The sequence below is a fragment of the Lytechinus pictus genome, chromosome 6 (genome assembly GCF_037042905.1).
Source record: "Lytechinus pictus isolate F3 Inbred chromosome 6, Lp3.0, whole genome shotgun sequence".
NCBI classification, from domain to species: domain Eukaryota; kingdom Metazoa; phylum Echinodermata; class Echinoidea; order Temnopleuroida; family Toxopneustidae; genus Lytechinus; species Lytechinus pictus.
This window is the reverse complement of record NC_087250.1, coordinates 20,936,729-21,008,817: the sequence shown is the minus strand read 5'-3', so window position 1 is coordinate 21,008,817 and position 72,089 is coordinate 20,936,729. Positions and strand designations below refer to the sequence as shown.

Sequence of the window (72,089 nt, the reverse complement as noted above, 5' to 3'; positions counted from 1 at the left end):
ATGCGTTAGAAATTTGCTGCGACACTATGCGTTGCGACATGTGACGTTATGCGTTAGAAAAACTACGACATTATGCGTTGACTGCGAACTTATGCGTCGGACGTTCTTGGCATAACTAGCGCGTTTTCGCCCAGCGTCGTACGACGCTATCTACGACGTAGAACGATCTCTTGGTTCGTGCGTCCGTCGCGCTCAACTCTCGCTTGTAAGCAGTTTCGCAAATCGCTGAACGGATCCGGATCGACCGGAAGTACGTAGACTGCATGACGTCACCACTACTAGGGAAAATCCCGCGCCCGCGCTCTATGAACTGGCTGTCGGCGCGGCTCAGCTCAGCTTGCTCGCTCTACAAGCGATCTGATTGGCTGTTGACGGCTGTTGACAAATCCTACGTTCTAATGCGGACGCCCGCTAATTTGCGGAAGAACCGTCCGTGATTTGAGCTCAAGAACGCTCGGGCCTCTGTTTCCATGGAAGTTGGCGATTTTTGCACACGACCCTTACGTTCTACGTCGTACGACGCTGGGCGAAAACGCGCTAATGTCGCAATCTGCGACATTATGCGTTGGTGCGACACTATCGGTTGTAACAACTGCTACCTTTAGGCCTATGTAAAATTTGTCAATGGTCATGATGATTACTGAAGCAGTGGTCATATTTACTTTCCACTGCAAGGACAAATTCAGTTTAAATGAACACAATCTCACATGTATAAATGAATAAGTGGGTGAAATTACAAATAACATGATCAGCTCGCCTCATTTTCAATTGTTTGTATTTCTATACTTCACATCCTGCTTCCCTATAAACACCTCCATAGACGGAAGTAATTCTTCCACTCTACGAGCAAAGCAATATAGCCCCCCCCCCCTTAACGATTGATGCCATTAATACATTATTTTTCATCGATGTTAAGGTCTATGATTTATGTTAAAGCATGGACCAATTAACACCGTAGTAAAATGTCATCACAAAGTAAGAATCAATGTTGCAAATCCGAGCCCCGACTTAATGGGAATAATACATTGAGCCTAGGGCCCTTACATTGTATAAATGCACACATAGATCACTATAGCATGTCATAGATAAGGCTCAAACCCACGTTTTCTGTGCGTTCAGTATGCTCATGGTGTTGTTAGTGGCTGATTTGTTTGTGAATTGTTCGCGCTAACACCTTTCCTAACAGCGTTTCTGTGCGGCCGCTACAGGTGATGTACCAAACCACTATGATCAAACAATAAACAAATCAGAGCTAAAAATAAAAAAATGAAAAAATGAAAAGCTGGGTATTGTAGGTCCGTTTTACTTTTTTTTTTTCTTTCAATAATTTTACTCATCAAAATATCAACATATATACAATATTTACATACACTCAGTACATGTAATATACATACCATGCATTCAGTAAAATACTACAATCCAAAACACTTATACATAACAGAAAACTTTAACGAAGAACATCAACAAAAGTAAACAGTCAAGTGTAAAACCACCTCGGTAACTAGTTAGCACTTTTGTACAAAGCCTAATTCAACGACCCCCCACCCCACCGTTACTCTAAGCCATGCGATCTACTCACTCCCTTTAAAATACCCGCTTATGAATCAAGGCTTGCACACTTGCCATTCTCTAAAATTTATTACTTTCCCTTTAAAACCGAAGCCCCGGCCAGGACTGCCAAGGATAATGGGCCATTCAGCCAATTATCCCAGGTAACAAGCCAACGTTGGCTCCACGTTGGAAACTTGAAAGTCGTTGGACGTTGGAAAAACTTGATGGATTAACGTTGAATCGATGTTGGAAACTAGTTTGATGGAAAGATGATGGACAATCAACAATGACACGACGTTGGCAACGTTGGAAACTTGTTAGTTGGAGAGTTGTTGGACGGTCGACAATGTGACAACGTTGGAAACACGTTTGATTGGATAGTTGTTGAACAGCCAGCAAAGGCACAACGTTGGCAACGTTGGAAACTAGTTCGCTGGAAAGTTGTTGAACAACCGACAATGGCACAACGCTGACAAAGTTGGAAACTAGTTTGTTGGAGATTTGTTGGACGGTCGACAATGGCACAACGTTGGAAACTAGTAAGTTGGAGAGTTGTTGGACAGTCGACAATGTCACAACGTTGGAGACCCGTTTGATTGGATAGTTGTTGAACAGCCAGCAAAGGCACAACGTTGGCAACGTTGGAAACTAGTTCGCTGGAAAGTTGTTGAACAATCAACAATGACACGACGTTGGCAATGTTGGAAACTTGTTAGTTGGAGAGTTGTTGGACAGTCGACAATGGCACAACGATGGAAACATGTTTAATTGGATAGTTGCTGAACAGCCAACAATTACACAACGTTGGCAACGTTGGAAACCAGTTCGATGGAAAGTTGTTGATCAACCGACAATGAGACAACGTTGACAAAGTTGGAAACTAGTTTGTTGGAGATGTGTTGGACGGTCGACAATGGCAAAACGTTGGAAACTAGTAGGTTGGAGATTAGTTGGATAGTCGACGATGACACAAGGTTGGCAACGTTGGAAACTAGTTCGATGGAAAGTTGTTGAACAACCAACTATGGCACAACGTTGCCAAAGCTAGAAACTAGTTCGATGGAGATTTGTTGGAAAGTCGACGATGGCACAACGTTGGAAACTGGTAGATTGGAGATTAGTTAGATAGTAGACCATGACACAACGTTGATAAAGCTGGAAACTAGTTAGATGGAAAGTTGTTGAACAACTGACACTGGCACAACGTTGTAAACTGGTAGGTTGGAGATCAGTAGGATAGTCGACGATGACACAACGTTGGCAACGTTGGAAAGTTGTTGAACAACAGACAATGGCACAACATTGGAAACTAGTGTGTTGGAGATTTGTTGGACAGCCAACAACGTCACAACGTTGGAAACGTGTTTGATTGGATAGTTGTTGAACATCAGCCAACAAAGGCACAGCGTTGACTACGTCGGAAACTAGTGCGATGGAGAGTTGCTGAACAACCGACAACGGAACAACGTTGGAAACTATTTTCTTAGAGATTTGTTAGACAGTCGACAATGGCACAACGTTGACAAAGTTGGAAACTAGTTTGATGGAGAGTTGTTGAACAACGGACAATGGCACAACGTGGACAGCGTAATTGGAATAGTTTATTGGAGAATTGTTAACAGTTAACATTGACACAATGTTGGAAACTATAGTTTGTTGGATATTTATTTGACAGTCAACATGATATCCTGGCATATTATACACAGTGTTGAGAACATGAGAAACTGGTTCATTGGAGAATTGATATACAGACGACTACTCGCATAATTTCCAATGGGGCCAAGGGGGGGGGGTCGATCAAGTAAGTTTGCTTGTCTATCCTTGTCACCCTTGGTATCCCCTAGCAATAAGGGGAAAATAAATCGAGAGAGAAGGAAAATAATGGGAAGGGAAAGAGGAACTAAAACTAAGGGGAAAACAAAAATAAAGATGGGGTAGAATAGAGAGGCTGCATGCACCGGGGGATGCAAATGTGTCGATTAAAGGACAAGTCCACCCCAACAAAAATTGATTTGAATAAAAAGAGAATAATCCAACAGGCATAACATTGAAAATTTCATCAAAATCGGATGTAAAATAATGAAGTTATGACATTTTAAAGTTTCGCTTAATTTCACAAAACAGTTATATGCACATCCTGGTCGGTATGCAAATGAGGAGACTGATGATGTCATCCACTCACTATTTCTTTTGTATTATATGAGATATGAAATATTCTAATTTTCTCCTCATTGTCAAGTGAAACAGTGATTAATTCCTCCCTGAACATGTGGAATTAGCATTGTTTAATACTTTATGGTTCAGTCAAGTCGGTCCCTATATGCAAGTCTGTAAAAAATTAAATATTTTATAATTCAAACAATAAAAAACAAAAGAAATAGTGAGTGTTGATAGACATCATCGACTGACTCATTTACATGTCACTGAGTTGTGCATATCACTGTTTTGTGAAAAATAAGCGAAACTTTAAAATGCCATAACTTTCTTATTTCACATCCGATTTTGGTGACATTTCCAGTGTTATGCTAGTTTGATTTTTCTCTGCTTATTCAAATCAATTTTTTGTTGGGGTGGACTTGTCCTTTAATATAGAAAATAAAGGAGAAAAACAAGAAAATAAATGTAGTTCAAGACCAGAATTTCCAGAAACGCCCTCGTCCTTTGCAGCTGGCTAGGCCTCTTACAGTAAGTACGAGATATATATAGGCCTACTGTCACGAAACTAGAAGAAATTGAAGAAGGAAATACAAGCATCAAAATGTGCCTATTTAAAAATACCATACTATTCTGATGCGCAGCGCAGAATTAGTCGCGACGTCGGACTCCTTCTATGTAGTCTGCTTCCTTCAATTTTGAACTTGAAGAATCTGGCAGAATCTGGTTGGATATAGACAATTAAATTCCTGAATATCTAGTGATCTGGAACAGTACTTATAAGCTGCATATTTAGGACCTACAATCTACAGTGGAATTTTCTTTGCACTTGCAGATAATCGGTAACTGCAACCGTTGATCCCCTCCGAAAGATCCCGGAGTCAGCTTCTGTGCGCGTACTGTCCGACGCTAGGATTTTCGTGTAAGTACTTAACAGTCACTGCTCAGTATATATATTATAACATATTACCTCGTACTTGTGTGAGTGACGAATACTAACCTCGCAATACGTGTGACTGGAAACGAGTATGCGATACCAAGGGCAAGACAACAGTCATTGGGTGATTTCAATAATTTCAAGTACAGTGTTGAAATCTGGTGTTGGTGTTGTGACAACACCGTACTTGAATCAGGCTGGTGTTGAGATTGACCTCGGAAAATATTGTGTATTTCCGGCAGTTTGTGTTGAAGGCTGGTGTTGATTGTCATCTGCTGAACCCAACACTGCACTGCGGCTGCATGGTGTTGATGATCTACGTGCAATTTCCCCATTCAGCGACACCGACCCCCAGGGATCGATTGGGAGAATCGTGATTTAAAGTTCAGTGTTGGTGTTGATAAACTGTAGCTCACGAACAGGGGGCGAACACGACAAACCATCTCCATAAAATTATCTTTTACATTTAAGATGAGAGCAAATCATTAGAGTTTTAATACATTTCAATGAAAAATAATATTACGCTTGGTGTTGGAGCTCAGTTCAGCAGCCCTTCGCGCTCTCAACACCGTACACCGTACTTGAAATAACCCAATGACTTGCTACCTGGCATTCCTGCCTTAGTTATTGTACGCTGCCTTGAATTGACCTGGTCGGTCCTGCCTGGACCGAGTGTTTTCCAACTGCAGTCAAACCTGTAGTTGCTACGTGAGGCATGCTTACACTTGACGCTGAAATATCATTTAAGAGTTATGGCATGAGCGAGACTAGGCCATGGCCATGCATATTGAGATATCACTTGACTTCTATCTTAATCAAAAAGAGGCGCTCTTTAGTTACAGTAGGCAGTAGCTACGTTACTCTGAGTGAGGCCAAGTTACGCGACCTCCTGAGAGACTGCAATTACACATGTGAGTTTTTGTGATGATTACTGACGTTGCAATTGGCATTGCATACCAGGTCATTAAACAGTTGTAGACAGAAGCATAGATTGCAACTCGCAAGAAAATGTAATACATCTTAATTCTTATTACATAGGCATATGTTTTTTTGGTATTAGTCTTGTTTGAGAAAAAGAGGATGTCAAAAAAGTGTGAATGCTACAAAGGCCTCAATAAATATCACACGTAATTCTCTTGATTCCTCTTAATTATGTGAAGAGACTTGTAAAAGAAAGAATGAAAAGAAATGAATAGCTGTAATAATAGTTGTAATGTTTTTTGACAGAATCATGAACAGGTTACAGATGATGATGGCACAGTGTTGAAAACTGTTTGATGGAGATGGCGCATCGTTGGATTTGTTTAAAATTAGACCAACAAAGAATCAACGTTACAATAACATTTAACCGATATTAGACAAACATTGAATCAACGTTTACGCCAACATTGGACCAACATTAGACCAACGTTGGATCAACGTCACCCAACGTTGGACCAACATTGGACCAACGCTGCCATACCTGCCTCATCTGGACATAATGATTATGCACTCATGAATATTCATTACATCAGTAAATGACAAAAATTTTAGGTAATATTGCTATAATAATTAAAGTATTTATGTTTATTCAATATTTCCACCATGAAAAGTTTTAGAAAAGTATGTGGCTCCATTACCATATCATTTATAATCAAAACATATTATTCTAAGTGAAATTTTCAAGGTTAAGTGTGGAAAATGATATTAACTGTATTCTGCCAAGTATAGCAAAGTTGCTCTATATATAGGAGTCAATGACAGGATTCAGTGGATAGGTGTAGGATGATAGGAATAGGATTAGGATTAGGATGTAGGATTTTAGGATAGGATAAGACATGATGTTAAAGATTAGAGTGTAGAGTTGTAATGGTGGACTTCACCTTGAAACCAATTAATGTTTTGTTAATTACTGCCATACGTTGGAATAACGTTGGAGCAATGTTGGAGCAACGTTGTGACAATGTTGGAGCAATGTTGCCAGACAACGTTGGAGCATTGTTGCTGGACAGCGTTGAACCAACGTTGTAAACATAGTTGGACTGACGATGTATGCACGTGCACGTCCATCGCTGATTCAACGTTGCCCATCAACGTTGCAGCAACGCTGTTATTGATGACTCAGCCGACATTATACCAACGTTGGAGCATTGATGGTGGACAACGTTGAACTGACGTTGGAAATGTTGTTGGTCTGACGATGTATGGACGTGCACTTCTATCGATGATGCAACGTTGCTTACCAACGTTGTAGCAATGTTGTATTTGACTATTTAGCCAACATTGGATCAACGTTGCCAGACAACGTTGGAACATTGTTGCTGGACAACGTTGAACCGACGTTGGAAATTTTGTTGGTCTGACGATGTATGCGCGTGCACTTCTATCGATGATGCAACGTTTGCCTGCCAACGTTGAGGCAACGTTGGGAAAAAATTCCCAACGTTGATCCAACGTTGGTCCAACGCTGTATTGTTACCTGGGATGTGACATTCTTGCAATTTCTGAGATGCCGTAAAAAAAAAAACATTGTGAGGTCATGATAACTCACACAAAGTATATTCTAACTTTATCCCCTTCTATTGAACATAATCTTGACCCTTTTACCCACAGCTTTTCAAACTGTCTCCTAGTTACTCTGTTAAAATCTATCTCTATTCTTACTCTTATCTCATTTTTAATTCTCAAAATTAACCCGTCATCTGTTATTCTTTCCTTCGAAAACAAAAACCCGCACCGCTTAGCCCAAATAGCATTTTTTACAACGGTAAAAACAAACCAGGCTCGAGGCCAAGTGACCACATTCAAATTTGAATTAGGGAATCCATAAACAAACAACGATTTAACTAATGCGTGATCAAAACCTAAATGACGATTTGCAAAATCGTCGACCCAGTCAAGAATTTTACTCAAAGACTTACATTCCCAGAACACATGAGATATATTTTCTAGTTTCCTACAAAATGGGCATTTCCCATTTGTCACTCCCCATTTGAGAAGTTTCTCACCAACTCCCAACGCCCCATGTGATACCTTCCAACAAAATGATCTTAATTTATTGCATAGCTGACGATTATTACACATTTTCCAAACACTGTCCCATTCCCAACTTGGATCCTTAACCCTACATTTTGGAACAAAATCTATTGTTAACAAAGAAATAACATCCTTTAGTGTGTTACAAGTGGTAACAAAATCATGCTTACGACTGTATAAATACGATATCAGTTCATACCCCTTGCTATAAGACCGTGAGATCTTGTCGCAAGAAGGAACTAAATTGGAATAAAACTGTGGAAACATGATTCGTAACTTACACGACAAAAAGTAGCGCAGAAACTTATAGTTACATGACTCCGTATCTTCACCTGATAAGTGAGGGATCAAAAAGAGAACAAACGAAGCCTTTGTCTTCAGAATAAAATCATCCAAACCAAGACCCCCTTTAGTTTTTGGTAACATTAATGTTTTTCTCGATACTAGTTCTGTCTTCCCATCCCATAGAAATGAGAAAACGACTTTTTGCAGATCCGTACATAAAGTTTCACTTAAGAAATAAACCCGTGACAGGTAATAAAACAGTGAATATATACATGAATTGACAATGGAAACCTTTCCAACTAAAGTCAGATGGCGCGATGACCACCATCGGATTTTCCTTTTTGCTTTTTCATACAAATCTTTTAAATAATCATTAATACTATTCTGCGAACCGAAGGGGATTCCATTAATGATAAGTTTATCTTCCCTCCAGTCGATATTTCCCTTTAACTTCCGGCCTAAAAAACCACCTAGCTTCAGACCTTGTGTCTTGTTTAAATTTAACGAAGCACCAGTAGCTCTTTCAAAAAGGGAAAAAGATCTAAAGAAATGCTCGACATCGGTCTGTGACGTAGCAATACACGTGGCATCGTCCGCATACTGTACAAACTTGACTGATCTACCACTCCCTCCAGGAACATGATATCCAATTATACTTTTATTTAATCTAATGAATCGTCCAAGTGGTTCAATAAATAAAACATAGAGTAGAGGAGATAAAGGGCAACCTTGCCTTACTCCCCTATAAATTAACACATCTTTACTAAACACATTATTGATAAAAAGACGACTTTTGATATCCGTGTATAGGATTCGTATCCACTGAATAAGATAAGGGCCGAAATTTAACTTTTCCAAGACCCTAAGCATAAAATCCCAATTTACCTTATCAAAGGCTTTGTGCTGATCCATAGAAATTAAAGCACAGCAGTTGTTACGAAGTTTAGAACAATCTATAATATCTCTTAACAAACATAAATTAGAGTGAATAGAACGCCCAGGAACAGAACAAGTTTGATGTTCATCAATAATATCAGGCATTACACGAAACACTCTTAACTGTAATATCTTTGTAATGATTTTATAGTCAACAGTCAACAGGCTTATTGGTCGCCGGTTGGCGGGGTCCAGTGGATCGCCCTTTTTAGGCAACAAAGTAATTATAGCGGTCTTTTGAGACTCTGACATACTCCCGCTTCTATAAATTTCGTGATAGACAGCTAACAAATCTTCAGCAATAATATCAAAAAATTGTTGATAGAATTCAACTGGTATACCATCTATGCCTGGTGACTTATTTTTTGCCATGCGGGCTACGGCTTGTTTAAGCTCATTAATATCAAAAGGTTTATTTAAAGCTTCCGATTTTTCCACATCTATGGCAGTATATAAACAATCGAGAAAAGTATCTTGAACTGTATGATCAATTCTAACATCATTTGCATACAATGTAGAATAAAACTCATGGAAAATTGAAATAACTTTATCACCAGAAACAATTCTATCTTGATGATCCCGTATTTCTTTAATTCGTCTATCATCCATTTTCTCCTTCTCCATTCTATGGAAGTATCCCCCTGGGCGTTCGCCGTCATCCAAAATTTTGCCCCTAGCCCTGATAAATGCCCCACGATTCTCTTCTCTTAATATCCCTAACACCACTTCTTTATTTTCAGTGTTACATGCCCGTTGCAATTGCTGCAGTCGACTTCGTCTTTCCTTGGCCCTTCTTACCCCGTGGCAAATTGAAAGCTCTTTTATTCTTACTTTTATATTCTCCCACCACAAGGTGATCGATTCAAAACCGGGTTGGAGTGTCCTCCACAAATTATATTGCACCCTGAAATCATGACAAAATAAATCATCAGAACATAACTGGACATTAAATTTCCAATAAGATTTTGTTTTATATGACATGGACGGTATATTCATAATTATTTTAACCGCATCGTGATCTGAAAAATGGAAGGGCAATATCCTTGATTCTAGAACATCAAAACTTTTGTGAACATAAATCCGGTCCAGCCTCGAACTTTGTTTGTTACCCGAATGTTTCCACGTATGGCTGTCTACGAAATCATTAAGGCGTAACCAAGAATCACTCAAAGAAGCGGATGATAAAAAAAGCTTTTAGCTCTTTACGTCCGACAAAAATTGAAGTATTTGTCGAACCCTGGGACCTATCAGCTTCATACAAAATACAATTAAAATCACCACCAATAATAATAGGAATATTGCCCCTGGTTAAGTTATACAAATTCTGGAAAAGAGAAACTCTATCTTTTGGATCGTTTGGGGCGTAAATATTACAAACTCGAAATGAAAAGTTATTGGTAGAACAAAGGACTGATACAAACCGCCCTTCGTGATCAGTACGGACTTGAGAAATGTTAACCTTAGATGCAAAAATCGATGAAAAAGCTATTGTCACTCCCGTCGAATGGGAGGACAGAGACGGAGAAAAGAAAATCGGTCCTTTCCATAAAGACTTGAACAGTAAATAGTCAGGACTTGACAAATATGTTTCCTGCAGAAGTATAATATCAAGCTTAAAAATGTGTAACCAAGAAATCAAGTTTCTAAGTTTAGCATTGTCACGTAGACCACGGACATTTAGGGTTATCATAGATGTAGGTAATTCAGTAATTGTCATTGATTTAAGATGGAAGGGCACCGAAAAGAATAAAGGGGACACTTAAACCGTAGTTATTTTCTATTTTCTCTTTGGAGAAAGCGACGTCGACTGTCTTTTAATTCCTCTACGTCCAGGGCGTCTTTTCTTGGTTTCCCGGGCGTCAAAAAGCGGACTAGGAGATATATAAACGGGGCTCCGCTTACCTTCACCGCTAGCCGTCTCTTCTGCCCATGACATCTCCGTATTCATTTCGTCACTAGATTCACCTGAGCTGTCATCATCAAAAATGGACTTCTCACAGGTTTGATCTTCTGGCTCTATTTCTCCATTGACACTAGCAGACGATTCTCTCTTACTGGAATTGGGGTCCCGGGTCCCTTCTCCAGAGGTCGATGGTTGATTGGGGTCCTCCTTTTCCTCTTCCTTCTCCTTTACTTCCTTATGAGCAACTGCTTTGTCTCCATCCTTCTTCTCTACTCGATCACCAACTTTTTCTTCCTTCTTTTCGACTTTCTCACTATCTCTTTCCTTCACACTTGCCCATGCTGATGAAATTTTGAGCCTTGCTGCAAATGACACTGGGCAGGCTCGAAAACCGTGCCCCTCCTCGCCACATATGGAACACTTCATTTCCTCCTTGCAGTTCTGGGCAATGTGCCCCTCCGTTTTACTGACTATTCAGTTTGGTCCTGTGAGAAAAAAAAACTACTAAAAGGTACAATATTACATATTGGTAAATAGTTAAAGAATACTCGTTGAGTGTTGCAGTTACCATCAATAAATACAACCGATTGTATCTCCTTCCTATGCTGTTAATTTGTTTTTCTTTCATTTCCTCAATAGGTTGTGAGTGTACGATTCGTGCAGTCTATCATGGCAACCGCTGTGACAGATGGACTATGGGCCTGCCTTAAATCATTCCCGATGCTAAATTATCTCACCATCTCAGACTCATCTATCGATTTCCCTCCATCTCCTCCTGAGCTACCATCCATCACAGAGCTATCAACTTATGGAGTGACGTCACAATGCTATGAAGGTCTGATCTCATCACTCCCTGCTTTGGTATATATTAAAATCACTATCGATGATGCAGAGGGAGACATAGCCTTTATCACGGCTGGTCTTCGTCGGACTGGAGGACAAAATCTCACACGCATTAACCTTCACACTCTGTACTCACTCCCATCAGAGAAGAGTCATGTATCAAGCAAGACAATGAGAGGACTGGGTCTGCTCATCAAGGAACATACCAAGAACCTGAAGTATCTCACTCTGTACAGGGTGAAGTGTACAGACGAGGGTGACTTGGTTTATCTCATTGAATGCTGCCGACATGTGAAGACGATGGAGCGTGTAAAGTAGGTTCTTGCTTTAAACAGTATTTGTTATCATTAAGGTACATCAATCAAAAGCGTTAACATTACAAGAAATCCCCCTGTAACTAATTTGCACCAGGGCTAACATTTCAGCTACTTAAACTATTAAACCAATTACAGAATTTGTGTAAACATTTAATACCACAATTGAAAAAACAGATTAATACTATTTGTTATTTCCAAATTCAAACTCATAAGAAATATTGAATACTCGATACGTTGGTGTATTTCCCCCAATTTCTCTCAATATTGTATTTGCATCATTTTCATAAAATATTAATGTTTACTTGTGTTAATCAAAATGATTCAAACTTATTAAGCTTAAATTGAAAACTCTTCTAAAACAATATCAAACACGTGACAATTATAGTATTTCGAAAAAGGTCGAATTTTTCCTTTAAGATTTACTTAAAAGAGTTGGACGAAGAGGGAGTAATATGTTTGTCTTATCACAACATTGAAATGTACATCTCAGAACAAATAGTTCCATTTTGGTAAAGTTATTATATTGAATATGGACTGTTATTATTATATCATTAATTTGTTAATCTTATGAAAGTGATCTGACAATCAGAATGTCACCTTCGGGGATATCGAGCTCCCTCTCTCAGTAATTCTGTTTTAACTTCTTTGAAAATGGCCCTAAGTGCCACCCCCATCATTTAGCAAATTAAACGACAAAGCCATAATTTATCAGCACATCATGCTTTAAAATGGCATTTTGTTAAACAGATGAAGAGTATCGCGTTTTTATTTATTATATTTGTCACCAAGTCGACCAATACAATTCTCAAAATGTATTCATTTAAACTCGTTTGAGTAAATTCACTTCGTCACAATCATCTCACGTTAACTGCAGGCCAAACAATTACATTTGTTAGGGTGAGGTGGTCGCCGAAACGCATGTTCAACATACATGACACTTGCACACAAATCGCGTTTCAATTTGAAATGATATTTGGAGAACCATGATCTTGATATCCGTTATTGCAAACTCTCATGGAATCTTGCAATGCGCTAACTCCAAAGGGAATAATGTTTCAAAACACTTTTGCATTATAAAGTATTAATGTTGATTTCCGAAGGGAAGAGTAAAAAAAAATTATTCAATCCAAACGACACATTCCAATATTACAAGCATATCCACCTCAAAAATAAAATATATTTACAAGACACGCAAATACTTTTTGATAAGCATTCCCCATATTATTGTGATTTCTTGCACCCATGACTTTCTTTCATGAATATAGGCTCTGGCACTGTGGGACGATGTCGAATGGTAGGGTGGATTCTCACCTCCAGCGCCTTTACACTAAATCACTCAACGATCTCCATTTGTATGTTTCCCATGTAAGTCACTGCTCTGCTTCTGTACACTCTGTCATTTCAATACCACATAATTGACACACTAGTATCATTATTGATGGTAAAGCATGTACGTGTCAGGATAAATCGAAAGATAATCCAACAGTGAAAGATTAAATTAATGCAATTTGAAATCTAATGTGTAGTAGTAGCTCTTCTCTGATTCATAATTCACTCAACTCTTTTCAACGAAAATATATAGAATTTCTGATAAATTCGTGAATTGTTTCTCAAAAATTCACGAATTTATGAGAAAAAAAAAGTTTTTTATTTTGTGTTAGTCTTTGCCTAGGTTGGTTCTGTTTTAAACACGTTTTTTCTGTTTGCAACCGTTAGGGATTTGCCTTCGATATGCCGTTGGCCTTTGTTAGTTTCCACACATTTGTATTCTCGGTATTTTGTTTGATCTTATGTATTATATGCCTTTTATCACTGTAGTTGTATGTATTGCCGTCTTACGCAAATGTGATATAAATTAAATTGAAAGCAGTCAAAACGCGTTATTTAATTTTACCCTTAATTCTAAGCATACTCCAATGACAATGAAGAAGTGAACCATGTTATTTTTTTTTCATCAAATAAGACAACAAAAAGCACCCAGTAAATGCCGGGAATGTGGAAAAAACATGTGATCACGATTTAACATATACTTTGCTGTATATTTCATGTAAGAAAAGGTCAAACGGGGAAAATGAGATGAAGGAAGGGAAAGGGGGGGAAGTCAGAATACGTAAATTTTGCTATTTCTTATCGTAGTCGGTCCAATGCACCATATATAATTATTCCCTTTATGCGAGTTAACCTTTAACCGATCCTATACCATTAAAACGTCGTAGGTACCAATAACATGAGGGAGGAAAATGGAAGTCATAACTCGATCACAATCATGACTTGCAAATTGCATAATTATGTTGTAACGAACAGCGAACTTAAGGATGCTTGATTGGTGATGCTTACTTTGTTATAACGATCGTTGTCTCACGGTGGCTTTTATTTCGCCATCTACGATGTCAAGCATGTAAATTCATATGATGACTTTAAACAATATAAACGCACACACATACACACAAATTATAGCCTGTGGCGGCCTACGATGCCCCATAAAAAAACGTAAATTGATACATTGTGTGATGATCGTAGAAAATCTACATTATAGGCAATAACTACAACAGGCCATCGGTAAATAAACATTCGTTTAAATATAACTATAAAAATACAATATTATATGAAACAAATATAATATTACCACTCGTTATCTTTTTTTCTATCGATTGTCATTTCCAGTGAGAAACAACAATTTTGGTACCTGCGGGACATGTGATGTTGTTTTCGTCTTAAAATTCAGACACTGACACAGACACAAAGATATTTAATCATGACAAGGAATGTGCCATTTATTTTGTTATATTATATAAGACATTGATAATTCCTTATTCGTTAAATTTTTTTCGGGCATGGAGTGCACGAGTTCCTACCTGCCTTATTTCTATTAGCTTACCAATTACCAAAACTTCTCACCACAGAAAAAAATGCAGTCCATACTTGTTTCACGTTGTAAATGCAAAAAATAAGCAACATTGCAAAACGAAAGACATTCTTTTATCTCTTTGTGAAGAAAATAAGAAAAAGAAGGCAGAGTTGAAATAATACACACAAAAAAAGTAAGTCCCTCCTTAGACAAACATCAATAATTTCCGAACCACTCAGAGAGCTCGATATATTTTTACATGAGCGTGTAGGTAATTTTATAAGCTACCCTCAGAGTGAATGTTACGGACGTACTTTATGCCATGCTTTAGTGAGCACCGTAAGGAGGCAAAATTGTCACTTTTTAAAAGTCGCGAGCCAAATATCATGACTTTGATTCCACTTTATTGGAACGAATTTTACATTTTCATCACGAAAAATCGTCAGATGGCCTTGAAAAAATATACTTTCTAAAAGACCGTACAACTTTCTTTTTGCTAAATTTCACGGTTGAATAAACACAATTCAAAATTTGCTATAATTTGATTTTTTTTTTACACATTTCTATCGATAAAAATGATCGAATATGATGACAAGATGACAATTATTTTTGGGAAGAGTATCTTCAACAAATATCATAGGCAAGTACTGTTTTATAATGGGATCTGAAATTATCTTATCAACTTTTTTTCGTTACGTTCATGACAAATTAACATGTTTCAGTGATTCAAAGGCGTTTAAATTAAACATTCCCGCTTGAATGAACATGAGGAATGTGAATAGCTCTTTTTTTTTTACTCTATTGTGAAAAATGCAATTGCTAACTATGGATATCTGTCACAAACCTTCTTGCATAGTTCATTTGATATGATTTTTATGAAATCCCGGTGCCTTATGCTTCAGTGAGCACAATATATTCGAAAATTATGCAAAAACGAAGAAAGTTCAAGGCCTTGTTCCCACTCTGTGCTGTACCGAATGATTATTTTAGTGTGCGCACTTTTTGGATAGTGTCACACTGATGCCATGGGCAAAGTTTCATGGAAAAAAGTTGGCAAAAGTAACAAAAACCGTCTATGAAACAAACCCTCATTTCCATTTTATTAAAATTTTGGTTTCCTCTGTCATATACATTTTGTACACTATGGGTGAATATGTTTAAAGGTGCCATGAAATACAGCAAAGATGCTGACTTATTCGTTAGCTTAGTAGTTACTAATTACGATTCCATCAAAATTTTACCCGAAAAATATCCCACATCAGGTTCAAAGGCAGTTTTATATTGAAAATTTAGCCAAATTCGCCCCTCCCACAAAAATTCAGCCAGATTTGGTTTCGTATATATCACGTGACAATTATGACGTCATGGAAGGAAGCTGCTGAGTGTTGCTCACGTTTGGAGCGTGAAGTGTTTATTGTGGTTGCACATGTGGATCCAAAGTAGATAAATTGAATTGCTGGAATAATATTCAGAACCTGAATCTTCAAGGTCTGAAGAATCAGACACAACTGATGACGATGCTGCAGCCATGATCAAAACATCATAAAAATCTAAAATAAATCCGTTAAGGATGAGCTCGTTCGAAACAGCAAGTACACAAGGAACGTGTACAATAACTAGGGGTCCGGCTGCACAGCTGGGAAAGCCTTCCTTCGATGACGTCACAATGATTGACAGGTCGATCGGTCGGACTCTTTCGAAAATTTTAGTGGGCGTTCCCGTTGAAGTTAATTTCCATGGAATAACTCAACACCAGTTCGTCGTACGCAGGAACCGATGGCAAATTCGTATTTTTCAAGTAAAACTACCTAATAATAGATATGTATCTAAATCAGATGAAATTGGTGTCATAGGACCTTTAAGAATAAGTAACCCCTCATTTAATATGGTGGAACTTTCTTTCAAAGCTGTCTTAATCAATGTCATTTGACAGTAATGTTTATCAACCTGTGGGCGGAATTCTGTGCAAAAATGAAATCGATTTGTTTATTTATGGATGATGAGCACGCATCAAAGAGGGGAAAATGCATTTTCAATGTCACAGTTATTTTGCGGGGTTATAAAGGGGCAAATTCCGTTTCAAATGTGATTTGATTGCTGTTGGTTTTATCTTCAGTCATTTGTATCACCGCACACTTTCTGAAGTTTTTACATTTGAAAACTTAGGAATGAATACTCTTGTGTAGCATAAATGCATCCATTTCCTAACAATTTCTCAGGATCAGTTAAATTTATGGACAAATCAGTGGTGGATTCAGAATTTGAAAATGGGGAGGGGGCCGAGAAATTGGGGGAGGGGAGCCACTAACACTTTTCAATTCTTACGTGCATTTTTTTTAAGTTATAGAGGATACTACCATAAAACCCTATGATGATGCGTCACAAAAATGTGCTCACTTAACCATGAACAGACGCTATCAACATTGTATGTAGAGTGGCTAAATGATGGATAGTGAAACATCATAAGCACCATAAAACTCACCACAAAAGAAAAGCATTCGCCCGACTTTGTATTGGCATAATCTGATGAACTATTCTTGTGACTGTAAAAAAATGTAAATTTTAATTCAATCTTTGATTACCCATGCATGCATGACTCAACCGATCAATTTCATTTTCTCCGAGAGTTGCTTTATGACTCTAGAAAACCACCTACGAAATTTCAAAATTATTCGGTTGAAAACATACAGCATTTTGATTAAGAAGGGACTTTGTTTCCAATTTCAATTCCAATATCTAGAAACAAAATCGAAGTAAGAATAAACTCCAGAAATGACGTTCAATGTAGAGCCTGTAAGCACAGACCCCAATCTCTCCTGCCTGTGTGAAATGAGAGTAGGGCCAGCCACACAACATATTAAATCTAGTCTAACTGCTTCAGACTCTGTATTATGCACCAAGCAAAAAAAACAAGTGTCTGTGCCTTTGGACCATTTAAGTTTCATTTAACCAAAATAAAGTACGAATTGAAGAATCAATAGCTAAAACGAAAAACAAAAGTTTCGTTTTGTTTATATTTTCCCCTGTTATCGTTCCCTGAAAATAAAAAGTGAAAATCGAAACAAAAATAACAAAAGGAAGCAAATATCTAACCGATTCTTCCCAATATTCTAAATTTCACTTTTCCATTTTATCAAAAGAAAATTATTTATCTGATCGTATAATCACATCGTAGATTAAAATGATACTATAAAGAGAATTGTTAGTGAAATAACCGGCAGACAAAAACGGATACAGACACAATGTAGAAATATTAAACAAATTATCGAGATAGGGGCGGTAGGACAATGAGATAAAGAGGGGAATGGACAGGGGCATGGGAACTATTTTTAAGATGAAAAAAGTAATTTACAAGAAGATCAATCGACATTTTTTGCACACCAAACTGATTTTCTGGGGGAATTGCCTTTGGTCATGTTGTATACCATACAAATCACCCGGCAGTTTATAATCACTCGCGTCGCGTTCTGGTTCGTAATCACTCGCGTTTTGAATTTTTGGCGATTTTTTTTATTTCGGTGCGATTTTTTTTTAACGGTGTCTTCAATGGGACAGACATGCAGGGAAATTTGAGTTTCGTTTTAAGCCGGCAATTAAGTGCCTTAAAATAAAATGTACTCGACTACTGTTCTAAGTACCAAGAATAGATAACAAGCTTGATCCGCCCCAGACAGCTGGCAGCAGTCTGTTTCGAGGAGTTTTTTTCAAACATTTTTATTTATTTTTTTAATTTCTCTGTATTTGGTGAGTGGAGCCAACGGAGTTCAGCGGAACAACCAACATAATAATTAATAGACACAAAGACCGAAGCTTTTGGTCAATATCAACGAACGTAGAGGGCAGCAACACACAAGCGTGTTGCTCTAAGGAAGGTCAACTCCGCTCGAATTTTGTGACCACTCTAAAAAATAAAAAAAAACTTATATCACACACACACAATAAAGGAACAATTTTGTTGGTCCCTCGGACTTCTTTGTAACCAGAGTGCACTTTACTCCCCCTCCTACTTCTCTTTCTTCTCAGTCTTCTTTTTATTCCCATTATTATGTCATCTTATTCTTCTCCCTGTTCTTCTACTTCTCAATTTCTTCCCTTTCTCCTTATTGTTCATCTCCCTTTTCACTTCTTCCTTTTCTCTTCTCAGTCTTCCCCTTATTTTATTTTCTCTTTCTCTTCTTCTACATCCTCCCCTCAATTTTCTCTTTTTAGTTTCATTTTTACCCCATTATGTCCTCCATCTTCTTTTTTCTTCTTCTACTTCTCCTCCTCCTTCCTTCTTGCTTTTCTTCTTCAGCACTTTTTTCCTCCCCGATTTTTACGTTAGTGTAGAATAATTCACAAAGAAAGGGAGAAGCAAATAAATAGTGATATTATGAAATTGTAGCACCTCACTATGCTTTATAAAGAATACCACAGACTTCAGGAAAATCCTCCAAAGGCAAAGCTAAATCGAGAGTAGCCTTTCCTCCTTTTTCTTCTTTATTCCTTTTCTCCTTTCTTTCTCCTTTTTTCCTTGCTTCTTTCTTTCTTTCTGTCTGTCTTTTTTTTTCTTTCTCTTTTCTCCCTCTTTCCCTTCCTTTCTACCCCCCTCTCTCTTTTTTTAGGGGGAGCCCCCCCCCGCCGCCTATGGCTCTAAGATTTAAGATGTGGAATGTGATTATGTTAAAACAGTAGTCAAAATTTGCTTGTTATCTTAAAACAGTGGTCGAGAACGTTTTATTTAAGGCACTTACCAGCTTAAAATAAAACGAAACTCGAATTTCAATATTATTTTATTTTTCCAGTACGTTTGTCCCTTTGAAGACACCGTTAGAAAAAAAATCGCACCGAAAAAAAAAAAATCGCCAAAAATAAAAAACGCGTGTGATTACCAACCCGACGCGAGTGATTACGAACGCGAGTGAATATAATAAGCCAATCACCCCCCCCCCCCGAAAAAAAAAAATAATGAATGAATAAATAAATAAATATATAAATAAATAAATAAAAAAATAAATAAAATAAATATATATTGGGGGTGCTTCAGCACCCAGCACCTGCGCTTCCCAGGGCTATGGGCATGGACTCCGAATTGGAAGAGTGTTACAACCAAATGAAGGAGGCGAGAAAAACAAGGGGTTTATATCAAAACGAATGTATATCAACCAAAAAATAGTCTCCATTCCCGTTACGTCAAAATCATATACAAAATGCGGCACTTTTTTCTCAATTAAAAATGTTGATTATTTCGGTGGCATTTATATTGTTTTGTGTCTCGTTCTAGGATGACTCTTTAGGTGAACACAACTATTCGATTACCCACATTGATTGAGCGATGAGCATGATGAGAGTGAAGCTATATTCTACTTGTGCTTTTAACGCCTAATGCAAGCGGGTTCATAGTACCACGCAATGGAATGGATATAGACGCTGAGAACACAAGAACTCGTTCGGTGAAGTCAACACTGCTTTGTTCCACACCTTTATGTTAAATGAGTTTATATCCAAGCTTGAAGAGATATCTTCTATACAGGGGCCGCGGAAGCGGGGGGCTTGGGGGCTTTAGCCCCCCCCCCCCCCCCCCCCCCACACACACACACACTTTGTTTTCCAAAACGTGTACAAAAACGTAAAAATGACCATATGATTGTGATTTTTTGCATTGTCAGCCCCCCCCCCCCCCCCACTGTGAAAACCGTTCCGCGGCCCCTGCTATATATATATATATAAATGAAGGTCCTGCGTCGGTTGTGGTAGCATAAAGCAAAATACAAGGTGAATAAAACAACCGTAGAGAGAAAAGTTAGATCAAATTTTCGCCCATAGGGCTTCATCAGGAAATTATGAATGTATTAGTCAACAGCACCAAGAAACGCAGTGCGCAGTATTATTTTGTACTGATCTTTCATATCACCATTTGATTTTTTTCATGTATATTTATGTATAGGTATATATATATATATATATATATATATATATAAATTTATATATAGATATATATATTTCCAATTCATTAATATTATTTCTGAAAGCAGCTTATTATGAAATAATAAGTTATATGACTAGGTGAGACCCGATATGCTCGTACCGAATGTCTTTTATGTTCTTACAATTAATTTGTTACTAACCTTAAAATGAACTGTTTTGTTTATTATATTTTCGTTGGTCATAATTTAACCAAAGGTGAACATTTACTGTAATCATAAATTATTTTGTAAATATTTCTTTTCTATTATTACTTGTTGACAAGTAGCATCCAGTATTATTTTGTACTGATCTTTCATATCACCATTGGATGTTTTTCATGTATATTTATGTATATGTATGTTACGTTATGCAGGGCATCATAGTATAACAGCATTGTAACTACTGATGGGACTACCCTGTTAAATAAAGACGAAATAAACAAATATCGGCATACGATATGCATGTAACGTAACATGCATTATACATTTTATGTATAGTTTTGAAATTAGTGTAAATATAAATGTTCTCATTTTCAAACTTTATTGGAGTTCATAATACAAGTTGGACCGACTACGTAACATCTGAACCGAAAGTACAATAATTGCAGGAAAGCGGAGATGATTAATCAATATTTTCAATTCAATTCAATTCAAATAAACATTCATTTGTTGTCCATTTTCATAAAATACAATTTTGCAATATAAATTATACAATATTAATCGTCATAGAAGCAGAGTATGACATTTATAACATATCTGAAGAAAACAATATTTTCTCGAAAATGCATACTCCTTGTCAAATGTTTGAAGTCATAACGGCGTTCAGTTTTGAATTACAGGACATGGTGAATTTTTCTAGCAAAGTTATCATAGCAATTAACACATTGCTAGTAAATAATGAGTCGTAAACAAATTTGTGGTGGTGTGAGTTGAAATTTTCAGTGACGGTTGTTGGAATTATGTTTGCTTGTACTAACAGAATTACATTTTTGTTACTGCTTTATAAGACTGCAGTACACTTTAAACTGGATCGTTAATTATTATATTCTAATGATAGCTACAGGGGTATGCAAAACAACGAATACAGTGCAGAGATTTGTTTGTGTTAACTTAAGGCCTTTCACACGTAAATCTTGAATCATCATTATAATGATGATTACTATTGTAATCGTGACTGTGATTATCGTTCGTGATTCTAAACGGGTTCTAGGTTGGTTTAACACGTGCTAAATATTCGCCATTGCCCCTGTTTTTCACTGGAATCATTCAAATTACTTTTTTACCGTGTGAAAGGGCGGCTTATGGTTCTCTGAACGGCATACATTTTTAGAGCAGGTGCAAGTATTTAACACGTAGATTGGCATGTACTTGGGCAGCCAAGTATGTGAGGCGTTTCAATCAGTAATCTTTGTTACTCAACCAGAACAATATCATAATTTGAATGATGATTCCAGTGAAAAATATGACTAATGGCGAATGTTTAGCACGTGTGAAACCAAACTATAACAACGAACGCAAATCACGAATTCAAATTCTACCCCGGATGTGAATTCCAGTTAAGTTTCACTACATTGACGGTACGAATTTTACGCGTGAAAGGCTTGACCTCCAAAACATCTTTTGGGGGCGGAGCTTACGTGTTCTTTCAAGCACTTCCATAGATAATACAATCGTCATGCACTCATCGTATCGATGCAGTGCTTTGATTGACAAGTCACCAAGGACACATACCGCCTTCGCTTGGCCGGAATTCGAATTCAAATCACAATTTTCGATTAAACGTGTGAAAGGTCGGATGATTCTAAAGACGAACAGGCTCTATGTCAAAAGTACTTCTGTAGTTTGGACATTCTCAGCCGTCTAAAATAGTATAAAATCATAGAAGCAATTTGTTTTATTGTATACATGGTATAAGAACATGTGTGATTACGATAAAAATCATTAGAGGATAAGACTGAATACTCTCAAGTATGGAAGATTTTAGAAATCTTGAATATTATATATTACTTGTTTAATGATAAGTGTGTTTCTTTAAAGAGCATGTGAAAATGATAAATCTGCAAAGTCAGCTTAATTTAATGTACCGTATGGGCGCAATTTTCGCTGAAGTATGGTTAGTGTATTATCAGGATTGCAAAAAGTTAAGATTAATACTTTATTTGGAAGATCTGAATTGTATTGATTGTGTGGTTTTAGAATTTGTTTAATAGTGGAAATGTGACATTTAGAGATGGCCGACCCACTGTATTTATGCCACGCCTACTTTGACTCTACATTTTGTGTAAACATGATATGACGTGTATCAATGTTAATAGTGCTTTAAATCAGATGTGATAAAAATGATCTTTTGAATTCAATTTTTATGTCTGTAAATACTAAATAATCAGGCCCGTATTCTGAATTCAGGTTTAAATTAAACCCTGGTTTAAAGTTGTGGTTTAACTATGGAGAGCCAATTGGGGCACGAATCCCTAAAAGTGCACATCCAATTGTTATTAACTCCTATACACCCAAATTGTCTGGGAATGATAACTGAAGTATTTTAAAGTATTTTTTCTTCATTGTGATAGCAAAAAAAAGCTAAATAGTAAACATAAGGGATATACAATATAAACAGAATTTTTGAACTTTTGGCTCCCCATAATTTAAGCACAGTTAGACCGTGGTCTAAGTTAAACTTGACTTCAAAATACGGGCCCCAGTGTTTGAATGTTGGAGTACAGGTTAGTGATTTGAGTTTTGATTTAATATTTGAGCTGCCTGCTGGCTGTTCGTTTGATGCCGGTATGATGGTCGCATTGTGACAGGGCCTTAAAGTTGAATTAAGAAGGGGTGAGTTTCCATAAATATAGGTTCTACATACAATATATAGTATATATAAGTTGTTCAAACAGATAGCATGTCACAAAAATCCTCTGCCTTCTCGATATTTTGCTTTGAAAGTCTATGAAATTAGCCACCTGTCAGAGCCCGAGAGACGAGTGTACAGAAAAGTCACTCGGAGTGTGACGTCACCGGGGGGAATTTAGTATAAGAGGTGCCTGAATGTCATACAGAAATGCTATGCAGAGAGAGAAAGATATTTTACAATTTTTTTTCAAAGCAACTCAAATCAAACAAATATGACTGATATGTACAAATCTTTACTTTCCCTGTATAAAAAACAGTATGAATAACCACCATGAACTCTTCAATCATGATGTAAGATAGCAAACAGTGAGTTATTGAATGATATTTTCATTATTTCTCATTTATTTTATCACGATGTTCAATCAAGTGAGTAGCTGGAAAGTAATTCCGGCGGCGAGCTCAGCGCGCTGAACGCATAATACTAGTACACACAACACCCAGCTAGGCATTGCGTGTACTGTTATGATCTGGTATGTCGACTTAGTTCATGGCCGTGCAGCGATCCCCTGGCGTTTTTTCTTCTTTTCTTTTGTCTTTGACTCCACTTTTATATCCTCTGGATCATTTCCACTCATAGCTCATTCCACAGAACAATCTTGAACCAAACGTATAGTATTCTTTCTCGGCCTTCTGAGTTGTTTTCTATATTTAATTACGCTAGGGGTCACCGTCACACATACAAACGCAATTCGCAAGTGAGTTGAAGACAGAAAGATATATATAGTAATTAGTATACATCTCTATGGTTGAAGACAACAAGAACGGTACGGTCGCTCGACAGCTAGCTGCGCCGGAGCGGGCGGCCGGTCGGCACAAAGCAATTCCGCAACCAACTGTGTTTTTTTGCAAGAGCCGCGTCACACGCGGATAAATATGTCATAATAACACGTCTGCTACGTTATCGACTGGTGAGAAGATCTCGATCAAATTTCATATTATTCACCTTGAAATTATTCCTTTAGGGTCTATGGTATCATTCTGAGGGAATTCACATATTTGGAATAATAGTACGGCCACAAATATTTTAATCATTTCCTCTTTGCAAGTTCTATGGCTCGCAGATACAACTTCAACTGCAGTTATTCCATATGAAGGAGTACGTGCATAGTACACAAAACGGCACTGCTTTACCCCCCGGTGACGTCACACTCAAAGAACACCCGTCTCGGTAGGCAATGCAGGAGCGAACTCAGGGAAAATGGGTAGGGATAAATCGTTCAAATTCACTATTTTGAAAAAAGAAAATGGGGGGTCGAATCACCTATTAGTGTTTGGGGGGTTGTAAGGTTGCTATTAATGTAAATATCTCAATATTTGGAATCGTCTTCTTAATTCAACTTTAAGAGTTGGAGTTGTTGAATCAAGTGAGTTTATTTATGAGGTTTTGTAAATATTACAGTTTTGCTATGGACCAGAAGATGACATGATATATTTATGTCTTGTTTTTAATTTGAGATTGATAAAAGACTTTTTGCTTCAGATCATTGAATATTCTATAAAATATAAGGTATCTTTATTGTAATAGATTATTTAAAATGGATTAATAGTAATAAGTAATATCCAATAATGTAATTAAATGATTCTAAATACTCTCACACTTATATATATATATATATATATATACATGTGTAGGCCTACCTCCAGTATGCATTTCATTTAACTTTATTTTTAGGAGTTATTTCAGGTTTAAAGAGTTAAGCGTAAGGGTTGGGGTTAGATTTATATTTCCAAATATATTTTGATGTTATCTTGCTTAATGACGAGTGTTATCAGAGGATAACGAGGAAGTAACTATTGAGAAGCAAGTCAGAGGGTTTGTATGTCACATTCGAGGTGATGATGTTCTCGAGATATTTATTCATTACCCGATTTGATGATACGATGAGGGCGTTAATGAATAACTTGTATTGTTATAGTTGGGGATGTTGATATCATTTATATATTGAATTTAAAGAAATAATTGATTTCATATTCATTGAAATACTTAATCTTACTACAATAGCATATATAAAAATTATATAATTATCGATACAATACTATGCATATTACATATATGACTGCCTTGTAGCAGTGTACTTAATTATTGCATTTATCCTGTCTTTGCAGGGTTTTTGTTTGTTTTGGTTTCATTTTCATGACATTTTGATCTGGCTGGCAAATAAAAGATTGACTACAACTCAATCTTTTGGCGTCTTGACTGCTCTTTCTTGTCCTACCCACGACATATGGAAAATGACCAAACATGAATAACGAGTTTAGCTTTATTCATTAATATAACAGTACTATTTGCACGCTTAACTCTTTAAATCGCAATACGAAAAGTACATTAAAAAATATTTCCCTTTTTTTCGTATGGTTATAAGATTGTTTGTAAAATACAAAGACAATGTGACAATGTCAAACAACTAATGTAAACAATTCCGTACGTATGACGGTCATTTCATACAATCAGTGTTCAGATGTTTGGAACAAGTTAGAGCTGTTCATGGTTGAAGTAGGATGTATCACATTCATAATCTTATTCAATTCATTCGTGTTTAATTATTGTGTAAAAATGATTGTACGTATTAGTAATTAATCTTGAGCGCGAGAGGGCGCGGTGTAATAATCAATAACACGAATAAAAACATACATCCCAAAGTGAAATTATTGCATCGTGTTGGATTGTGTGAGTGGGTGTTTGTGGGGTAAAAGAAAGTGGGAGAAAGAGGAAGAGAATTCTCCTGGAAATGCCATATTGATAATATTTGTAAAACAATATCCCGAAATATAGGCATCATAAATAGGTTGAAAACGTTTATTCCTGTTACTTCTCTACTTACATTATATTCTTCTCTTATATTACCATATATCAACTATGGGATCCTTGTTTGGGGCAATACCCACCAAAATATCATTATTACAAAAAAAAAGCCCTTCGTATTATTTCATTCTCACACCCCCGTTCTCACACTGATCCGCTTTTCCTTGATTATAAAATTTTAAAGATTCAAGACTTATACCAATTTCAGCTTGGACAGTTTATGTACATGTATAAAAACAGTATGGTTCCTTTTGCATTTCATGATGTGTTTTCTAAAAATAACAATTTTCATAGGTATCCTACCAGACAAGCCGATAACTTTTATCTACCTATCCTAAGAACTCGTTTTGCTCAAAATACTTTTATTTTCACCGCCCCCAAATTTTGGAATCCCCTCCGTAGAGATGTTCAACAGGCCCCCTCCATCAACTCATTTAAGAGAAAGCTAAAAATATTTCTGCTACTGTCTTACCAAGGTAATTAATTAGTTTGTAGATTTTTAGTATTGTCTAAGCACGCTATTAAGTCACACTCTCTTTGATCCACGTTTGCACTCTCGTTCTTGCCCCCCCCCCTCTTTCTTTCTACCCTTTCTATCTACATATATATATCCGTGTGTGTCTCCCTCTCTTTCTGTCTCTCCCCATTTATCTTTGCCCTCTCCCTCTCTCGCTCCCCTTTCAGTACTTTATTCCTTCTCTCTCCCTTTATTCTTCGTCATGTCTTTGTTTTCTTTTGAGTTTTTAATATCGTCCCGTATCTCTGTCATTTTTTTATTATTTCTCGCTATTACTCACCATCTTATTATTATTCACATAAAATATTGTATTTTAACCTATCGTATTTACACTTGCGAATGAGTCCCATTTTTCAAATGTTTAATATATTATCATAGGGGATCCACGCTCTACAAGCAATGCTTTTTAGTGGATCCCCTCATTTCCATATCAGATTTTGTTAAAACTATTTTACAAATGTTTTGGAACTCGTAATTGATTTGTAATCATTGTTATCCTATTTCATTTGTATTTGTTTATATCTATGTATGTTTGATTTGTATTTGCTTATAATGTTGTTAATGGAAATGGAAAATAAACTTGAACTTGAACTTAAATCATTTGTTAATCGATTGTAGTTCGTCTAATTTAACAAAATGTATATTTTAAGTGTTTAGGTGTTTGTGGGATAACCCTACTAAACTAGCCATTCTTAAAACATGAACATAGTCAATGAGACACTACACAAAGTTTTAGTCAGTGTTGGTCGCTACCCCTTTGAATCACAAGAATGAAAGAACAAATCTAAAGGGCTGATAGTCCAATCTTAGGAACAGATTGAGCGTTTGACGACAATCTTGATTGGTTATCGGCATGTTTCGGTTGAAAGCAAACCATGGTATCGATCATGGGGCTCTTGATCGAAACAGATTTCTCAATGCATTCGACTGTTCGAAGTAACAATTCCAACAGAGAAACAAATTTGAGCTTTTATTTTTTTTTTGCAAGTGCACACCTTGTTACCAAAAATGCGTATAGCATTCTCATTTATTTGAATGCTTGATAAAAGACCATTATCGAACCACGGACTTTCCATGTATTGTCAGGCCCTTTAGACCGCTCGATTACGACTTCTTTTATTTTTGTATTAAGTTACTTGTTTTATTTATTATTTTAGTTTTATTACTTTTTTTTTACAAGTGCACACCTAGTTACCAAGAGTGTGTAAAGCATGATCATTTATTTCCATGCAGGATAAAAGCCCATTATTGATTAACCACAGCGCCGGATGCGCGTTTCCGTTTTACACCCTGGCGAAGGCATTTTCCGCAAAAATAGCCACAAAGCGACTAGTGAAGAGTCTACGTCTACGTTCGTTTACATAATCAGCTGGGCGCGCGATCCAAAAGTCCGCACCGAAGATATCCGCAGAACATACGTGCAAATGCAGCTGAGCTTATAGACCAAAAGCTTCAGTCTCTGTATTTTGGTTGTTCCGATGAACTATATACGTTGGCTTCATTATTTTTTTTACTTTATCGCACATGATCGTTTATATGAATGAAAATGAATAATAGCTAAAATAATGAAAAATAAAACACATAATTACTTGTTTTCATATTATATCTATCCTTATATCTATCATATCTGTCTATCCACTATCTATGTTATAAATCAATCTATGGTACTACATGATATATCTATCTGTTAATTTGTCTATCTACTCTGTCTCTCTCATTCTCTATCTACCTATCTATCTGTCTATCCATCTAACATCTATCTCTCAAATTCTCTATCTATCCATCTGTCTCTCTTTTATTTCTCTCTATCCATCTGTTAATCTACTCATGTGCAATATCAACACTGCTTCGACTTCCTTCGGGAGTCTATTTCCTCAGCTCTACTTTTCCCTTTTTTGTGCTCGATTCGATTCAATTACTACTTTATTTACTTGTTACCATTGTTAAATGTCTTGTATTGCATAATGAGTTTTTTTTCTTCTGAAGGTTGCCTCCTATATTCTCTTTCAAATTCCACCTCTTGCTTTCCCTTCTCTTTGTTATCCCAATTTCTTTCCCTTCTCTCACCTATTTCTTCTTAATCTTTCATTCCGCTTTTTTCTTCTTTGGTGACACTTTACTTTCAAATTTCAAATTGTTTCAAATTGTTTTATTCTCTCAGTAAAACCTTTACATAAAAAACAAATATAATACAAAGTTAAAATACATGTATTACAAATCAGTGTAAAGTCTAAAAATTGCATTATGATTCAGAATCATACTGAGGGGTGGCAGCCAAAAAGGAAAAAAATCCTTATAATTAGGCCGACCCATTATAATTAGGCCGACCCATTAATAATTAGGCCGACCCATTAATAATTAGGCCGACCCATTAATAATTAAGCCGACCCATTTTGGCCTTTTGTATTTATTTACGATACATTTCTTTTTTTATCTGTATGAATTTGTATTGTATTTGATATTTATTTATAATGTTTACTTTATATTTTGTTATGATTCTATTTGTATGTAAACATTCACTTATTTCAGTCTTTGACTGCTTGTGATTGTATTTTGATAGTTTTTATTGCAATAAAATCCAATATATATATATATCTCAAATTCTCTCTATCTATCCATCTGTCTGTCTTTTTCTCTCTCTCTGTTTCTCTCTATCCGTCTATCTATCTCTCGAATTCTCTCTATCCATCTGTCTGTCTGTCTCTCAAATTCTTTCTTTCTATCTATCTATCCATCTGTCTGTCTTTTTCTCTCTATCCGTCTATGTATCTATCTCTCAAATTATGTATATATCTATCTATCTATCTATCTATCTATCTATCTATCTATCTATGTAACTACAGTATCTATCTATTAATCTTCTCTGTCTCTCTCTCTCTATCTATCCATCTGTCTTTCTCTAGTTCTCTCTCTCTCTCTATCAATCTATCTATCTTCTATCTATCTATCTATCTATATATCTATCTATCTATATGTAACTGCAGTATCTATCGATCTGTTAATTTGTCGCTCTTCTCTGTCTCTCTCATTCTTTATCTATCTAACATATATCTATCTCTCGAATTCTCTATCTCTCTCTCCCCCTCTCTCTATCTATCTATCCATCTTTCTGTCTTTCTCTCTCTATCTATCTTCTATCTATTTATTTATCTATCTTCGTACCACCCAACCTCATGGCCTGAACATCCAAGAGGGGAACGACTGATTATTCTTTCCTATCCACTTTCAATTTATATATACATGTACATATAATTTTTCCCCTCAGCTCATTTGAATAGTTACATTATAGTTTCTTCCTCTACTTTCTCCCATATCTCATACAAGCTCAGCTCCAATTTTCCTTCCTTATTCAGGCGATATAATAATTATTTAATTTTTTTTTTCTCCACTCACCTCTTTTAGATTTACCACATTTGCTTATTTACATGTATACTATGGTTCTTCATAATACACCCCTCTCTTCTATATTTGCTTTTACCCTTTTAGGCAATTTGCTTCCTCTTTTTCACATATACAGGTTGTTTGTTTGTTTGTTTGTTTGTTTGTTTTTTTTCCTACTATATAGTCTTTTGTTTTTATTCCCGTCACACCTAGCGGATTACAATACCAGTTACACCACATATATGTGTATTTATATTTTTTCATATACATTTATTTTTTGGATATATTTATGTACATATCACTTATAGATACATATTTACACTTACCTTCTTCTCTTAGTTTGTTTTATGCTTTATCATATATACTTATATGTCTATATTATCAGTTGTTCCCCATTCTTTTCCTTTTTTCCCCACTCTTATGCACCAGTTTATTATGCCTTTCTTTGTAACCTGTTTGACCCACCTCTCACTAATTCTCTTGTTATTCATCTCTTCCTCATACCCTCTATCACTGTTTTGTTCCACATCCTGTTTGATGTTGCCTGCCTCCTTATCTTAATCCCTCTTGGCTGGAGGTCTTTTACTGGCCTTACTTACACTAACCTCCCTTTGTGTCTGCCTACTCCTTTTCTTTCATCCCCTTCACTAACCTGATTAGTCTTCTCTACTCACTAATGCCCCTTTTGTCTCCTTGTTTCTAGAGTTGCTGTAGCTTGTCTCACAGTGAGCCAGACTGGTTTGGGTGATTCGCCGTTTTTTCGCCGTTTTTTCTCCCTTTTTTCTCCCTTTTTCCCCAAGAGGAAACGGCTAGAAAAGGGCTAGAAAACGGCTAAAAAACGGCGACAAAAAAAGTGTACCGACTATGGAAAGCTAACGTATGCAACAATGATTTTCATCAGAATAAAATAATGAATACCTCCCTTCGAGAAAACGGCTACAAAACGGCTAATAAAGGGCGAATACCTCCATTGTGGGAAACGGCTACAAAACGGCTAATAAATGGCGAATACCTTCCTTGTGGAAAACGGCTACAAAACGGCTAATAAAGGGCGAATACCTCCCTTGTGGAAAACGGCTACAAAACGGCTAATATAAGGGTGAATACCCCCATCGGTAAAAAGCCTACAAAACTGCTAATAAATGACAAAAGGCACAAAAAGTAATAAAACTAGTAATAAATAGGACTAAACAAGTACAAAGCAAATAATGTTGTACCACACAAGCGGGTGAGTGCATGTTCTTGAGACAACTTAGAATAACATTCATACACCGTAATGTAAGGTAGTGTATAATACCGACAAATCTTCATTTCTTTCAATCATATCAAACTTTTTCTTAAAATTCATCAAAATTCCACCATAAAGTAATCACAAATACCTACTAAAAATAAGAATTTTAAAATGGCTGAAATCAATCGGCCTCTATCTGAAAATAAAATTCTCAGCTTCCGATTTCGCCCCTCTTCGCGTGTGAAATCTTTTGTCACTTGTGGTTCGTATATTAAACACGTGTTTTTTGCTGTCATAAGAGAATTAACAAAAATCTATAATTAATTCATTTTCACCGTATTTTGTTATGTTTAAAAAATTGATACTTCATAAATATGATTTTTTTTCATCATTTTTCTTTTAGAAAGATGCTGCAATGTGCTAAATGTATTCAATTATACTGTACTGTATTATTTTCTTTATCTTGGGCTTGTTACGATCGTTTGCGTTTGCAAAGTGGGAATGGCCGCACCCTTTCGAGAAAACCAGGATAGCTTTTCTCGAAAGGGTGGGATGAGGGAAGGGAGTCAAATAAACACACCTTCTCGGGACAACCAGGGGAGCTTTTCACGAAAGGCTGTGTTTAATAGTTTTCTGAGCCAGTTGTTTCTATGAAAATTATTCATCAAATAATAACAACAACATAATATTAATATAGGCTATTGGTAGAAATGCACATATGGGGGGGGGGGGGGGCTGTTACACCCACAAATGTGATAATCGCTCACAAATGTAATAACACTTTACCCACAAATGTAATAACGCCCAAAAATGTAATAACACTACCCAGAAATGTAATAATTTTTGATCGCCCAAAAATGTAATAACACTTTACCCACAAATGTAATAATTAAACCCAGAAATGTAATAATGCACTTTACCCACAAATGTAATAAATTTGAAGGGATTTTAGGCGAATCCGTTCTAAACTAAAATCTATAGTAATACGTTGATAAAGCACAAAAGTGCAAAGTCTTTTTCCAGACCCGGTTGTTTCAAAAAGTACAATATAAGTCCAAAGTCTTTTTTCCAGAACCGGGTCTGGAAAAAGGAATTTTTTCCTTTTTATATCATAATTCTTAAAAAGAAAATTTCATCTTTTTTATAAATTTACACACATAATACGTTTATCAAGAAAAAAATAATTATGTTATCGTCATCATCATCACCGCCATCAAAATCATTACCACCACCATCATTCTCGTCGTCTTCTTCCTCTTTATCCCCCTTCATTATCACCACTATCATTATTTAATTACATCAAAAATACACTATCATCCTCGATTATCATTCCGTTTTCACAAACGCTGACTATTGTAGTAGGTCCGTGATTGGACAATGTGGTTTGGGGGTTCATCCGGGTTGAAGAAACACAACGAGAGATCACAAGTGATCATTGCGTAACTTAAATTGAAACAGATTCTTCCTATTGTTAGGTGTTCACTGCAATCTTCACACCTTCATTCACACCTTCCATTGTTCACAAAACGTGCGAGACAGTGTAATTAATTGACCCCATTGAAGTCGCAACAGCTAGGGCATTCTCTCCAAAGCTTCTGTAAAGCCCCTTTCACAATTGACGTACGACAATTTGCGACCTTTTGGTCGTGCGACAGGTTGCAACAGCCATCAATCGCTAGTCATCTCATAAGATCGCACAGAGGCTTTCACAGTTGCAACAGCTGTCGTACTACAAAAACAACCAGTAAACCCCGTTGCACGAGTAAGTCGCATATGCTCTTATTGTGCTCGTGCGATCACATGCGAGTGTTGCACGAGGGATTGCGAGTGGAACGGTCGCATACATGCGAATGAAACGGTAGTGCAATGTTGTAAGCCGTTGCGATCGGTCTTGCAACAGTCTTATGGCCCATATTATTATCGCAACCAGTCGCAAGACAGGTCTCTGTACATGTAGGTCGCTTGCATATGTGCAAGTGTTGCACGACCTCCAGTCAAGTAAATGCGACTACTTAGTTGTGCCACCTCTCGCACCAAGTCGTACAACGTTGAACAACACTCGCACGATGATCGCCCGACCGATGGTACGACCCCGGGTACGGCCTGATGCGAGTGAATCGATCGTATTTGATCGCGTTCGGATTTTGAACATGTTCAAAGTTCAGATGTGACCAGTCACGACCACCTCGAGTTCGTGCGACCATCTACAACGACTGCGAGTGCTCGCAAGACACCAAGACATCGATCGTGCAACAACAAGAAAAAACTGTTGCAGGCGGTCGTAAACTGGTCGGACGTCAATTGTGAAAGGGGCCGAACGGTCGCATACATGCGAATGCAACGGTAGTGCAATGTAGTAAGCCGTAATTTCGATCGTTCTTGCAACAGTCTCATATTATCGCACCCAGTCGCAAGACTGGTCTCTGTAGGTCTCCAGCACATGTGCAAGTGTTGTACGACCTCCAGTCGACTAAATGCGACTATGCCACCTCTCGCACCATGTCGTACAACGTTGAACAACACTCACACGATGATCGCCCGACCGATGGTACGACCTGTTGCGAGTGAATCAATCGTATTTGATCGCGTTTGGATTTTGAACATGTTCAAGGTTCAGATGCGACCAGTCACGATCACCTCCGACCACCTCGAGTTTGTGCGATCGTCTACAACGACTGCGAGTGCTCGCAAGACACCAAGGGATCGATCGTGCAACAACAAGAAAAAACTGTTGCAGGTGGTCGTAAACAGGTCGTACGTCAATTGTGAAAGGGGCTTTATACATTTTAAAAGTTAGCTTTCCTATGAAACGAAGTAGCTCAAGTGCATTGGGGTCTTTAACACTATAAAACACAGTTTTGACCAATATATCAATGAGATCGAACCAGCTCATGACATCATGGAGGCTGATGTATGCCTCCCCAAAAATTAAAGTATTTCGAAGTGGTTTGTTGGATACTACTTACATGACCAATGGCCCAGTCACATTTCCCTTACTGCGGGTCAACAACATCCGTTAAGACTTTTTTGTACCATCTACACATTAATAAAACGGCTGTTTTCGACTCGCCATAGCCGCGGTAGTGGAAATGTGACTGCAGCATCAGGAACATGAAAAGTGCCTTTCGCATTATCATGCGAGAGTGAAAGCAAGAAAAGAATGAAAGAAAGGAAGAAATATGGAATGACAGAAAGAATGAAAAGAGAAGAGGAGAGGAAGGGAACCCAAAAAAAATAAGGAAAGAAAGAAGAAAGGAAATAAAAGGAAAGTAAGGAAGGAAGGTAAGAAAAAATGAACAGAGAGAAAGGATCAGGAAAGAAAGCTAGGAAAGATTTGAAATAAGATAGAACAAAAAAAAGCAAGCAGGAAGGATAGAAGAAAGTATGAAGAAAAAAGATAGAAAAGAAATAAAATGAACGAAAGAAAGCAATGAAGAAAGAATTAAAGAGGAAACAAAAATTTAAGCTTCAAGCAAACAAAACAAATGTAATCATCTAACAAAATAATCTTACTGATATTTGTCTTTTTTATAATATATTTAAAAATTGTTAGAAAACTAAATTTTTTTAGAAACAAATAAAATTTGAAGGTGAAACATTGTCAAACTTTAATCAAATGAACATCGCGGCATCACACCATCTCTATTCCCATTGTCTTGTCTTCTTGTTATCGGTGCGAACACGAGAAGACTCATTTTCACTCAAAACAAAACATTACGTCTTACCCCCGTTTGAAAACGGACCGCAGATCAGATGGCAAACTGCGGTATTTCACCCCATTTTGCATTTGAAAATCTAAAACATCATTTCCAAGCCCTGGGGGTCGTTTCATAAGTGAATAAAAAATGGCGACATGTTTTCTCGGACCGCACTCGGGCTGTTGTGTTATCTTCGGACCGAGGTCAAGAAACAGGTGTTTTGATAATTACATTGCATGCCTGTGGCAGTATGGTTTTCGTATTCGGAGAAGAGAATTCATTGAGAAAAAATGGGGTATAGTGTCATCAAATGGAGGTATTTCGTCATGAGCTGAAACAACTAGATCGATCTAGTAAATGAAAACTCGATAACTTGCTCCTACGACTCCATCACCAAATCATTAATCTGAGGATCCATATATAGGCCTATGTCATTATAAAAATGTCCTGCCGATTTTGTGATTATTTTGTTGGAAAAACTGTTAATCATGTGAGATTGTTCACTTTGATTCAGAGTTTGCAGATCTCCTCCGATCAAGCAAGCCTGCCACACACCACACAGGCAGGCAGGCCAAGCCACGTGCGGCAGCTGGTACATGTACACTGTATGCTAACGTTGCGTGTGTGTGTGTGTCTGTGTGTAGATCCCAGAAAATCACAGAAAATGGCTTGCAGTTTGAATTGATCTGAGTTATTTTTTAACTTTTTTTTTTTCTCTCTCTCCTGTATTTTTGCTTGTGAAATATGGGAGAACTTTGTAAACTTTAATCTTACACTGAAGCTAGGGCATGACCAGTTTTGAAAAAGGGCACGTCGGCCAGGTAGAAAAAACTTATCACTTTTTGTAAAGGCATCACGGCCAGTTATAGGGGCATCGACGGCCTGCATATTACACGATCGAAATTTTAAGAAAACGTATTTTACAAAGAAAAAAAGTAACGCTGTATTTTGGGTGAAAAGACATAACAAATACGGCAAAAACGTAACGGTTGGCAGCTCTGTAAGAAGAGTCCCAAACAAATTTAATCGAAAAAATAATGAAAAACAAAAAGTAAAAAACAAAAGAAATACATACGGAATTGCAAAAAACAATAAGACAAAAGAAATTGATCTTATATCACAATTTTGTTCATGTAGACAAAGAGTTCTTATACCAAAAAAAAATAGAACATTCTAAACTTTATAAAGGGAGTTAGAGGAAAAAGTATGATTTTGCATACTAATTACGCATGAATTAGCATAATTACTTAATAGCGATTTGCATGAAACAAATTACGATGCAATTTTGTAGATTACTTCCCTGACAACCTGCGTGCCAATATTCGGCGTGAGAAATTTTGCATTTTTTTAGTAAACAGGGCAAATTTAAGCTCTTTAACTACATTCGACTTTGAATGATTTATTGTTCTCCATCATAAAAGACCACAAATAGTAGAGGGGGAAGATATTATGCCCCCCTTTCCAAAAAGTGAGGGACGCGTTCCCCTCGGGTTCCCGCCCATGAAGAAGGGAAAATAAGAGTAAAGAATAAAGTATTCAAAGAAGTTTCAATCCAATTCAATTAAATTTTATTTTCATCTGATTGACATTTTATCAAATTCCACATGAAATATAAAAAATGTTGAAATAAAACAATTAATGTAGTAGGCCTATACAATATGTAAATAAGATTTATGAATGAAGGCATAACCCCCCCCCCCCCGAAAGTAAAATAAAAAATTGTTTACATGAATGAAATGAGAATTATTATTGAATATTACCCATGAAAACTAGAGCTTATTTCCAAAAGGAGTTCTTCAGAAAATCTTAAGTTGGCAGAAAAATTGCAAATATATATTCTACGTTTTATAGTCACTTTTTCTCAATGCATATCACACATTTTCACATTTCTTTTTGCCATTTTATGCAAAGCACTTCATACTACCCATTCGCCCTTTTCTTTTTTTTCTGTTTCATGCTCTCACCTCTTACTACTCATCTGCCCTTTTCTCTCCGTTGTCCCGCCACTTTCTCTCACTTTCATGCAATGCACTCCTTGGGACCCATTCACAATTTTCTCTCCGTTTATGCACTGCACGCCTTATACCCATTCGCCCTTTTGTCTCCCTTTTATGCAACACACACCTTACTACCCATTCGCCCTTTTGTCTCCGTTTATCAGCCGTTTTCTCTCAGTATCTTCACTCCTCTAACAGGATCCTTGTCCTTAACATTCGCCGTTTTCTCGCCGTTTTTATTGGGAAATAAATAGCTCCGCTTATATTGAACAATGATGGCACTCCATATTAATTCAATGTTTACATAGGAAACCTAATGTAGCCGTTTTTTGGCCGTTTTTTCTCCAAAAATTCTCCCTTTCTTCGCCCTTTTCTAGCCGTTTTCAAAACGGCGAAAAAACTGCAACTTTGAATTACCCATAGGTTATAACACACAAAACGGCGAAAAAAGGGCGAAAAAACTGCAGTGGCTCACTGTGTCTGTTGTCTATATTATGGTTGTTCCACTTTATATGTTTGTCATTTTGCCTCCGACGAAGATTCTGCTAGGATCGAAAGCTTAGGCCCCTATTGACTTTCTTATTTATCTATCTCTCAAATTCTATCTCTATCTATCTATGTAACTACAGTATCTATCTATCTGTTAATCTTCTCTGTCTCTCTCATTCTTTATCTATCTATCTATCTCTCTCTATCTCTCTCCCTCTATCTATCTATCTATCTATCCATCTGTCTTGTTTTCTCTCTTTCTCTTTTCCGTCCATATATGTATATCTATCTATCTATAACAACTCTCCATCTATCAAGTTCTCTCCCCCATCTATCTATCTATCTATCTATCTATCTATCTATCTATCTTTTATCTATTCATCTATCTATGTAACTACAGTATCTATCTATCTGTTAATTTATCTATCTTCTCTGTCTCTCTCATTCTTTATCTATCTATCTATCTATCTATCTATCTAACATGTACCTATCTCTCAAATTCTCTATCTCTCTCTCCCCCTCTATCTATCTATCCGTCTGTCTGTCTTTCTCTAATTCTCTCTATCTATCTTCTATCTATCTATTTATCTAGCTATCTATGTAACTACAGTTTCTATTTATATGTTAATTTATCTATCTTCTCTGTCTCTCTCATTCTTTATCTATCTATCTAACATCTATATATCTGTCAGATTCTCTCTCTCTCTCTCTCTCTTTCTCTCTCTCTCTATCCATCTGTCTGTCTGTCTTTTTTTTCTCTCTCTCTATTTCTCTTTATCCGTCCATATATCTATCTATCTATCTATCTATCTATCTATAACATCTCTCCATCTCTCAAGTTCTCTCCCCCATCTATCTATCTATTTATCCATCTCTCTGTCTTTCTCCCTCTCTCTCTACTTCTATCTATATATTTATCTATCTATCTATCTATCTATCTATCTATCTATCTATCTATCTATCTATCTATCTATCTATCTATCTATGTCTCTATCTATTTATCAGTCTTCTATATCTATCTTTCGGCATCTAAGTGTATCAATCCATCAAACTTCAATTTTCTTTCTATTATATGTATCTGTTTATTTTTATTTTGTCTGTCATTCTATTCATTTAGTTGATAATTTATATTTAGAAAAAAAAACTTTTTCATAACTTTTCATAAAAAAAACGTAACTGCAAAAGCATGTTCGGATTTTACTCATATGACTGCTCTCTGTACATGAAGTGCCGAGGAACTCTATGCTCTGATCAGTAACTGTGCAGATTGCATCCGGTGGCTGCAACCAGCGACGTGTGTAGACTCTTCACTAGTCGCCTTGTGGCTATTTTTGCGGAAAATGCCTTCGCCAGGATGTAAAACGGAAACGCGCGACCCGCGCAGGGGATGGGGGTGTTTCAGGGAGGGTCGGGGGAGGGGGGGGGGGGGGTAGGGTCCAGGGCTGAGTTTGTTGTTGAGATTGATTTTATTTGAGTGAAGAGGCCGAGGCGATGGGTTTAAAAAAAAAATATGCTGATGGCTTCAATTCGTTAGGTTTTATTAATGATTTATTTTTGTGTATTTGACACTGAAAAAAATTCAATATGTTGAATTTATTGTAGAATTTTATTCTTAATGCATATTATTATTATCAATGTTATTTATAATTATGTTTTAGAAGATGTCTGACATGATTGTGTTTTATTGTAACATTCAAGAAAAAAATGATGTTAAATGTATAAGTTGTCAAGGTATTTATCAATTTGTAAAGACATCAAACTTCTATTTGTTATATATATTTTATTTTGTATATGAATTGAAGTTGTCAATAAAAACTACTTAATACAAAAAAAAATAACAAAAAAAAAATTAATTGGCGCCGCGGCCGAGGGTCAAACCCCGGACTTTCCATGTATTGCCAGGCGCCTTAAAACAATGACAATAATATTATTCTATTTCATTTTTGAATTAAGTAATTATAATTTCTTTTATCAATGTTGTAGTCAATTAAAAAAGATTTCAAACTAAAAAAAAAAAAAATGACAGAATCTGCTAATATAACAAAGTACCTTTGCTTCTTCCTTTACCTTTTTTATGAAAGCTGCATTGTAAAGAATCACCCAAGATTAATGAATTACTTTATAATCATTGACAGTGCATTTAAAAGTGATGTCAGGCGCCTTAGACCACTCGGCCACTGCTCCGTTTACTTTTGTATTAAGTAATTATATTATTTTTTTTAATTGTATATTATCATTATTGTAATCGATTAAAATAGATTTCAGACTTTCAAAGAATAAAATGACAGAAATCAGCAAATATAACAAACTTCTTTTGTTTTTACCATTAATTCGTTTGTGAAAACTGCGTTTTTAAGGATCGGCCAAGATAGCTTATTAATTAGTGATTAAGGACTTCTCATAGGACACATTCACATTATAAATATTCCATTTTCGCTTTTTTTCTTTTGCTTTAAAAGTTATAATCGATTGTAAGTCTAATTTTTTTGAGGCACTGAAGCGTTTGGTTAACGTGTCTGAGAATGAATATCACTCTGTTTTGGTCATATTTGAAATGGGCAAGACCAGATCAAATTCACCCGCTCCTTCCGATCTCGACTATTGGGGCCCGTATTACACAAAGGTTATCAACTAATCGCTAATATGAAAGAACAATTCTGATTGGTTCCTCGATAGTCTACTGAATAAAATACGCATGCAACGATGATCTTGATAGGCCATTTCAATCAGCAATTAATCTTAACCTTTGTGTTCCAGTCGCAAAAATTCGCACAAAGTGCCTAAGGCCGGCTGTAAACTACAAGGCTGAAGAGTAGTTTTGAATTAATTTGAAGTAATTAATTATGCAAATGACTGTGAAATTCAGGAGAACACTACAAAACCATTTCTATTCTACTGAATAAAATTCATCAATGTTTCTAAACAAGTGCACACATAAATATATAAATAATGCTATATCATTTTCTTGTGTTTGAATGAAGAATCAAATTGTTGATTAAATTCCTTGCTCACGGTCATAAGTGCCGTGACCAAGGACCCAACACATGACTTTTGTGATCAAGCGCCTTTAATAGACTACCCGGCCAAAGAATTACAAGCCATTTATTAAAATTTGGTTCACCCTGAAAAAGCGTTCATTGTAAAAATAGCATTTTGATTATTTGACTTGTGACGTAATGCAAGCAGTTGTCCCTCATATCGTATGGTAAAATAATCGGAGAAAGGCCACTTTCTCAGAAAATCTAAATGTAGATTTTACTGTATCACGAGTACATCAATAGTCCAATTACTTCACATCCGCTCCTAAAAAGAATACAAAAATAAGTCATCTCAAACAAAGTAAAACATTTTAATTTAGGCATTTTATATTAATCAAAATATGAAACAGCTGCTCGGTTATGAAATCACATATCCAAAACTTGAAATTATATTCACTTTCTTAATCTTTAATTGATTTTCGGCAAACCTACAATTTGTGTATTATCATTTCTGTTAAAGCGACCTTATATTGTCAAATCTTGGGGAAATCGAATCAATACGTAATTTGCAAAAGGCCAATTGACTTGCATAATATAATCCGTCCGTCATGAGAGCCCTTCGGACTAATGCGATAAAAGTTCGGACAACACGAATTCGACCGAACTCGTGATCGTTATTTAATTCGGGCTATCGCAGTTCTAGTTTCCAACAATCCCAATTCCTAAACTCTTAGCAGGTCTCTTGATTGCTTAACCAAAATAAATAACCTTTGTGAAGTTACATGTTTCAAAGTGAAAACACAGTTTTCTTCTGCTTGGTTAGTCTACTAACTATTGCTCTCCTGTATTAGACCTCCCAGACACGCCGGCGTCTATTACATAACACCCCTAGGCATATACACCCGAGTGAAAGACTTTAAACCCTTCTCCGTTCTGAGATTGGTCTTGATTTCCCCATGATTTGTCAATGAAAGGTCGCTTTAAGGGTGAATTCCCTCTTTAATAAACAATTTTGTTTTATAAACGATACTTGATGTAATCGATCAATATAATCGATTACAATTATTGATTAAAATGTCCCCGACCGTCACCTCTTTGATACGATTTCACGAGAAATGTGAAATAGGGCTCTTCATTACGTTGGTTTTTTTCAATTGCGTATTTGATTGGAGTGTTTCTTGTTTAAAAGATCGTTTTATATATTGAATCATAACTTTTTTTGAAAGATGATTTTATTAACCATATTTTTTAATGAGGAGTAATGGTATATATAAAATTCCTCTACTCTATTTAGGACAACTCGAAATTTTCTTTCAAAAAAACTCAAAATTATCTTTTGGAGAGCCTCGGAGACAATCGTCGGTTTCCTTAGGCTAGCTAGCTATACGCAACAAAAAAAGAAAGTTCCCCCTTTAACAAACATCAAATAATTTCCGAACCAATTCGAGTTCTTAATATGCCTTACATGAGCGTGTACGGTGTAGGTAATTTAATAAGCTACCATCTGAGTAAATGTTATGGACCTATTTTACGTCATGCTTCAGTGAGCACCGTCAGAAGGCAAAAATGTCACTTTTCAAAAGTCACAAGCCAAATATCATGACTTTGATTCCATTTTATTGGAACTCATTCCACATTCTCATCATGAAAAATAGTCAGAAGGCTTGTAAAATGTACTTTCTAAAAGACGATATAACCTTTTTGGCTAAATTTCACGATTCAGAGACATATTTTTATCAGCACATTTCACATCTATCAAAAAACTAATTGCTTGAATATTCTTGACCAAACACGAGGCTTACACAAGAAAAGATGAGTGTGTGACACCATCCCCTTACTCATTTAAATACTGTCCACATTATTATCACTGATTCATAAAGCAATCCAAGACTTCAAAATCATACAACTTCGTTATTGATTCGATATACCAGTTTTACGTTTGTACTCAGTTATTCAGGGGCCTGTTGCAGAAAGAGTTGCAATCAATCGCAACTCTAAAAATCATGCGCAACTTGATTTTCAACCTATCACCAGTGTGCATTTGGGACTTGCGATTGATTTTTTGACTTGCATTTAAACGCAACTCTTTCTGCAATGGGCCCCAGATCAATTTGATATTGGGGTACAGACTCTCCCTCAATATTTCATCTTCGTGTATCTATAATCCGATAAAGAGCACCTGCTTTTTGAAAGAAATCCTCCGTAAAAAGTTGAATTACTGACACCTATTTCTTTTTTTTCTGAAGGCGTTGATTTTGGGAAATATGCATATGGATTTAGCTCCCTCCCATCCTTTCCAATGAACAATTGTTTACCTTTGGATATTCCCAGTTATAACTCCTTAGACGGTAGGCCATGCAGGGGTATATTTCTTTTTTTTTTAATGCTGTGCACTTTTTTTTTAGGGGTGCAGTATAACAAGATCATATGACGTGCTATTTGACATTTAGGGGCATTTTTTATTTGGCCCAGTAGACATATGACCCTGGCAGTCAGTCCGCAAGCCCCTGTGTTAATGAGCAAATGAGCAAGATTTATCCAAGTCCTCTCGTGGCTGAATTCATTTCCCTGCAAAATCTCGTGAATTGTGAGACTTTCTTTCTCAAAGAATTTAACTACTTTCTCCTTGAGTAATATTGATTATTTTTGTACCATGGGCAAGAGTAAATGTCACTCTTTTATATTGGTCATTTCTTTTGAATGAAATATTTTAATAAATGAGTGATTTTTTTACCTGAAAAGATGCATCAAACAGAATTTTCTTCCTCTGTTTTCATTTGCAAATTGTGCAACATTTTGTGCTTTAGGCACCAACATTATTTATATCATCAGAAAGCTCAAACTCTATACTTTCTTACAATGTCACTCTTGATATGTGGCATCTTTTAGATGGGTCAGCAGCCAGCTTTTTCCATCAAGATGCAAGACGAGATTTCTGAAATTTCTGAGTGACATAAAATCCAGAGTTCTGATTGGCTGAATACTGTTTTCAAAACAAACAGGCGCGGGTAATTTGAGAGATTACCACATGGTGAGTGTGACCTTGCAGAGGCCCAGTGTGGGGAACATTGGAATTTGCGTTGGTGTGTGGTCTCTATGACCAATCAGAGCACAGTATTCTTGTTTTTGAGCTGCAAAATGTACTTGGCCTATGAAAAGCTGGCTGCTGACCCATCTAAAATACATCTTCTTATAAAAATTATATCATATTAAAGATTAGATCTTCAGCTTTATCATGATCTAAAAATCATTTGTGCCCAAACAGAAATTAAGTGTGAAAACAACAACTTTTGTTGCATGAAAAAAAAATATTTTGTTTCATGTTTTAGATCAAAAGTTTTTCCTATATTACAACATTCTTTTAAAAATCCAAACACATGACCTGAAAGAATGATTCTTCTTCTTTACAAAGGTACCAAAAACATGAAATTTTGTCAATATTTAGAGCAGCAATGGCCGAATAAAAAGAGGTGTTTTGGTTCGCACCAAGCTCATTAACTATGCAAAACCCTCTAGTCATGAATATCACTTGGATAAAAGAAGCTACTTTTTCAGGGCTTGCGGACTGACTGCTGGGAAGTGAGGGTGCTGGGAGTGTTGGGTGTTATTTTTTCCAGAGGCAGCATCCCCATGCAGGGGCGTCGATCAATTTTTCAGATTGGGGGGGGCAAAATCATGAATCAACTTTCCAAAGGCGCTCGATCACACAAAACAAACAAACTCACCCACACACACACCCACACACCCTTATATGCCTATATATATATCTATACACACACACACACACACACACACATATATATATATATATATATATATATATATATATATATATATATGTATATAAATATGTATATGACTCATGAGATAGAGACACATATCTCACCAACAAATTAATGCGAGCGCGAAGCGCGAGCTGAAATTTTTTTGTATACTGATATGATAACAGGAAAAAGGTGCCTGTTTAGGACTGTTTGTCATGAGGATACATATCTCACTACACAGATAATGCGAGTGCCGAGAGCCGGAGGTGAAATTTCTTTATATTCTGACCTGTAAGCTTGATATTCTATGCATTTTTTGGTACCAATGATTAAGATGGGTATCTAAAAAACAATATATGCGAGCGCGAAGCGCGAGCTGAAAATTTTGATATTTTGATCAGAAAAAAAAATGAGTTTAATGGAGGTTTTTAATTAAGAACAAGATATATATCCAACAAAAGATTATTGCAAATCGAACCGCGAGTTATTTTGAGGCTTAGAACTGAAAACGGGACATTCTATTCACCTATTAATCATGAAAAGTATGGGTTTTTGCTACAGAAATGATGCGAGCGCGAAGCGCGAGCTGAAAATTTTTATATTCCAATCTGAAAAGCGGACATTTTATGCATGATTTTAAATAAAGAACGAGTTGTGTATTTCGATCTCGCTTGCTGATTTCTGTGTAACATTACAATCTTATTTTATTTTTTACACATGCGGAATTATTGGGGGGGGGGGGGCAAAACGATATGTTTGCCCCCCCCCCAATAATTTCATTGGTGGGGCGATCGCCCCCCCCCCCCCCTCTGCCCCCCAGGATCGACGCCTCTGTCCCCATGTGGGTGCGGTAACTTAGAGAAATATAACCAATATGCCAAACTAACATTGTGTAGTAAAGCTTTTTTGCATGTCAAATTTCTCGGGACCAAAATAATCTTCATTTTGTATCGTGAAACCATTTTTTCTGCTTGTCAAATTTACATTAGCACCACCTGTATAATTGTCAAAAAATTAAAATAAAATAAAGAGGTTCCCAGGGTCTGCCAAGTCAGTTTCACACCAAGCAGAAAGTTGGGATGCACTAGAGCTGCCAACCTGAGCAAGAAAATCTCAATTCGGTATTTGGAAAGCTAAAAATCAGTGTTTTTTTAATTCGAGTATTTTTTTATCATTCAAAGAAATGCCAAAATAAGATTAGACAGCACATGAAACTTTTATTAGAATATTACTTTTGCATGAAACCATCAGTATTCTTCCCACTTTCCTTTTCAGTACAAACTGTATACTTGACAGCTTTGTATAACAAACCAGAGATCGAGGATTCCGAAAGCACAAATGTGCGTATCAACGGTTTCTCAGTCTGGCAAAATTGCAATGACATCCTCTGTATAACCCCACTGCCACCCTTAGAATTCCTCATCATTGAATATCATATCTTAAAATCGATTTGATTCAATCATCATACCATACCACAAACTCTTAACATTTATTTTATTTCTGCTAGGGCAATATAGCTAGGCCTATCTAGCTTCGCCTTTTATGTATCTTGTATGGGATCTTTTCAGTGCCAAAAAATACAAAACTAGATAGATCTAGGCGTAGTAGATCGTAAGGCAATTTGTTTTTAAAAAATGTAGGCATATGAATAATGAAATAGCGGCTATAATTTTGTCACATAGATCTTACACGAAGTAGCATTAATGGGGACATTGCTTTTAATCCTATAAAGTTAAAATAGGTCCAGGGTCCAGGGACTCGATTTAACTGCATTCCCCAAATAAAGATGTTCATCACGACATCAGACCGGTGGTCATTCGACCTCAATATCGACCCTATCGACTCAACTTGACTAGATCTAGGGCCTAGTACACTATATACCTAGCGTTGGAAATGTAGGCCTAAATGTACACAGTGGGAATTATATCATCAGAATTTAGTCCTCTACAGAGGCTCACCTATTTCTGGATAGGCTGCCTGCATGCCGCTTCCATCGGTTCCAATGTGACGGATCTACGAACTGGCCTATAGCCTGTCTAGCTAGCTGTGCCTAGCTGTATACTGTGCGCGTGCCTAGCCGGCCTGCGCCTGATCCCTCGATCGTTGCTCACGCAGACGTGCAGACGAATTTATATTCTCCCCTTGTTGTGCTTTACAATCTATTGTCCTGTATAAGTTGCAGAATAAAGCAACTCAATTCAAACTGTCCATGATCAGAAGATGGCCGTCATTATGATAAATAAACTATACACTACTACTGTATCCACACTTACATTTTTTCGCACGGATATAAATTGGGACTATTACTGCTTCAGATAAGTCCAGTTAAAGGACAAGTCCACCCCCAACAAAAAATTGATTTGAATAAAAAGAGAAAAATCAAACAAGCATAACACTGAAAATTTCATCAAAATCTGATGTAAAATAAGAAAGTTATGACATTTTAAAGTTTTGCTCAATTTCACAAAACAGTTATATGCACATTCTGGTGGGTATGCAAATGAGGAGACTGATGATGTCATCCACTCGCTATTTCTTTGTATTTTATTACTTGAAATAGGGATTTTTTTTCTTCTCCTCATTGTCAAGTGAAACACCTGAAACAACGATTAATTCCTCCCTGAACATGTGGATGGAGCATTGTTCAATACTATATGGTTGTCAGGTTGGTCCTTATTGTCAAAGAAAAAAATATATATTGTATAATTCAAACAATAAAAAACAAAAGAAATAGTGAGTGAAGGACATCGACTGTCTCATTTTAATTGTACATATATCACTATTTTGTGAAAAATAAGCAAAACTTTAAAAGTCATAACTTTCTTATTTTACATCCGATTTTGATGAAATTTACAGCAGTTTTCTAGTTTGATTTTTCTCCAAAATGGAAGTAGACTTGACCTTTAATATGATTGGCTTTCAAACTAACAAGAGTGGATTCCAACTCTATGGGAATGCATATCAATCTCTTGTGTGGCCCGTTTCATAAACAGTGTTATAATAACAATTTGCAATAGTTGTTATAAGTTACTGAAATCTTTCGGTTTGATTGATGTCTTTGTAAAACGGGACCCTGATTTAACAGAAGGGGGATCGTAACCCACTCCGAAAGGGGAAATTCACAATGATAATTAGGTTTCGATACGAACAGAAAAATTTAATTCAGAAAAAAATATTGGTGAAGGTTTGATGAAAATCCATCAAAGAACAAGAGTTATCATCCATTTTTTTTTCATTCACTCATTTGTGACCTCATTGGGGGCTGCTCCCCATACATTACGTGGTATAAAAAATATCTATAATTTCAATTGTTTACAAGAGAACATGATGAATTGAAATAATTATAGTATATATCCACAGCAAAAATAAAACCACTTTTTTATTTTTATTTTTCAAATTGCACATTAGGGGGACTAACACCCCACTGCATAAGCAGGAGCTGCTGGTCTGTGACGTCACAAATTCAACACTTTAGAAAAATTCATAACTCCATTATTTATTTGCAGATTTTCATCAAGCCTTCACCAATGTTAGTAGAAATTTTTCCCTTGTAATGCCGAGCGAGCAACTGCTGCTCTAGTCATGCCAGAGTAACATATGATGTTGCACTTACTGCAGAGCGCTATAGAGACCTCTGAAAAAGTGTTAGGTGCTATGTTAAGCAGGTATAGCCTATTATTGCTCTGCTTTTATAACCAACTTATTGAGAGGGTAAACTTCCCCTTTAATAGTTCTTCTCTCACTCTTTTCAGACAACTCATTTCGCTTTCACACTGCCTATCAGAGATGCCAACTTGATCATGAATATTTTAACCCTAAATAGACTGGGCTATTTCAACGCCTAAGAAGGGGGGGGGGGGCTGATTCAGCCCCGCTTATGATCTTGGCCGTCGATCGCGACGAAAATTGGCACGCGCGTTACCCATGGCATTATCTACATAGCTATAAAATCAAATTCTGCGAAAAATCTCATTGCCAGAGGTTTTGGTGCTTTGTGGTAATCCAGTGCATGTATCCCATTGAAAAGTACTTTCAACTACTAGAATTGATGCCCTTATTTCATGGCCTTGAATGCCCAAAAAGTGAGCATCTTCCTTTCCTCAGAGACCCCTCCCCGAACGATTCATGTAATATTTTTGCTGTGCGCAATTATTAGACCGCGCAGCTAGCTGACTTTTTACTTTAAAGTCTTGCGCATCTTTTGAGACCAAATTTGCGTCACTCGGGTATGCGCTTCCCAAATTACGCAACCTTTTGTAAGTGCATGTCGAACGAAAACTTGCTCAAAAATATCGCAATTTTATTCACATATATTTGCCAACACAAGAAATAGTTTCTACACCAAAAATTTGAACATTTTGAGCTTTATTAGGGAGTTAGAGGAAAAAGTATTACGCATACATTAGCATAATCAATTAGAAACTTGTATGAAAGAAATTAATATACAATATTGTAAATTATTGTAGACAACTTGCGTGCGAATTTTCGGTGTGATCGCGCGATCAACGGCTGAGATCTCAAGGGTGGGGGGCCTCTAGCAGCCCCCCCCCCCCACAGGAACTCCAAAAATACCTTGGACTAAAAAAAAAAAGGGTAAAAAAAATGCCCATTTTAAAAATGGCCCTGCTCCTTTTGATTTCGCATTCGAGCCCTGAAATCTTAAAATCTGTAATTTTCACTTAAACCTTCTGATTACCACTCATCAAAATAAACACCTTGACAGAAATCAAAAGCAGACGGGACATTGCTGTTGTTTTTTTTGTGATGTCTTTAATCACACATTCACAGCACAAGATGTTAAATGCTGGACTGAAATCAAAGAATCATGCCTCCTTGCTTCCGCTGGCTTTGCACGTCCAGATCATTCCTGCAAGAGAGAAAAGGAAAAAAAAAAGTGTCAGTTGGGTACATTTTTACTTGTTTTAATAAGAATCCAAGATGGTTGTTTCATAAAGATGTTTGTATGTTAGGAATGACTTTAGGAAAGACTGGTAACCCTTTATCGTGCACACTCGTATATCCCTATATAGCTGACTTAGCACGTAAGAACATGATCCAGTCTTGTGTAACTTTATAAATAGCTTTGTGAAACACCTACCTGGGCCCGGTTTCATAAAATTTGTTATATCAACAAATTTGCAATAACAGTTACAAGTTACTGAAATCATTCAATCTGATTGGGTGATTATAGTACAGGGAATAATTTTCCTGGTATCGTGTCGCAATTTGCTCCACAATTTTGAAAGACTGCTATGCATAATCTTTTGTATGGCATCTTTTTACATAGGAAATTACTTACTAGTAGTTGAGAGCTTTTCTCTAATGACCCAAAACGCTATTCAAATTTGTAAAGCAAAATTATTACCTGTAGTAAAATTGTTAAAAGAAATTGTCCATCATTATTATAACAAGTCTTTGTGAAACAGGGCCCAGGGGTCTGCCGCAGACAGCACTCGCGTTGAACACAGGGGGACATGACAAAAGAGCACAACAAAAGGCAACCAATGTACCCCATTAAATTGACAGAATTCATTCTTAACGGGGGGACTACAGGATAAATGGAGGTGGAGATAACAAATGTTACTTGAATTTTCCTACTCAAATGCTCGGTTTTCACTATTACTGCTCAACATTTTAAACCAGTACTCAATGCAGTGTCATCACCACCGGATCAGCTCTGATTTCCCCCACTGACATGTCAAATATGAAAATGATTTTTGTAATGTATGATGTCTGAATCAGAATCAGTTCTCCCCATGACATTGAGAAGATGTAATCTCAAGGCAAAATTTCATTTGTTAGACCCCAAAGAACACCCTGCTCAATAACTCACCGCTGGGATTTCAATGTCTCCATCGTTGATCTGTTCAATGATATCATGAGGGTTCTGTCCTTCCACGGTGCATCCTACAGACTGAGCCGTTCCCAAGACTTCCTTGACTGTTCCCTTGAGCTCACGAGCCATGGAACGCTCCCTCATCGTCCTGGCGATGTCGATGATGGCGTCGATGGGGATGTTCCCGCTGTGTGAGACTGTGCAAGAAGAGAGGGAAAGAAAGATGAATAATACCTATACTCAACATTCACATAGCACTCAATACATAGCTGCCAACCTTAACAAGAACATTTCAGTATTACAAAAGCTGAAAGTCTGTATTTTGGTGAAGAAAGCAGTATTTTCAAATAACTACCATAGGAGTCGGACAACACATAAAACTGGAACTTCGGAAATCAGTATTTTGCATGAAACCATAAATATTCTTCTCATTATATCAGTACTACTTCGCAGCTCTGTTAATGCAATGTTTATAAATGCTTCATAGTATTATCCTGGTTTATGATTGGCTAACCTAAACAGGTGCTCGAACATTCAAGTAATTCCTTCCTACTTGGCACATATTAGATACATCCCGGTGGAGAGTGGAAAATGTAGATAATCACCATGTCAAAGGTCAAGTGCTACAGTGGGATTTGAACCTCAATCCTTTTAGTTCAAGATCCAGGGACTTACCCACTACTAGGTAAAAAAAGAAATATAGAAATTAACTGACAATACAGGTATCTAAGCCAAAGTCAATTCTATTGGGATCAGACACCAGTTTCACTTGGGACATATTTAACCTATAATATATGAAGGTATATATCCCATGGTTAGTCTGCAGGCACAGACCTGTAGATTTTGCAATTCGCAGAGTGCATAATGCATAAAGTCACTATGGCTGGTTCTACCAGACAGAGCCTTTCGCATGGATGTACAGTAGTCTTTCCTTCAGACCCATTAGTGGTCGAAGTATCAAATATGAGTCTGTCTGTGCTTGCAGACTAACCCATGGTTGGATAATCTCGTAGAAAAACTTGCTTGACTCCTGGAAGGTCAACTTATACAAGTTTACCCCTGAGACGTTTCTTCGATTCATATTTTTACTTTCGCTAGTTGTGCTGTAAAACAAAGTGTGCCCTTTTGAAGTGGCCTTCAACTAGAAATATTGAAAGGCCTGCAGTGTTCCCTTCTCACTGTTCTTGATCTTCTTCCTATCACAAGAAGGTTCCTTGAGAGCTCTGATGATGAGAGACGAAGTGCTTGGGACCACACTGGCCTTGACCTGACAGTTCTAAATGGTCAAGCAGAGAATGACCCCCCCCCCTTCTTATCCCCCTCTCTCATTTTAACTTACTGTTCTTGACCTTCTTTCTATCACGAGGAGGTTCCTTGAGAGCTCTGATGATGAGGGACGAAGCACTTGGGACCACACTGACCTTGGCCTGACGGTTCTGAATGGTCAACATGACGGTGATCTTCAGACCCTTCCATTCCTGGGTTGCCTTGGCGATGTCATCACCAACCTTCTTGGGGGACTGTTGTGGAGAGATTTGACTATCATATTACAGACCAAGATCTTCTGTCTGTTCAATTAGATTCGCTCACTCATTCATTCACAGATAGTTAACATTAAGCAGCTAGTCTTCAGGTGCAGACCCTACTTGAAAATTCGATCAACAATTGGGTCTTCACAGAAGAGTAGTACACATCTCTTGCCATTGATTGAGCATGACCAACGCAAAAATATATATATATATCTGCGCTGGCAAGCCACCCCCTCTCCCCCTAACTGCTGTGACTACTGCCGTTTATGGCCATATGAGTGAGAGGCCTTCTGTACCCAAATCATCCGGAATATTGGTGGTCTGAAACTAAGGTTTGTATTATAAAAGATTATTGTGCAATAAGAGAATTTGAAATATTGTGACAGGGAATAATTTTGCTTTACAAATTTGAATAGCATTTTTGGTCATATGAGAAAGGCTCCCAACTAGGTAATGTACATGTACAGTCCTTTGTAAAAATATGCTATACAAGACTTTATGTATAGTAGTCTTTAAAAAATGTGGAGCAAATTGCGAGGAGATACCAGAAAAATTATTCTGTGTGACATTTGAACTTCAATATAAACATACAGACCTTTTCATTAAAACAATTCTACTCATGAGGACCCCAAGGGGAAAAGGGGGTTTCAAAAAATATCATCCCTTTATTATATTCCCTTTCATTCATTTACAGATCGAGCATACTGATCTTAAACAAATAGGAGTAATGCCGAAAATTTGTTAACAAATTATATTCCCTTCATCACCATTCTGAGTCTTTGGTGAAAAGGTTGATACATGCATGTGAACGTCGCCTGACATTCTGACAATGTTAGACATTCATTGGGAACATTTGCATTAGAAGTGCCTTGATTCACATTTCGGAAATAAAGATGCTTTCGTTCATGAATAAAAGTTCCAATAATGAATGCACACTTTAAATCTTTACAGTACCTTATTTTTTGTTTAAACAAGTCCATACCGAGTTTCCGGAAAAGCATGTAGCATTTCCATTTATTTTGATGCAGGATAGAACAGCACTGCCGATTTAAATGCCTTGCTCCAAGCATAGGTACCGTTGCCGGAGTCAAACCCCGGACTTTCAAAATGTCTATTCGGCGCCTTAGACCACTCCGCCACGGCATATCCAGTGTCTTAAAATTTCCCAAAAATTTGTTTAACGGTGGCTTGTTAACTATACAACGTTACTGTTAAAAGATTCGTGCAGGCTGGCACAGAAGTGTGCACTGTTCACCACAATCTGACTTTCTTCATATTGTATGTAGAAGTGCTGAACTGAGTTATACTTTGTTTCATAGAAATGTATAGAATACCAGGTCTTATGGAACAGAACCACCTCCCCCCCCCCCCCCACACACACACAAAAAAACCGTCACATCCACAGAATCATCACATTTCACATGAAATATTGCAAGATGAAAAACTCACCAGACCTAGAGGACCGATCTTAGGGGCAAGAGTTGAGGTTGCTCCGACTTCACCACCCACAGCCCTCAGACACACTGAAAAAAGGAGGGAAAATCAAATTTCATAAATGCATTGCCATGGATATATACAAATTCCCATTTTCTTTTTCAGAAGCAAAGATGGTACTTTCACACCGAGCTTGCATTTTGATGGCTAACTTCAGTGTATATATCAAAGACTACTACAGCCAAGGCATCCTATTAGGACATTCGACACCAAAACAAAATAGAGCTCTGAGTCTGAATTCCCTATGAAAGATGTGGCTGAAATATATTTACATGAGATATATCTATGTTGAAGAACTGGGCAAAAGAAGTTGATTATCACACATATTTATGGACAAGTCCAAGAATTTGTGCGCTTTTCCTACGGGACATTTCAGAGGCTTTAATGACCTGAAAAATAGTGTTAAATGACTTTGATTAGATTGAATACCCTCATGATGGTAGACAGATGCAAAAAATGGTGACCTATGACCATGACCTTTTAGAGAGAAAAGATGTGCCGTTACGTATGGGACGCAGAAAAAAGACAATTTTTAAAACATTTTTTTCAAGTTGAGAATTCTCTGAAATTATTTCATTTGACATCTTGTAACTTAGTGTGATTGAAGTCACAACACTCTAGTATTATAAGCACTGGCGTAAATCCCGGGGGGGATGGGGGGGATATATCCCCCCCACTTTTCGAGGAGGGGGGATGGCCTGTACAAACATCCCCCCCCACTTTTTACGAAAGAAATAAAAAAAAAATCACAAGAGATAATTGTTTTATTGGTGAAAATTCTTCCTAAAATACCGCTTAACAAATAAAACAATATTATTGAATCATAAAATGCAAATAAAGAGCCAGTTCACCATTTCCAAACGAAATACTTATGTCCTTATTATAACATTGAAGAGAAATCCCTGTTTCTTCCAATTCATCAATGTTGGGGTCTTTGGGAGGGGATTAAGATGGAATGTCAATTTTTTTTTCAATGTAATCTCTAATAAATAATTAAACCATCATGGGGTAAAAAGATAATAATATTGGAGGGGTATTTGCCATATGGACATACAGTGGCGTAACTACGGGGGGGGGGGGGGGGCATGGGGGGCACATGCTCCCCCCCCCCCCCCCCATCGGCTGACCAAAACAAAAACGGGGAAATGGGGAAAAATAGAAAAGAGGGAGAAAGGAAGAGAAACGTAGTGGGAAAGAAGAAAATATTATTCATTATAATGTTGTATTATAATTATTTTGTTACATTACATAAGAAATATTTTTATCATAACTTCATGAAACATAATTTGCCCAGGGCCTACGTCTTCATAGTTCCTGGTGCTCGCATTGTCTGTTCAACGAGATATATAATCTTGTTGTACTAAAACATCCCGTTTTCAAGTCAATATAAACTAAATATATTTCCTAGCACTTGAGTTATCATTGTTTTATGTAGTGACATGAGCTTCTTTTACATGATTAAAAAGGTGATTGCCCAATGTTAAGGTCTTCGTACATATAAAAACATTTCCTTCCGTGATTACGTTCGCATTAGTGGATTGGTGAGATATGTCTGCTCTTCATGAATTCCTAAAATCAGTCCTTGAAATGTCCCTTCTTCTGATCTGAATATCAAAAATTTTCAGCTCGCGCTTCGCGCTCGCATCATTTGGTTAATGAAATACGTATGGTCCTAGTTAATTCCTACAAAGAAACCTTAGAATGCCCCACTTCAGGTCTTAATTATCTAAATTATCTAAATTTTCAGCTCGCGCTTCACGCTCGCAATATTTGATTAGTGAGATGCGTATGATAATCATGATTGCAATGAGTACAAAAAGTGTTTCATGTGTTCAGATGTAATTCTAATAAAATCAGCAAGCGCTTGGCACTTGCATTAGATGACTATGGTGAGATATGCATACTCTTAATGGATTCCTAAAATATATTCCTTAAAATCTCGCTGTTTGGGGTCAAAATATACGAAAATTTCAGCTCGCGCTTCGCGCTCGCATTGTTTAGCGAGACAGGTACCTATCATGATTACACAAATTTGATTATAATGTCCCTTCTTAGGTGTGAATATAAAAAAATCAGCTCGCGCTTCGCGCTCGCATTATTTGATCAGTTTCAGAATATGGAAAATACGTGTTTAGGGTGCTTTTCGAGACCCCATGGTCGCGCATGGTATCCACTCGTCAATGGAAGTGGCCCCCCCGGGTGAGATACATATCCGTTCAATGATATTGTCCTTAAAATGTCTCTATTAGGTCAGAATAACTAGCAACCGAGCGCGCTTCGCGCGCTCACTCAGTGATTCGAAAATTTTGCTGGTGCCCCCACAATGCCGTGACCCACGGTATGCCACTGTGGACATATCAATTACAATTCCTTGTATATCTAAAAACATGATAACAAAAAAAAGCCAAAATATTTCAGTCATCCCCCCCACCCCTCAACACGGATTTACGCCAGTGATTATAAGGCAAGTTTCATGTCAAGCCAAAACCCTCTAATTACAGACTCTAATTAAACAAATTAATGACATGTTACGTATGGGACATTTTGTCCCCATAGAGAACGTACACAATTTTCCCAATAATTTTGAATTCAAATGGAAATAACAAGTGTTTTTTTCTGCACTGGCCAAAGCAGGGGTTCCAGACGACGGGAAAATTGACACCTTTCAAAATATGGCACTCTCCCAAACATCAGACATATCGGCCAATTGAATTGGAAATGCATGCTGTTGATGCACGCGAGCTTGTTTTCTGAACAAAATCGCATGCAGCATAACGAAGACGTTTGATGTTTAGAGCCAAAAGAGGTCCGTAAATAATTATTATTTACCAATTTCTATATCAAAATTATTGATAGTGATAATCAAAATCGGCATTTGCGCAGCTGAAATAAGTTATTTTCTCAACATTCAAGCAATTATTTTGCGATTTAGAGCGCAATTTAAATCGTCAAAATTGATTGCGGCACACAACTCTACACGTCGATTAGACAGGAATAACCGTCGTTTCTGGGGATTTATTTAACAATTCCTGACATTTTACTATCATCCCATTCACTGACGGTAGTATGAGCCCTCATTTGTAATCATAATCAATACTAAAATTTAATACGTGATTAAAATTTTTATCTATAAATTGTTCTTCAAAACGGCATTTTGTAACATCGCTAATTGATACCAATCGAAGGTACGTCATAACGAACGGTTCAAGGGTCAGAACCATTGTATTTGCTTTGTTGACAAACGGACATGTGCATGTGTCGAGGGATCTACACCAGATCGGTCTGGTAAGAAACCTTCAATTTTTCGCCTTTTCATTTACCAATTTTGGAAACCTTCATTAGGCGTATGAATTCATTGAAGGTGTAAAAATAAATAATAAAAAACATTTACATGATTTTTAACATAAAAGATGGATTTCCTAGGGAAATCCATCTTTGTTTACATATGTCTCTGATACATATTATATGGCAGGCAGTTCAACAAGGCTCCATGTCATAATGACTTTTATATGGCCATGCGTTTTGTGTTGGGCCCATTTCCATTAGTTTTTACAATACAACTCAAATTTTCCTACAAAATCGCACCATTACATCTTTTTGTTATGTTTGACATCCTATACCCATAAAAGTATATATATTCTGAGTGGAAATTGTCTGAGGAATTCAAAGATGCATTCAGAAAAGGCATAGGGTAATGTCACAAAAAGTCAAAGTCAATTATTTCCCATCTTTTCATAACTTTTTTCTCGTTTTTGAATGAATTCTTGTTTAAAATGAAATCAATACCGTAGCATAGAAATGTCGGAAATGAAGTTGTTTCCCATGTAGGCCTACATGATTTAGGGCTAGGCCTAGATCTTTTTTAAGATTGAAGTAGAAATTAGAATTTTTAGAAATCTCGGGGACGAAAGTTCAACTCTTTGACTTTGGCCTGGGATTTTTCGATGGTGCGTGTAGAGGAATGGGATCGAATCCCTGGCTTCATTGAGAGTAAGCATACGTTAGTAAATGATTTTCTGGAAGCCTCCTGGCTAGCTCCGGCGCATTTATCGATCATGTTCATACCGGTTAATTGTCATTATTTTTTTGTGTGCAAAATCCAAAAACTGCAAATTATGCCTGGTCATCAATCAACATGATCAAGATCACCCCATCATACTACCCCAGCCAACCCCCCCCCCCCCCCTTCTCCGCTATCCCTGGTCATCAATCAACATGATCAAGATCACCCCATCATACTACCCCAGCCAACCCCCCCCCCCCCTTCTCCGCTATCCCTGGTCATCAATCAACATGATCAAGATCACCCCATCATACTACCCCAGCCAACCCCCCCCCCCCCCCTTCTCCGCTATCCCTTGCATTTGCTATTAATATGTGCTGTGTAATGTGCGACTGCGAGTGCTCTGCAGTGCACATGTTCATTTAAAAATATATAACAAATTGTGGGCCCTAAAATTAAGGCAACAACACAAAGTTCGATAGATGGGACTATACAAAAATGGCTATGTAACATCCAAATGTCGAGATCGATAAAATATCTTTAAATATTAATTACCAATTTTGATTTCATTAGGATCGAATTTGGCAGGCATGATTCTTCAAAGAATGTGGATTTTCAGTTGAAAAATAGAAGTGAAAGTGTCGGATGAATCCGATTTTGGAAACGACCGAAGAGTTGCACAATCACTTCTTGACGAGTCGAAGAGAAAAAGGACAATTTTAATAAACGCCCTCTGCTGGTGGAATTATAGTTACAAAGGGAGCCCACGTCTTACGATAGTTGAGTAAAGAGCAAAATATTTGAAGAGGTTAGGTCAAATCAATTTTTCATCAAATTTGATTTTTATGTCGTAATGTATAGATTTTTAGTAGCTCTATAAAATGATACCAAAGATAAGTTGAAATTCCTATTAAAAAGTGAACTAAAATGGCCAAAAAAAAATTCAAAAGGGGTTAGGTCCATTTCAGTTTAGTTGCAAAAGGGGTTAGGTTCACACATAATTTTTTTGGAAAAGAATATCTTTAAAAAATATGAAGACAGGTAGATTTCACTTATACCCAATTTCATGTTCTCATGGTAGGGTATCATGATAATTCAGTTTCGCATAAGAATATTGCAATATGGGAGAATTTAAAAATGATTTTCTTGGAGTGGACCTAACCCCTTTTGCAACGAAACTCTTCTGAAAAACTCATTTATCAAAAGGGGTTAGGTCCATTTTTCATAAATTTTATTGTTTTCTGTCTCTAAACCTATAATTTTTTAGTCACTCTGATGATACCAAAGACAATATGAAATTCAAATGAAAACGTGAATGAAAGTGGCAAAGAAAAATCACTTTTTTTATCAAAAGAGATTGGATTCAATACAGTTTACTTGCAAAAGATAATTGCAAAAGATAATTACTTGCACAATGACAATTTTTTTTAATATATAGAAAAAAATTTAAGACAGGTAGATTTCTTTTATCCCCAATTTTATGTTGACATGATAAGGTAGTGACATCATGACAATTTAGTTTCTCATAAGAGTATTGCAATAAGTGATCATAAAAAACATGGTTTTTCTCGGAATGGTCCAAAGTGGACCTAACCCCTTTTGCAACTAAACTCTTCATTTCTTGAGGGGCTAGATATGGCACGCCGCGTACAATTTATAAAAAATGTCATGAGCGAGCAAAAATTTTGAAATTTTAAAATCAAAGTTTGTGATAGATTTTCACACAATGTCAAGAAAATATGATATCGTGTTTCTTCCTTCTCCCTTTCCTTTTCTTTTCCCTTTCTTTTTTTATTTGGTCGTGTTTTTTTTTTTGGGGGGGGGGGGTGCGAGAGCCACCAAGCCCAGGGCACCATTTGAACCTGAAGTCCAATATCGGTCCAAGGCGTATTAAATTCTTTCTGATTATTCATGTCTGTATTACGCACACACATGTTTTCTAATCTTAACAGCAAACAAAAATGCCAATTTTTTTGAGTCTGTCAAGATATGCATATCCACCACATCTCTTTCTGAGTCCTCCCTCGATCCCCACCCCTCTCTTGTCTTCGTCGCCCCCCTTTCACTACTCTCTCTATACCTCAACCTCTCTATCTCCCTCGAGTTACCCCCCCCCCCCCCATCAGTCCCCCGGGGGCATGCGTGACCGTATTTCCAAGCACCCCTAAACGAGTTTCTCTCTGTGCGAAAAATAACCCTATAGAGAAACGTTTTTTGCGGGCTTCATTTTCACATTTTGGCCCACAAACAAGAAAAACATACCCTAAATACGTTTGACCCTGCGTACTAACCAGATTTTCAAAACCACCTTTTCTTAATCGGTATTGATACCCTTAAAGGAAAAGTCCACCCCAAAAAAGAGTTGATTTGATTTTTTTTTAATCCAACAAGCATTACGCTAAAAAATTCGTCAAAATCGGATGTAAAATAAAAAAGTTATGACATTTTAACGTTTTGCTTAATTTCTCAAAACAGTTATAAGCACATCCTGGTGGGTATGCAAATGAGAAGACTGATGACGTCATCCACTCCCTTTTTTTTTTAATTATATGAAATAGGGAATATTATATTTTTCTCCTCATTGTCAAGTGAAACAACGGTTAATTCCTCCCTGAATAATGTAGAATGAGAATTGCTTAATAATATATTAAGTCAAGTTGGTCCGTATTGTCAAATCTATAAAAAAATGAAATATTGTATAATTCAAACAATAAAAAAACAAAAGAAATAGTGATTGAGTGATTGACATCATCGACTGTCTTATTTGAGTTGAGTATATCACTGTTTTGTGAAAAATAAGCAAAAATTTAAATGTCATAACTTTTTTATTTTACATCCGATTTTGATGAAATTTTCAGCGTTGTGCTAGTTTGACTTTTTTCTATTTATTAAGATCAAACACTTTTTTTTTGGGGGGGGGGTGGACTTGATCTTTAATTAACGAGTGCATGCATTGCCCTCGTCCAAAACTGAAAAAAACGCCCCCTTTAAACGCGTTTTTTTTTTGGTCACGCGTGTGTACAGCAATGTATTTGACTGGCCCCTGGGCACCAGTCTCCCCTCTCTCTCTCTCTCTCTCTCTCTCTCTCTCTCTCTCTCTCTCTCTCTCTCTCTCTCTCTCTCTCTCTCTCTCTCTCTCTCTCTCTCTCTCTATCTCCATTTCCCTTTTTTGTTTGTACCCCTGCTCTCTCTTCAACAGTATCATTTTCAAATGTAAAACTCGATCGACAAAGAAGCAAAATGCCTATATAGAAAGATCTCTACACATTAAAGGGGATCTTAAAGGAAACAAAATAAATAATGTTATATAATAAACAAAACCACGGTCAATAGGATGCTGAAGGGAAAAAATAAAACTACGCAAAACCAAGTTGGAGAAAAAAAAATCATGGATGTCGGGGGTGGTGGAAGATATTAAAACCGCCCACAACCAAACAATACGTTGTGACCCTGTTTATTTTACATTCATTTCGATCTTCACTTTTGTCAGTTTTATTTTTTCGGGTTTATAATATGAAATGGGTGGAAAAGTTCAAAAGAATGAACATCAAAATTTTAAAAAGGACCCGGGATAAAAGGGGAAAAAAAAGGGATCATTTGCAATTCAAGCTATTTCTATATTCATTTTTTTTGGGGGGGGGGGGGGGTGGTTGAGGTTCCTTCACTAATACTAGTATGTATTGAATATTGTAATATATTGATTTTTATTTTTATTTTTGTGGAAATAGATTATTGAAGGGCCATTAAAATTGTTCATTTCCAAGCCAATATACCATAAAAAAAAAACTCTCACTTCCCGCTCGCGTTATGGATCTAGTTCTCACGAATTTGCAAGTCTTGTTGTATTGGACTACGAAGCTAACGATGCACTTAAAACTTCAGGCTGAATAACACCCCACCCCCCCCCCTTAAATAAAAAAATACACTTTTATATAGATCTTTGAGTTGAAAGGGGAATCCAACCCCACTAAAACCTTGTTTTATAGGAAAAAGAAATGTCAGACAAGTTGACAGGTGAAAGTTTGAACAATATCTGACAAACGATAAGAAAGTTATGAATCGTTAAAAGTTGTAAATATTGGTAATCACTATACACATGGAGACTTCAAATTGGCTGCATTTGTGATGTCATAGTGATGTAAGGCAAGGGCCGATGTACTCCAATACTTAAAATGGCTAAAATGTTATTTTTCCCAAAAAATTTATTTCCATGAGGACATAAACCAATATACCTGAGTTATATTTAGATTACCGCCCCAAGGAAATGGGTACTTATAGGAGAAAACCACAAATCCCTGATCATTAAGTACATGGCCTATGGGAGAGTTGTCCTTACCCCTTGTCATAATTTACTTACCCAGTTGCCAATTCGAAATCTACATAGTCTTATATAGTGATACCTTCTTACTGCTTGTTCGGTAATTCTTTCCAACTTTCACCATTCTGTTTAATTTATTTTCTCCTTTCCAACACAACATTTTATGACCAAGGCTGAATTCCCCTTATCTTTTTCACAGAATCTGTGTCATCCCCCATTATAAAGATGCTTAGTATATCCACTTCTATGGTCACCCCCCCCCCCCCCCCCCATGAGCACCGGTCGACACCCATGCATAAAACGACGAGGAGGACAACAAAATGCAAGATATCAAGTAAATAACGGACCGACAAGAATATAAAGAAAGTTTCCTACCATCACCGTGTTTGCCCGTGTCAAACAAAATGCAATAAGTCTTCACAGAGGAGTACTATTTTCTTGGGTAAACAAATAGACCTACCCACTCAAAATCCTTTCAAGTGGTCAAGCTTATTCGATACATTTAGATACATGCGACTAATATACCGTCATGTATATTCCAACTCATCTGGCATAGGGTCATGGTAATAGACGTTGGAAATGCATATTAGAAAATAAATTTTCATTGCATATGTACTGGCTCGAATCCATCTCAACAGACCTTGTTTCATGAAAGTGTCATCGATTGTACATCCCCATGTATGAATGCGGGTATACGGCCAATATCATTTGCAAGGATGTGTTGGATAAGTGTGATTTTGTGAAAAGAGTGCTACGACGTTAGAAGTCAAATCAATCCTGGATTTCGGCGTTTCATCAAGCTGCTTGTTAAAGACCCTATGTCGTTACACACTTACATTTCAAATCAATACATCTTATTTCATCAATCTGGATGTGATCGTAACAATCAATCATGGATTTCGTTTCATCATAAGCCCAAAGAGGAAATAAAGTCGCAAAAGGTAAGACTAGTTTTTATATTTATAACGGGGGTCATGTGGAGGTGGGGGGGGGGGGGGGCTGCGACTTCACAACCCCCACCCCCCTCCCACACACATTTGCCAATACCGTGTACATAGGTTCTTTTTTTTTAATACCATCTAAATGTTAACACCCCCCCTCCCACTTTTAAAACACTAAATGATATCCTCCTCAGTTTAGTAAAAACGGCTAATATAATGTGAATAGTGTCATGTGTGTAGAGGGGCGTGGTGCGAATGAATTACGAGTAGGGGCGGGAGGGGGGGGGGTCAAGAAACGCAATAATTTACCAGTATTATGGTTATGGTGAAATATACTAAATGTGTTTTGTATCAAAGACATACTCTTATGATAACGTATTTCTTTGTGCCATAGACTGCGCCTTTTTTTTTTTTGGGGGGGGGGGGGGTCGATATAATAATATTTATCTACTATTTAGTTTCGTTCATTTTTTTGCAGATTGATTGAAAGGTGACATCAGAAAGAAAGAACATAAAAAAGACAAACAAATGGCGGCTTCTTTGAGGCCATATTTGGCAGGATGGATTTCTGGAGCAGTTGCCATGACAATTATTTTTACTTTTACAGGTCCAGTCTACCTTGGTCCGAGAATAACTCCCAGGTAAAATTGTATTTAAATGTATGATATATAAAGCCGGCCCATGGCCGCCCCCCCCCCCCCCCCCCTGAGAGCCTGGACACAATTATTATTTTTTTTATGTAAAATGCCGTTTAAACAGAAGTGTGCCCTTCCTTTTGAACGTGAAGGCCTTTTTCTATTTTGCTTGGCAAGTTTTTCCTCGGCAAAATGTGCCCCCCCCCCCTTTGGAAAATACTGGATACGATATATATTATGTACATGTGTATATAAAAACAAAGCAGCATGGCATCAAGAAAACTTTGCCTTGTAATGTATGTGCAGTGTGAGGTTCAACAATATTAAATAAATACATGAATTAATAATGACAATAATACATATATATAAACAAATAAATTCACGGCATAGATGCCAATGATGTCATAATTCTACATAAGTTAGTTAACATAATTATTTGCAATTCCCTTTTTCGATGAATATATCTTAACAATTTATTGATACCAAAAATATGTATTAAAAACATTATTGTAAATTACTGACAAGGTGATTTGAAATGATTTTCATGCAACCATTGCAGGATTATTACATTATTGAGATCTGGATTCATTTATTGCAGCCATGCCTTTACTTGAAGGGAATAACAATTCAAATAACCGCAAAGAATACCTACTGATTATTCAAGCGTGGAGGAATAACACATAGATAAGGTATCAAACTATTTGGGAGAACATATTCTTTTAGGCCATATATAATAATTCTGTGTTCATGGCATATTTTCCCCCTTAAATTGTGTATTTTTTAGACTTTTCTTTTTTAGAGTATACGCCTAATCCACATTAGTTGAAGCACTAACATAAATCTGCATTTCACATGCAGGTCATTGCCTCAAATCAGGGGTTCCATCGCTGATAGAGACGTAGTCGCCACCACCGACATTGCTGATGAAGATGTAGAGGGCGCCACCGACATTGTCCCAAGAAACAAGCGAATGATCTTGGCAACAACCAATTCAGGCTTCCTGCACTTCACCAAGAACTGGCTAGAAAGCCTGAAACGCAGTGGTGTTCAGGACAGAATTGTCATCGTGGCCGAAGACGCTGCATCGTTCAAAGCCATCAATGCTTTCACCGACTATCCAAGCCTCGAGGTCAAACTAGCAGCCGATGCCAAACATCATAAAGAAGGTGTTCTGAAGTTCAGCTCCGAAGGCTACCTTAAATTTGTCAATAAACGTCCTTCGTATATCTCTCACTTCCTCAAAAAAGGATTTGACGTGCTCTTTTCTGACGTCGACATCGTTCTTCTCCAGGATCCTTTCCCACACTTTGACGATGATCTCGATGTCACTCTCCAAATGGATGTCTGGAAGAAAGACAATCACAACCATTCGGATGTCTTTTGTGCTGGCTTTGTGTATTACCAATCTACGAATGCCACGCGGGAATTCCTCAAGCGATTCATGGAGCGGATAGCAGCAGACCCAAAGACCCCTGATCAAGTGATCCTTAACAGACTGCTTCGAGAAAGGGATATTAAAAAAATGGTGCGGATTCACCCAATGAATGGTGACCTTTTCGTCAGCGGACGATACTATTTCGACCAGTCGTGGAGGGCGCTACACACGGAACAGCAACCAGTGATGATTCACAACAACTGGATTAAGAACTCAGCCTCAAAAGTTAAACGATTTAAAGAACTGGGTTTATGGTATATCTAAGCTATATTTGATCGTTGAGGGCGCTGCATACAGAACAACAGCCCATGATAATTTACAAGAACTGGATTAAGAACGCCGCCTCCGAAATCAAAAGATTAAAAGAACTTGGTTTCTGGTTTATGCAAAGACCGTTCTTCATAATTATGGCTAAGATCGTGAAAACAAACCATGGGGGAAAAATTATTTAAAATAAGAAGCAAACCACTCTTTGGTATTTGCCAAGGCGGACATTTTCTTGCATGTCTTACCTGATTTCACTATTGATGCAAAAAAATCCAATCACCATGATAATGGCTTAACATTCTCGATTTTTCGATTTTTTTTTTTTTACAACAGTGAGCTTTCGCAATCCCTACTCAGAAGCTTTCTCGAACATAAAGAATTATATTGTAAAAAAAATCCTTTATGACAAAGCAGTCATGTTTTTTTTAAATCGATGAATCAAAACAGCAGTTTTTTCTTTGATTCTAAACAAACTACATATTTGCAATTTTCTGTCAGCTCCAAATCTTAGGACGATTTGCTGTCCCGGTTCAACAACTTCCGACAAAGACCTCTCTGCTGTTTATTGTAATTTGGGCACTTTCAATACATTTTAGTATGTTCTAGAATCGTTCCCCGTTGCAATAGCAACGGGGAACTAAACTTAGACATGCACTTATTTTCATGACGGCTGCCATGACACTTATGCGGACAGATGAAATGCATTTGATTTGGTGGATGTATGTATGTGTGTGTGTGTGAGAGTGTATGTGTGTGTGTGTGTGTGCAGGGGGGGGGTGTTTGTGCGTGAATCTGTGTTGAGTGTGGTGGGGGTGGGATGTGAGTGTGTCCGAGGATTATGAATATTAAATCTTCTCTCATAAATCTTATTAGTGTATTTTAATAATTTACAGGATTCAAGATTCTTTTTTTGTGTGTGTGATACAACCATCAAGAAATGGTAAATAATTTGTTCGATTTTAGCGTATACTGTTTTTCAATTAGACATATATATTATGTATGTGTATAAATGTAAGAGAAAAGACTCTAGAAAAAAAATGTATATCAGATACTTTGAGAACAAATTTAATTGATTTAGAAGTTATTCATGACATTGTTTTACTTCATTTTCGTTAAGAATTGTCAAATGTATGGATGTGTTGATCACAATAATTGTACGTTCAAACCAAGCTTTGTAATTATGATGTAATTTTTCATATTTTTGGTATTTTATTTTTCTCTTTTGTTTTAAAAGGAAAGCCAACACTGACAATATAAGTTGGATTTAATAAAAGGAATAGAAACAAAATAAAGAGTTATAGAATTATGAATTGAAAAATGGTTGATTTTGTGAAGTCACAAACGAGCAGTTCTTTGATCTATATTTGTGCTATGTTATTTATTATAAAAAAGTGATATTTTGTTTCAGGGTCAATATCATCAGAAATGCCCTACCCTCTTCTAAAAGAGAAAACAGCTGAAGTGAATGACGTCACAATTAAACAACTCTCACTCAACATCTGCAAACAGAATGATCTGTGCATGTAATATTAAGGATTTTGGTTCAGGTTCGAGATCACTCTTTTTCTGTTTTTTATTAGCCTTCCAATTGATGTCAGTTTTGTTTGTTCTTGAAAACGATTAGATGAACATTTTTAGCACATTCTTAGATTGGTAAACACTAATATTGTTACATTTATTCCCCTGCATTCTTAACTTGAATGATCCCTTACAAAAAAAATCAAATCGCTAATTTAAAAACCTAGAAATAATCGAAAATCACTGACTGTTTTGATTAGTAACTTGCTCGTTTTGAAATTGAATGAACAAAACTCATTAGACAAACATCCCAAATCTCATGTGAAAATAAAAATATTTAATGGCAATTTGCACGGCAAAACTGGACACGGCGGCTCAGTGGTAGAGCCCCGGGGGGGGGGGGGGGGGGCACTCGACCAAAAAAGTGGTAGGGGTGTGCCGCGGGCGAGGCAAAAAACGGGGGCCTTGGAGCGGGCTTATTGTAAAAAGGAGGGTCCTCGGAACGGGCTTCGGAACTACAAATGTTTGTGAAAACGGGGGTCCTCGGAACGGATCTCCGTGTCTCTGTGAGTGCGTATGCATCCCTATGGAACGGGCAATCGTGCATGACGCAGCTAGCGCGGCCTCCGCCGGGTGCGCTCTCGCTTAGGCGATGGTCGAAAAGCGCTCTACGGCCGCTTTTCACCAAATTGCAACTCCTTGTAGCAAATCAATGCGACCGGAACGGCGTAACGAAAAATATGCAAAGCTTTGGAACGGATTTCTTTCTTCTTTTTTCTCGATAAGAAGGAAATGCAATGCCTTGGAGCGGCTTTCTTTGTTCTTTTTCTCAAAAAGACAAAAATGCTATGCCTTGGAACGGAAATTTGAGTGTAAAAATGGGGGTCCCCTCCGCGGCACATACCCACTATGCATTATATACTGAGTGCCCCCCCCCCCCCGGGGGTAGAGCGCCCGCCTCATGAACGGGAGGTCGTGGGTTCGATCCTCCGTCGAGTCATACCATCCTATAAAAATGGGACCTCCTTCTCAGGCGCTTGGCGTATGAGAATGGAGAAGGGTAATAACATAATGCAGGGCCCGCTTGAAGAACAGTAGTCCTTTGCCAGGACTGTTCTGCTTTTCAGTTGATCAATAACACAATCCTCGACCTCTACGCCCGAAATGAAAACAGCCCCACAATTTCCTGCCCTCATCGTGAAAGAGGGGATAGCGCGGTCACTGGGAATGGCGCGCAGGGGAGAATGAAGCAAGGGGATAGAAATAACAAGTAGACCGACGTCTAGAATCTAGACTAGAAGAACAGCTGATAGTGGCTATATACCCTGGGTAATTAAGAACTATTATTATTGTTATTACTATAATTATTATCTACGCTAATTTAAATGCCCAAAATATCGATTCCAAATAAAATGCGTTAATTTCGCCGGGAAATCCTGTATTACATTTGAGTATTATACTAGTATTTCTAAACCTATATTATCTCAAAATGTCATTTGTTGTATTAGAGAGGTGAAAATATTTTGCTCAATCGCAGCGAGCTGTTTATAAAGCTTCTATCATGTCCATACGTCAAGTCTCGCCCCTCAAAATTTAGATTCCATTGAAATTTAACAAATCCATATAGCTGTAAACTGTGACCATTCACATTTGGAATGGATGTACGAAATATTTGTGTGATGAAGATGAACTTTCTTTGCAATATAATCAGACCATCCGTCCTTGATGGTCTTCCAAAAAGGATACAATTCTGTTACGACCAAATGTCGTCCGTCAGAGGATGAAAGAAGCTTCATGTATTTATACAAAATTTAGTAATAATATATTCTAGTTATTGATATAAATTTGAACCTAACTAAACATTAACTTCTAAATATTTTATTTTTAATTTTCATCAATAAAATTGAACAATTAAAGAATTTATTGAAAAACAATGTTAATTAACAATAATTTTTAAAATATCACTGACATAAGTGTTCAATTTTTCAGTACTTTTTACAAGTTTTTACTTTTATAATCGATTATAAATAAAAAATGTATGTCACTTTTTATATGCGAATAGTGATACAATCCCAAATCGATCCACAGACTCTTATCTGTCACAAGTTTCTTAGTAATTTGCTGTATGCAGTCATACAGAGCAAAGCTCCCCTCTTTTATTTGTTCCTGTTGGAGGCTATTTCCACTTTTCCCTCCTCTTAATATCTCAATTTCCCACATTTTTTTCCCATAGAACTCAACATGTAAAATGTGTTGCATTCAGTTATCTTAGCAATAAGCCTGCTACATTTTGATTGAACATTGCTACAGTGTATTATATATATATATATATATTTTATTTATTATTTTTTTTTTTTTTTTGGGGGGGGGCTTTGGTGTAATGGACCCCAAATTTTCCATGGCCAATGAAAATGACGAAAAGAAAAGGAAAGAGTGGAACATGTTATTTTCTGAATATTACTGGTGTGTTTAAATCTATCACATAATAATTTTTTTATTACAGAGATCAACAATTTTGCTCGTTCGCTTCACTCACTCACAGCTACTTAAAACAGTTATCAGGAGTTTATTTTTCATTTGTGACGTCATACTACGTGAATTAGAAATAAACAATAAAATGCCACTTTCTAACAAAAATAATGTAAATGTTTTCATTGCACCTTCAATATATCAACCAACATATCATTTCAAAAATGCCACTGAAAGCAAAAAAAAAAAAAATCCAAGTAAACTCAAGAATTTTATATTACATAAGAAATGGGGTAGCTGCTCGTTTATGACGTCACTTATTGAAAAATTTACTATTCTAGCAAATTTCTTCATCTTTATTGCCCCCCCTGACGAGCTTGAAGACCTTTTTTTTTTTTTTTTTTTTTTTTTTTTTTGCTTGTCAAATTTTTTTTCAGGTACGGAATCCCTTATTTTTGATCGAAGACCTTTATTTTTTTTTGCTTGTCAAATTTTTTGGCGGACGGTTTTGCCCCCCCTGTGGAAAATCCTAGGTACGCCACTGAGTACATGTACCCCCTATGTGTCTCAAACTTGAGCAGGGAGGGCTCTATCCAATACCACGTAGAACCTCACTTTGAATTCCGAAAGTGAATTAATGTTTATCAAATCAATATGATCATCATAGTCAAGAAAAAAAATGGAGAAGAACAAAGAGAAAAAGGAAATAATATAGGATATCCCGGACGGTATCGGGAGTAGAGGATTGATGTTAAATTTTAAATTCTTTCAAATTCGACGGATTCCGTGCACTCTGGGATATATTTGCTTTATAATCCTTTTCTTGTTTAAATATTTACGAAGTTCTATTAGCATGAATTGTAGTTTCTTTTTAATCAATGAACAATGTCCTTCTTTTGCAAAGCGGTCCTCCTTTTTAGCACAAATGGTTTTCGGTTCTCGCGACGGCATGATTTTATTATTTAATTTCGCAGTATAGCAATCAAATCAGCACAAAGTGCATTATAATTTGCCTCTAATTTATGCAGTGCTCATGGGATTCCTATTCTTTATCTTTTATTCTTACTTTATCGACATTAGAGAGTGTTCTTCATTTATTTCTCCACCTTTCTTTTATTTTTGTTTCTTTTTTTTTCGTATACAGTATAATCATGCTAGGTTTTGCAATTATAATGCTTAACTTAAGAATTTGTCAGATCTTGTTTTATCCATCACCACATAAAATGAAATGAAAAAAAAGATCTACAATATATCTATAATTACATATATATATACAAACATATTATATATATTATATATATATATATCTGCATGTATCAATATGTGCGATTAATCTTACTTATATTCATCATAATTTTATTGTGGTTGGTTGTTGTTAGGTTGGCGCCCTTGTGAGTTCAGTATTCTTGTTATATTCCAAATCTGTACAGCGAAAGGGAGAGTTGAGGGTACTGCACAGATGTGACCATCACATCATGCTCAATATGCTATAGACGTGTCTGTGCATAATGTGCGTGTGTGTGTGTGTGTATTTGAGTTTTGTCAGACGTGTATCAATCAAATCAGATATGATTATTTACGTCTGGGACCGACCTTTAACGTCACCATCCGAAAGGCGTGACCAGGGCTCGAACCTCTGCATCAATTTGTAACTTCCCCACAGCTTGGATTACATGCGCACGCCACAACGCCCAGCCCAGTGCATTTATTACTCCCCTTCTTATATTATAGCTAAAATTCTGAATAGACCCAGATACTTCGTTCTTGATAACGAATAGAGGAAATGACATAGTAGATCAAAACGACAAACAGGCATTTTCGGCACATTCTAAGATTTTTAAGCACTTTTAACATTTATTCCCATGCATTCTTAACTTGAATGATCCCTTCAAAAAAAAAAAAAGAATTCCAATCGCTAACTTTAAAGCTAGAAATGACGCTTTGATAATCACTGACAGTTGCTAACTGGTTCGTTTCTAATTTCAATGAAAAGAACTCACAAATCTTTGACAAACATCGTTAATCTTATGTAAAAATAAAAATATGTAATGACAATTTGCACGGTAAAACCGATCTAAGCTAATTCAAATGCCAAAAATATTGATTAAAATGAAAATTGAGCGAATTCGCCGGGAAATCCTAAATTATATTTTTTATTATTATACTAGTATTTTAAAACCTATCTAAGAATTACATCTTTGTATTTTTGAGGTGAAAATATTTTGCTCCCTTGCAGCGAGCTGTGTATAAAGCCTCCATCATACGCCAAGTCTTGCCCCTCCAGTCTTTGACTTCTATGAATTTCAACGATTTATAATAAATCCGCAGCGACTGTAAACTGTGGCCATTCACAATTAGGGAACGATAACGATGAATATGTATGTGGAGGATGCAATGAACATGTTCTTTCTTTTGAGTACAATAGACCACATCCGTCAGTAGTGGTCTTCCAAAAAGGATACAATTCTGTTACGACCAAATGTCGTCCGTCGAAATACAGACGGAGCTTCTCTTTAATATAAAATATATATTCATGGTATATCCTAGTTAATGATGTAAATTTGTACTTATATAAAAAATGGCTTCAAAATATTTACATCATATGTTTTGGTTCATCATAAAAATTAAAAAATTAAAAAAGCCTGTTACTTAATGTTCATTGTTCATTATTTTTCATTACTGACATAATTGTAATTTTTTTTCATTAGTTATACTTTATAATAATCGATTATGATAAAAATGTATGTCTCTTGTTATATGCGAATAGTGATCGTGATACAATCCCAAATCCGTTAGTATGATAACAGTGTCATTCGCAGATTCTTACCTGTCACAAGTTTCATTTTAGCGTATTACAGGTATGTTTAAATCTATCGCAAAATAAGATTCTTTTTGTATTGAAGAGATCGAATATTTTGCTCGTTCACTTCGCTCACTCACAGCTGCTTAAAAAGCCTCCATATTTTCAGCCCGGACCATCCCTTTATCATAAATCCCAAACGGTTGTAATCTGTGACCGACCACATTTGAGCAGATTTATGAGGAAAGCTATGTAATGAACATGTATTTTCTTTCATATATAGGATATTGGACCATCCGTCGGTGATGGTGTTATAAAACTTATACAATTCTGTTGCGACAA

At 36.8% G+C, this 72,089-nt stretch overlaps 3 protein-coding genes across 3 annotated transcripts; 2 read left to right on the top strand and 1 right to left on the bottom strand.

Annotated features, from left to right (window-relative positions):
* Window positions 1–1,709: 1,709 nt before the first annotated feature.
* On the top strand, window positions 1,710–20,329 carry LOC135154557 (uncharacterized). Its single transcript, XM_064101179.1, has 4 exons — window positions 1,710–4,627; window positions 11,421–11,938; window positions 13,207–13,306; window positions 20,053–20,329. The coding sequence occupies exons 2-4, from the start codon at window positions 11,451–11,453 to the stop codon at window positions 20,098–20,100; spliced, it is 636 nt and encodes a 211-aa protein (XP_063957249.1). The 5' UTR covers window positions 1,710–4,627; window positions 11,421–11,450; the 3' UTR covers window positions 20,101–20,329.
* Window positions 20,330–49,252: 28,923 nt separating this feature from the next.
* LOC129262839 (large ribosomal subunit protein uL11-like) lies at window positions 49,253–58,076 on the bottom strand. Its single transcript, XM_054900828.2, has 5 exons — window positions 57,920–58,076; window positions 53,317–53,390; window positions 51,678–51,858; window positions 50,336–50,535; window positions 49,253–49,369 (listed from the first exon to the last, which is right to left on the bottom strand). The coding sequence occupies exons 1-5, from the start codon at window positions 57,954–57,956 to the stop codon at window positions 49,364–49,366; spliced, it is 498 nt and encodes a 165-aa protein (XP_054756803.1). The 5' UTR covers window positions 57,957–58,076; the 3' UTR covers window positions 49,253–49,363.
* A 3,991-nt stretch (window positions 58,077–62,067) lies between these two features.
* On the top strand, window positions 62,068–65,282 carry LOC129262837 (uncharacterized). The gene is made up of 3 exons (XM_054900826.2): window positions 62,068–62,623; window positions 63,102–63,264; window positions 64,117–65,282. The coding sequence occupies exons 2-3, from the start codon at window positions 63,152–63,154 to the stop codon at window positions 64,955–64,957; spliced, it is 954 nt and encodes a 317-aa protein (XP_054756801.2). The 5' UTR covers window positions 62,068–62,623; window positions 63,102–63,151; the 3' UTR covers window positions 64,958–65,282.
* Window positions 65,283–72,089: the final 6,807 nt, after the last annotated feature.

Coding starts and splice junctions, on each gene's coding strand:
- LOC135154557 (XM_064101179.1), top strand. CDS start 11,451: ATGGCAACCGCTGTGACAGATGGACTATGGGCCTGCCTTAAATCATTC. Junction 11,939..13,206: donor AAGACGATGGAGCGTGTAAA/GTAGGTTCTTGC, acceptor TCATGAATATAG/GCTCTGGCACTGTGGGACGA. Junction 13,307..20,052: donor TCCATTTGTATGTTTCCCAT/GTAAGTCACTGC, acceptor GTCTCGTTCTAG/GATGACTCTTTAGGTGAACA.
- LOC129262839 (XM_054900828.2), bottom strand. CDS start 57,956: ATGCCTGCCAAATTCGATCCTAATGAAATCAAAATTG. Junction 53,391..57,919: donor TCCTAATGAAATCAAAATTG/GTAATTAATATT, acceptor TCCTTTTTTCAG/TGTGTCTGAGGGCTGTGGGT. Junction 50,536..51,677: donor TAGAAAGAAGGTCAAGAACA/GTAAGTTAAAAT, acceptor CTTCTTGCACAG/TCTCACACAGCGGGAACATC.
- LOC129262837 (XM_054900826.2), top strand. CDS start 63,152: ATGGCGGCTTCTTTGAGGCCATATTTGGCAGGATGGATTTCTGGAGCA. Junction 63,265..64,116: donor GGTCCGAGAATAACTCCCAG/GTAAAATTGTAT, acceptor TTTCACATGCAG/GTCATTGCCTCAAATCAGGG.